Source organism: Aegilops tauschii, chromosome 5 (genome assembly GCF_002575655.3).
Source record: "Aegilops tauschii subsp. strangulata cultivar AL8/78 chromosome 5, Aet v6.0, whole genome shotgun sequence".
Taxonomy (NCBI): Eukaryota; Viridiplantae; Streptophyta; class Magnoliopsida; order Poales; family Poaceae; genus Aegilops; species Aegilops tauschii.
The window spans coordinates 308,369,312-308,440,622 of NC_053039.3; the positions used below are offsets into that span (position 1 = coordinate 308,369,312).

At 44.8% G+C, this 71,311-nt stretch overlaps 2 protein-coding genes and 2 long non-coding RNA genes across 10 annotated transcripts; 2 read left to right on the plus strand and 2 right to left on the minus strand.

The window, feature by feature from the left end:
• Window positions 1-13,785: 13,785 nt before the first annotated feature.
• LOC120965079 (uncharacterized) lies at window positions 13,786-18,176 on the minus strand. The gene is made up of 3 exons (XR_005757239.3): window positions 18,048-18,176; window positions 14,333-14,576; window positions 13,786-14,211 (listed from the first exon to the last, which is right to left on the minus strand). It is a non-coding gene; the product is annotated as an uncharacterized lncRNA (long non-coding RNA).
• On the plus strand, window positions 14,584-18,349 carry LOC109767910 (uncharacterized). 4 transcript variants are annotated; one of them, XR_006664165.2, is made up of 4 exons: window positions 14,584-15,034; window positions 15,583-15,601; window positions 15,689-18,064; window positions 18,147-18,349. It is a non-coding gene; the product is annotated as an uncharacterized lncRNA (long non-coding RNA). The 4 variants fall into 4 exon arrangements; XR_005757238.3 differs by having other exon boundaries at window positions 15,571-18,064; XR_005757237.3 differs by having other exon boundaries at window positions 15,583-18,064.
• Window positions 18,350-32,074: 13,725 nt separating this feature from the next.
• On the plus strand, window positions 32,075-41,530 carry LOC109753267 (probable LRR receptor-like serine/threonine-protein kinase At1g07650). Of its 4 annotated transcripts, none has more exons than XM_020312178.4 (24): window positions 32,075-32,610; window positions 33,101-33,236; window positions 33,560-33,631; window positions 33,758-33,826; window positions 34,648-34,719; window positions 34,806-34,877; window positions 34,962-35,033; window positions 35,117-35,188; window positions 35,277-35,348; window positions 35,465-35,536; window positions 35,612-35,683; window positions 35,814-35,885; window positions 35,976-36,041; window positions 36,541-36,606; window positions 36,699-36,737; window positions 36,851-36,906; window positions 37,269-37,648; window positions 37,746-37,941; window positions 38,136-38,300; window positions 38,846-38,964; window positions 39,054-39,264; window positions 39,352-39,586; window positions 40,233-40,383; window positions 41,030-41,530. In XM_020312178.4, the coding sequence occupies exons 1-24, from the start codon at window positions 32,469-32,471 to the stop codon at window positions 41,390-41,392; spliced, it is 3,042 nt and encodes a 1,013-aa protein (XP_020167767.1). In that variant the 5' UTR covers window positions 32,075-32,468; the 3' UTR covers window positions 41,393-41,530. The 4 variants fall into 4 exon arrangements, with proteins under 4 accessions (XP_020167767.1, XP_040246182.1, XP_020167769.1 ...); XM_040390248.3 differs by having other exon boundaries at window positions 32,115-32,965; XM_020312180.4 differs by having other exon boundaries at window positions 32,222-32,610; window positions 34,640-34,719.
• Window positions 41,531-41,812: 282 nt separating this feature from the next.
• LOC109753266 (probable NADH kinase) lies at window positions 41,813-44,019 on the minus strand. The gene is made up of 5 exons (XM_020312177.3): window positions 43,780-44,019; window positions 42,870-43,115; window positions 42,626-42,706; window positions 42,327-42,478; window positions 41,813-42,253 (listed from the first exon to the last, which is right to left on the minus strand). The coding sequence occupies exons 1-5, from the start codon at window positions 43,903-43,905 to the stop codon at window positions 41,878-41,880; spliced, it is 981 nt and encodes a 326-aa protein (XP_020167766.1). The 5' UTR covers window positions 43,906-44,019; the 3' UTR covers window positions 41,813-41,877.
• Window positions 44,020-71,311: the final 27,292 nt, after the last annotated feature.

Below are 71,311 nucleotides of genomic sequence, written 5' to 3' on the forward strand. Positions count from 1 at the left end.
TCATCTTCTTGAAGTCTCCATTGTGGTTGCTCCCTTTCCCTTCTTCGTGTTGTAGATGAAAAATCTAGACCTTTGGATCGGGCAATGGTGGTTCCTCGGTGCCATGCCCTTCCTGAAGCACTGTTTTGGAGCTCAGGGTTTCATCAACTATTAACTTCACCTCTTCGCGGTATCACCAGAAGGGCTCCAACGGCTCCGTAGCGATGCCTATCGTCATTTTGTAGTCTACTTCGAGTCATGCGGGTGTTGTTGTTGTAGCTCTTGGGCACCTTTGTATCTGGCCTTGGGTGAGTGTGGGTGTTGGTGTGTTGGGTTGTGGTTAGCAGGGCGAAAGCCTTTTTCGATAAACTCAGAGAAGTAAATGAAGGAGCAAGAGCTTGTGATCATCCAGCCCCAACAAAATAAAAACCTGGGGCAACCTAATAGAACTTAATTATCCCCTCTGGCATCAAGACACCAAAAAGGGTAAGGAGTTGAATGGACCGTTTTGAAGGAAATTATGTTGATACTTGGATTTCATGAAAATTGGATCAACTTGGTAATGCGGTGTGTGTCCACTGATGAGTATCAGGTTCTTTTAACTCTGAAGACAAGTTTGTGGAGAGGCCCTTCTATACAAACCTTCTATTTGCTCATGACTCTTTGATCCTCATGAAAGCTAATTCACAAAATTCTAGTCTTTGAAATTGATTCTAGATTCTTATTGTGTGGCCTCACGACAATTGGTGAGTGGAAAAATCGAGCACCTTCTTTAGCCCAAGTTCAGGAGTGGAGACTCGAGATCAAATTGAGCATTTTTTATATCATGACAGAGGCTCTTAGTGATAGATATTTATAGGCGATTTGGGCTTGTCTGCCACTATGGGTATGACAAATCAAATTTTCTTCAACATCTTGTTGATTGAGTTAATATGAGAACTAATTGACGGAAGTAAAGATAATATCCATTGGAGGGAAGGAAGTTCTCAGATCTGGTGTACAAGCTATTCTCACTTATGCCATGTCAGTCTAAAAAATTCCTAAACAAACTTGTGAAGGAATAATTGTCGCGATGTCACACTATTGGTGGTGAGATGAGGACAATCACAAGAGGATACACGGGATGGATTTGTTGAAGATGTGTGTTCTTAAGAGCCAAGATGTATGGGACTTCGTGATATCTAGTGCTTTAACCTCGCGGTGTTGGCAAAACAAGCGTGGCATCTTCTAGATAATCTGGATTCTTTACGCGCAACAATTTTGAGAGCCAAATATTTTTCTGATGGCTATTTGTTGAATGCAAAGTAAAAACAAGGAATCTTCTTTTACTTGGCAAAGCATTATGGGGAGTGTCGGTGTCAAAACCAGTCGATCTCGGGTAGGGGGTCCTAAACTGTGCGTCTGAAGATCGATGGTAACAGGAGACAAGGGGACACGATGTTTACCCAGGTTCGGGCCCTCTTAATGGAGGTAATACCCTACTTCCTGCTTGATTGACTTTGATGAGTATAGGGGTTACAAGAGTTGATCTACCATGAGATCGTAATGGCTAAACCCTAGATGTCTAGCCTATATGATTTATGATAGCCTCTATGGACTAAACCCTTCGGTTTATATAGACACCGGAGGGGCCTAGGGTTATACAAAGTCGGTTTACAGAGGAAGGAAACTACACATCCGAACGTCAAGCTTGTCATCCACGCAAAGGAGAGTCCCATCCGGACACGGGGGAAGGCCTTCTATCTTGTATCTTCGCGGCCCATCAGTCCGGCCCATGTTACACAGCCCGGACGCCCAAGGACCCCATAATCCAGGACTCCCTTAGTAGCCCCCGAACTTGCCTTCAATGACGACGTAATATTCGGTTCATGTCTTCGGCTTTGCAAGGCGGGTTCTTCATTATAATCCGGACTGATGACAATCTGGTGATAATCTTGACGCCTTTTACGATTCCCCCTGTTGACGCTTCGATTTCCGCACGCCGAGTGAATATGAACGATCCATGCTTTTTTGCAAATAAGTCCTTTACCACGCTCAGATGGCATCTATATAAGGAGATACAGATCACCAAATGGCATCCCACATCGTGCACGAAGAAAATCGCCAAGTCCAGCCGCGAGCAAAGCCTTCCACCATGACCAGCGCCCTAGGCTCTTCTTCACGCCCCCATGGCCCTCAAAAAGGCGATTGGGAAAGCTGCTCGGTATCCCGCGCCCATCTGAATAGACTTCAGACGCAGGGATGTCTTCCTCCTACGGATCTAGTCTCCGTTCGGGCTGGATTAACTTCCCTCAACGGCGAAGCCCTGGCGGAGAATTTCCCCAATCCTACTAAAGAGGAGTGGGTGTGCTTCGTTTCCTTCCTTTTGAGAGGCGTAGGATTTGCTATCCATCCTTTCCTCATAGGTCTCCTGGAGTTTTACGGCCTCCAACTGCACAATCTGACGCCAGGCTCCATCCTGCATATCGCGGGCTTCGTTGCTCTTTGCGAGTTGTTTCTAGGCTGTGAGGCTCATTTTGAGCTATGGCAGAAATTTTTCTGCCTCGTCCCCTGCTCCCAAAAGGGATCCATATTCGAGGTAGGCGGCATCGAAGTATGGCGCATAGCCGGGACAGGTTACCTGTCCGACACTCCAAAGAAGGCATCCGAAGAGTGGCCCTCGGAATGGTTTTATATTGAAGACTCCGTTCTTCCGGACCCAATCCGGCGTGGTCTTCCCGAATTCTCCAGTTCTCCTTTAAAGAAGTGCATCAACTGGCGTCCCTGAAGCCTCGAGGAAGAAGACAGTGCGGAGGTTAAGAGGCTAGTAAGCAAGATCAGAGTACTTGCCCGCTCCGGGCTGTCTATAATTGAGGTAATGGCGATTTCAATAACGCGATGCATTCAGCCGCTCCAATCTAGAGGGCTTCCTATGTGGCATTACAACGGGGAGGACGATGCATCATGCTGTCTACGCAAGGGTCCGGACAATTTTGCCGCTTTGGCCACCATCTTAGCTGGCCTTTACAAAGGGGAGAAGGAAGATTCACTCGCTTGAAATGTCAGGAAGGTTTTTCCATGTATAACCCCATTGACTGGGTGAATTTTTCTTTGATCATTAGCCTCGCTCAATTTCTTTCCTGAGTCATGCTAGCCGAATCTAATCCGGCTATTTTCAACAGGAGTGGAGGAAGGTTGTAAAGGGGGTCCACAGCCCTGCTCCGCAACCAGAGACCATGTTCGAGACAAAAATCCCGGATTTGAAGAAGATCCGGATATATTTGTAGAGCTTAAGGAGGGGGTCTTTTATCAGGCAAGCCATGACGGTACAAAAGTGGCCATTATAGCCGACTACCCCGGCCTTCTTCCCTCCTCCCATGTAAATACCCAGGAGAGATCTCCTCAAAAAGAGTTTTCCCCTTGCGCCTCACCCACCACATTGTCTCATGCTCCGAAGGGGCGGCGCTCGTCTCGCCGAACTGCAACAAAGGCGTCCTCTAAGAGGGCGACGCCCGCACAGGGTGAATCCTTGAAAAGAAAGGCAAACGGTGATACTGTCGGGCCCTCATCTTCATCAAAGAGGTATAGTTTTTAACATGCACTCGGTGGATAGACCAGATTATGACATTTTTCGTTGTGCCATATTTTAGGAGGAGCATAGGCCGGACTGTATCCGGGGACCTTGCTGGCCATGCACCGAACAATCTGGCCCCAGACCCTGCCATAAGGACGAGGGTTGATACGGGCGCACCACCGAATTGTCATCTCCAAGAGGATTCGGATAATGTATCCGTCACCAATTCTGAAGTGGAGAGCGCGATGAATCATCGGCAACGGAAAGAGGCCATGCGCGACCCGAGCTTCACCGAAGAGGCGTTCAACGCCCTCAGCTCTGCGGATGCATATATCCGAGCTGCTCGGGATGGGCTTGCCGGAGCCACTCACCTGCTTTCAAAGGATATGCGGGTAAGAACTCTGTGTAGATTCAATAATCATGTGCCAGTAGCCCCCGATACTTGAAGCAGTTGGCCCAACTGATTTAAGGGTCGTTATATCATCAGGTACTCACGGAAAAAAATAACACATTGTCCAATGAGCTTGAAGAATGTCGGACCAAGCTAAATGTTGTCACCGCCGAACTGGAAAATTTGAAGAAATCCAAGAAGGCACATGATGCTAAGCACAACAATATCCGAAAAATACGATTCTGCGCCAGTAATGATTTTTAAATATGCATTGTTTTGTTTACAGCGGCCGGATCGATAGATCAGTTGGAGGAGAGGCTAAGGGCTGCTCAGGTGGACAAACAACATGCCGAAGGGCAAGAAGCCGCTAGTCAACGTATATTAACACGGACCATTGATGAGAAGAACAAGCTACATGATGCAAACATCAAGCAAGCCAAGCCCAATTTTCGGATGCCTTGAAGGAGAATAGAAATCTGAAAGGCGGCATATTCAGTATGTCTTTTATCCTGACTTTCATATGATCCCCTGATGGAAAGTTTTACGAAATTGTTCCTGTAGGTTTGTTAAGTGGGCGGCCCGAGGGAGAAGTGTCCGGATTTCAAGGCGACTTGCTGCAAGAGCTATCCCAAGTGCACGACCGAGCTCGGAAAGCAATGAGGGACATGGCTAAGGCTTTGTGGCCATCCGATTCTTGTGAAATTATGGAGGAGCTCGTGAATTTATTCAAGGGAGCTCAATGCCGCTTTGAACTATGGAAGGCATCAGCATGTCGAGAAGATGCACGAGAAGCCTGGGCCATGGTGAAAACACGGTATACCGGACTTGATCCGAATCATATGGCCCGGGTCGGACCTCGGGGACCAGACGGACAAGAAATTCCGGTTAGCTTGGTGTATGACCAAGTAAAGACAGCCGCCAAATTTTCACAACAGGACTGTAAACTAGACAGCCTTATAGATGGCATAGATGAAGAGTAGGCGCTTGATTCCATGTAACAATGTACTTTATCACCAAACTTATCTCCGGCCGAACTTGAAAAGATTGTCATGACAGACCTTCCGCTTCAACCTCCGAAACCCAAGGGTTGGAGTGTTTCCGAATACTATACCTGTGGTAAACACCAAGTATGTTCGGAAACCAGGCAATCCGGTCATAGTGCTTGAACAGACGAACTGTATTCGGGGAGCTATGTTATATTACTCTTTAACGTAAGAAACATCTTCCAGGGAGAATAGTTCCATTAAGGGTTCCTCTCCCTGGGCCAGCATGCGTTATTTATGCATGCCTAAGCTATGATGCTAAAAAATCACATGAAGCTTTACATTTTGGGAGTTTATATTGCAACGAAGGCAGTTCATCGTTTGTCTGCCGACCGATTATTCTCTTAAGAACGCTAGCTTTCGGCTTCACTCGTCTGAGGTACATGTCCGGATAACCCGGTTGTAACAATCACAGAGGTGCTCCCTTTATGCCCTAGCCGAACAAGCGGGAACGTAGGGCATAAGCACAGGAGCCAGGCAATCCAGCTTGGCAAAAAATTAAGTCATAGAGGTGCATATAATGGCGAAGAAAGGACGTATATGAGCAAACGACACATATATATGGTGAGCTCTATGCTCAAAATAATAATAGGCTTCTATTGAGAGAAGCCCCAGTTATGGTGGGTTGTGTACATTTAAGGATGTATACCCCTCAAGTGTGCGGCTTACCCGAACACACGCTAGAAATTGTAGGAAAATGAGAAAAAGGAAAAAATGAAAGAGGAGAAAAAGGAACGAACAAAGGTATATGTCCGAACTTAGGCGTAGAATCTTCGGAGCCGAGCAGCGTTCCATGGGTTCGGCTCTAAGCGATTATCCGATGCATTGCGAAGGCGATAGGCTCCTCCAGTGAGAACTTCATCTATAATGAAGGGACCTTTCCATTTTGGTTTGAGTTTGTCCTTTTTCTTCTCTGGGAGGCGTAAAACAAGCTCACCGACGTTATAAGTCTTTGCCCTCACTTCTCTGCTTTGGTATCTTCGAGTTTGTTGTTGATAGAATGCGGAACGAGCTTTTGCGACATCGCGCTCCTCCTCCATGCCATTTAAGTAGTCCTGTCGATCGAGCTCGGCCTCTCTCTCTTCATACATACGCACTCGAGGTGAGTCATGAATAATGTCGCAGGGCAAGACAGCCTCTGCACCGTACACCATTAAGAATGGTGTGTATCCGGTTGTACGGTTGGGCGTGGTCCGTAGCCCCCAGAGTACGGAGTCGAGCTCTTCGACCCAGTGTTTATCTGACTCTTTTAGGAATCGCACTAGTCTGGGTTTGATGCCACTCATTATCAGGCCATTGGCCCGTTCAACTTGACCGTTTGTTTGCGGGTGATATACGGAGGCGTAATCGAGCTTGATACCCAGATTGGCACACCAATTTTTCACCTCATCGGCTGTGAAGTTAGAGTCGTTGTCAGTAATAATGCTATGTGGGACACCATAATGGTGTACAACACCAGAGATAAAATCTATCACCGGTCCGGCTTCAGCCGTTTTTACTAGTTTGGCCTCTATCCATTTAGTGAATATATCCACCACAACCAGTAAATATTTCTTCTTATGGCTTCCCCCTTTAAGGGGTCCAACCATGTCTAGCCCCCAGACCGTGAAAGGCCAGGTAATGGGGATTGTTCTTAGGGCTGTGGGCGGCATATGGCTTTGATTGGCAAAGAGCCGGCATCCGACACAGCATTGTACAAGGGCATGTGCATCTGCTCGGGCCGTGGGCCAGAAGAAACTTGTACGGAAGGTCTTGCTTACGAGGGCCCGAGATGCGGCATGATGGCCGCTGAGGCTAGCATGTATTTCGGCCAAGAGCTGCTGCCCCTCCTCTTTGGAGATACATCTTTGAAGGACTCCAATAGTGCTCTTCTTGTAGAGCTCTCCTTCGTGAACTTTGTAGACTTTGGAGCGTCAAACTGTGCGATGGGCTTCGTTCTGGTCATCAGGGAGTTCCTGCCTATTAAGGTAGGCTAAGAAGGGTTTGGTCCATGGAGCAATAACCGCCATGATTACATGGGCAGAAGGCGTTGGTTCAGTGCCCGAGCCCCCGATGATATCGGAATCGTGTTCGGCCACCGGGGGTGTGATCGGCGCCGGACTGGTATTTCCGCTCTCGTCCTGCCATACCACGGATGGCTTGAAAAGCCTTTCCACAAAGGTGTTAGGCGGGACGGGGCCGCGTTTAGCGCCCATTCGAGCAAGGATGTCCGCTGTCTGATTACTGTCTCGGGCCACATGGTTAAATTCAAGCCTAGGCCGCCATCTTCGGATCTTTTGCATCGAATTCTCCATTGATTTGAGATATCGCGAGGCTCGAATCCCCGCGCACCTCAAGGCATTGTATGCCCATAGAAACGGCCATCCGAAGTCCATGCAGTAGCGCTTCATATTCGGCCGCGTTATTGGAGTCCGTATACATGATTTGTAATACATAATGGACTGTGTCCCCTATAGGGGATGTTAGGATGACACCAGCCCCCAATCCAGCCAACATTTTAGAGTCGTTGAAGTACATCACCCAGTTGGAGTATGTGATGTACTCTTTAGGGAGTTTGGCTTCTGTCCATTCAGCGACGAAGTCAGCCAACACCTGAGATTTAATAGCTCGGCGTGGCTTGTATGTTATGTCAAATGGTAAGAGTTCGATGGCCCATTTGGCGATGCGGCCGGTGGTGTCTCGATTGTTTATAATGTCGTTGAGTGGAACTTCGGAAGCCATCGTAATTGAGCACTCTTGAAAGTAGTGCCGCAGTTTCCGAGATGCCATGAAGACCGCATAGGCTATCTTTTGATAGTGTGGGTATCGGGATTTGCACGGCGTAAGGTCCGCCGATACATAGTATACTGGTTTTTGGAGTGGGAATTTGTGTCCCTCTTCCTCTCGTTCGACGACGAGCACCGTGCTCACCACCTGGTGAGTTGCAGATATGTAGAGCAACATAGGCTCGCCGACGTTTGGTGCGGCAAGGATTGGGTTGCTTGCTAACAAGGTTTTTATTTCTTCCAATCCGGTTGTTGCCGCGTCCGTCCACTCAAAGTGGTCGGTACGTCGGAGCAGGCGATAAAGTGGCAGTGCCTTTTCTCCTAGTCTGGAGATGAAGCAGCTCAATGCTGCCACACACCCCGCTAGTTTTTGGACTTGCTTTAAGTCTGTCGGCGTTGCCAATTGTGACAAGGCTCGGATTTTTGCTGGGTTTGCTTCAATTCCTCTATTGGACATGATGAACCTGAGTAGTTTTCCGGCTGGGACGCCGAAGACACATTTTTCCGGATTGAGTCGGATATCGTATGTCCGGAGGTTGTCAAATGTGAGTCATAGATCGTCCACCAATGATTCGACATGTTTAGTCTTGATGACGACATCATCTACGTAGGCCTCCACCGTCTTGCCAATTTACTTTTCTAGGCATGTTTGAATCATGTGTTGGTAAGTGGCACCGGCGTTTTTTATCCCCAAAGGCGTAGTGTTGAAGCAGAAAGGCCCAGGGGGTAATGAATGTTGTCGCATCTTGGTCGGACTCCTTCATCTTGATTTGATGATATCCGGAGTATGCGTCGAGGAAACACAATGAGTCGTGTCATGCGGTTGCGTCAATGATTTGGTCGATGCGAGGTAGTGGGAAGGGGTCCTTACGGCAAGCCTTATTGAGGTCCTTGAAATCGACACAAAGGCACCAGGATTTGTCCTTCTTTGGTACCATGACCAGGTTTGCCAGCCAATCCGGGTGTTTGATTTCTCTAACGAACCCGGCTTCAAGTAGCTTGGCAAGCTCCTCCCCCACGGCTTGTCGTTTGGGTTCAAAGAATCATCGCAACGTTTGCTTGACTGGTTTGAACCCCTTTATTATGTTGAGGCTGTGTTCGGCCAGTCTACACGGGATTCCTGGCATGTCCGAAGGATGCCAAGCAAAGATGTCCCAATTTTCGCGCAAGAATGCTCACAAAGCAACGTCGACCGCCGGATCCAGCTGTGCTCCTATGGAGGCTGTCTTGTTAGGATCCGTCGAGTGCACTTGAATTTTAACTATTTCGTCTGCTGGTTTGAAAGAGGTGGACTTGGATCTCTTATCGAGGATTACATCGTCCTTGTCCATCGTTGTCCGCAGAGTGGTTAACTCCTCGGCCGCGAGGGCCTCGGATAGGCCTCGAGGGCCAGGGATGCGGTTTTATTTTCGGCACGGAGTGCTATATCCGGATCACTTGTGATGGTGATGATTCCGTTGGGCCCTGGCATTTTGAGCTTCATGTACCCATAGTGGGGTATTGCTTGGAAGTGTGTGAAAGCGTCTCGTCCCAACAAGGTGCGATATCCGCTGTTGAAAGGTGCCATGTGGAAGAGTAACTCTTCGGACATGTAGTCCTCCGGCGTGCCGAATACTACATCAAGTTTAATTTTTCCCGAGCATCGTGCTTCTCGTCTAGGGATGATGCCACGGAAAGTGGTGCCGCTTTGCTCAATGCGGCTTTTGTCCATCTGCATTTTTTGGAGCGTATCTTTGTAGATGAGGTTCAATCCGCTGCCGCCGTCCATGAGCACTTTGGTGAGCCGAAAGCCATCCACTATTGGGTTTAAGACCAAGGCGGCTGGTGCTCGGACTGATCTGGCCCTTGGCTTGTCATCGGCGGCGAAAGTTATCGCCATGTAGTTCGAAGGATTTATCGCGGCTACCTGGTTAACTTCGGCAAGGTTGTGTAATGCCCTTTTGCGCCGGTTGTTGGAAAAAAAGGTCTCGAAGATCGTAAAAACGTTGAGATCGGAGACCTCCACAGAGTGCCTCTCTGGGGTAATGTTGGTGAGGATGGCCTCGCCGCTTTTAGCTACCTGCCGGAGTACCCAACATGCCCGAAGGCTATGTGTTGATTCGGTATTCGGTGTCGTATGTATCTGACGGGGTTTGTCGAGCAGGTCGTCAAGGACAGTTCTACGTCCCATGAAGAGCTTGATTTTTTTTGTCCATGAGATGATGATCAGGTGCCCCGTAAGGGTGCAACCTTTTTGTTCGTCCGGTGGGCTGCTTGAAGGCAGGCGGGTCCCACCAAGCTGTCTGGGCCTTCTAGGCGCTTTCCATTGCGCAGTACTTCTGTATGATGTGTGCCAGATCTGCAAAGTGCAGTATGCGGCGGCGGTTGAGGGCGTTAAGGATTCCCTCGTCCATACAGTTGCGACAGAATACTGAAACCGCGTTGTCATCGCAGCAATCTTTGATCTTGTTTTTAACGAGGAATCTGGCCCAAAAGTGATGGACCATTTCCTCAGGTTGGTGCCATATATACATTAGGTCGCATAGGTCTAGAGGACCTGAATTACTTGGGGAATATTGCTTGTGGTGGGTGGGAGGGTGAAAATCCGAACCCTGATCCACTATTGTATTCGGAGTTTGAAGAATTTGCGAGGTCACTGACCCAGGATCCGGAGTGTCCTGGTGGCCTTTGGGCTCAACGCCCGGTTCTGTGTTCGGAGGACATGAGGTCTCTTCCCGAAGACGGGTATCCGGCCTGCACGACTCGAAAATCCAAACATAGCTCGTTCATAACTTAGGGGGAGAAGTATTCTCAGCTTATTCCTCCACGACCGCTACCAGATGGGTGATCGGCGGGGACCTGATTTCCCTCTTATCGGGTTTAAGCCCAATCCGATCGTAGTCTGTTGCAACTCCCAGGGCGGCGATGCGATCTAGCAGCTCGTTTAAGGATGAGACATCTGCCGGATCCATCCTTTCGGGGTGTTCAAAGCCGATGCGAAGACGATGTTTAGCGATCTCGAGGGCTGGCTTTGGCTTAATGGCCGTGCGGGCGCCTATGGTGAAACCGCCGAGCTGGAGGACCTGTCCCGGAGCTAGGGTCCCTCCAGAGGTAATGTTGTATTTAATGACGAGGTGAGCCATCGATCCCGCCGTCGACGACACAGTGAAACTCTCAATGAAAGCACCAATGTCGGTGTCAAAACCCCCCGATCTCGGGTAGGGGGTCCCGAACTGTGCGTCTGAAGATCGATGGTAACAGGAGACAAGGGGACACGATGTTTACCCAGGTTCGGGCCCTCTTAATGGAGGTAATACCCTACTTCCTACTTGATTGACTTTGATGAGTATAGGGGTTGCAAGAGTTGATCTACCTCGAGATCGTAATGGCTAAACCCTAGATGTCCAGCCTATATGATTTATGATAGCCTCTATGGACTAAACCTTTATATAGACACCGGAGGGGTCTAAGGTTATACAAAGTCGGTTTACAGAGGAAGGAAACTACACATCCGAACGTCAAGCTTGTCATCCACGCAAAGGAGAGTCCCATCCGGACACGGGGGAAGGCCTTCTATCTTGTATCTTCGCGGCCCATCAGTCCGGCCCATGCTACACAGCCCGGACGCCCAAGGACCCCATAATCCAGGACTCCCTCAAGGAGAGTTAATTCTGTTAACATGGTCATAATTTGAGGGTTGTGACAGACATAATATCAATATTTGGGATGATGCTTGGATTCCCAATTGCGTTAATAGAAGATTTATCATACCCATAGGGGGCAAATTCTATCTAGGGTTGAAAGTGCATCTAGAACCTAAATGTTTTTTTGGTGTTGATGGCGGTATGATTAGTGGGACCGATGTTGGTTGTCAAGTTTATCTCACGACATTGGTCTATTGGTGATATATCATGGAGATGCTTGACCCCCATTTTAAAAGGAAAAAGGCATCGGTTATCCGAAGACTAACTTATTGTTGTTGTATTTGAGTCATAAGAAAAATGCACTGTTAAGAGGGATTGAGATGATTTGGTAAGTTCGGGGATCATGCAAAAACATATACACTATCCATCCCCATGCCTAACTCAATGTGTTAAAACCATATCCAAAATAGATTGATGATGCCCCCTAGAGGTCTAGGGAAATCTCTTTGGATACCGTAGATCCCTGGCCCTTCGAGCCCACGGGCCCTCAGGGTCCCCCTCCCTTGAGTGGTTATCCCTCTGGATAGGTCAGCTCCCGAGGTCTCTGACCCCGGGTATCCCAGGTTGAGGAATTTCTCTTGGGTGGCCCCGGGTCCCTGAGGCTCTTTAGCCCGGGTCCTCTGGGTCCACTGGGAGGGCAATGATCAATTTGGGGTAGGTGTATAAATACACACTCTTCTTCCACCTCCAACCCTAATCATCCATTTGAGCTTCCTCCACCATTACCAAAACCTAAAAGCTCAATTGATCTTCATCCCTCCACTCATACTCCACCAAATTTTGAGAATTGAAACATAATCACCCGGTCTATGCTTCCACCAAACCAATTTGTGATCCACATATGTGTACATCACCAAAATTGTTACTCTGAGAGACTTGGGACTCCTAGGCGGTAGGAGCATATCCTAGAATATTCCTTGCATGTGGTGTGCTCCAGGATAGTTTGTAAAGGTTATGTGGCCGCCTTCAAGACCAACCTCGAGTGATTTGAGGCTCATTTGTTGGGGTGACTAAAAGGAGACTAGGGTAAGCCACTTAGTGGCGTTTGGGAGATTTGGCTCTCACACATCTCCAACAGAGATTAGCACTCCATCAAGAGCATGAACTGCGGGATACATCCACGTCTCCAATTTCTGTGGTCAATCCATTTCTACACCTTCACTTGTTTTGCTTGGTTGGGTAGGCCTTTGCTTATTAATGATGTAATTATTCTATCAACTTAAGAAAGTGGATTTTTTCTGTCAAAAAAGGGAAACGAAGTTATGCTAGCACATAGCCCCTAATACTCCTCGTCGTACATCATCTTCATCATGAGTCGAAGACGAAAATCTTCATTTTCATCTTCCTCAAGTAGATCTAGAAAGTCTTCAAGTTCACTTACTTCTTCCATGGAGTGATAGGGGATGTATTCCCCATTCTTGTGGTTCTCATCGAAGCTCATCTTTGCCTTTTATTTATTTAGCATGATCCTTGTGTTAGCTCACATGGATGGCCTTGCACATGCCAAATAAGCCTTTGAGAGCACTCAAGATTTGTTTCCGCTCATCTTCCTAGTTATAAGCATGTGGGATGTCAACTTGATGAGATTGAAGCTTCTTCTTGGATGAAGTAGCGGTGTCCACAGTCGGTTCCATGGCGATCTGCAACAAGGTGTGCTTGATGGACGGTAAGCACTACCAATGGCGAGTGTGGTTGGTCCAATAAGGAAAGGTTGGGACTAATTACATTTGATTTGGTCTTCATTCTACACCTTATGGAAAAGATTGTGAAGACCATAGATGTCATGTGTGTCAAACTCCAACATAAAACTTTGGGTATTGTAAGTGCATTGGATTGTGTTTCTAACACAAAGGTGTTGCTTAGTAAATCGAGGGAAGATGGGTGGGAATGTTTTATAGAAGAGCTCAAATTCTTTTGTATTAGACATGAGATTCATGTCAAAGGTATGGATCAATAATATGCATCTTTTCCTATCTCCGTACGTTTATATACTAGACCATGATGCCGCGCGTTGTTGCGCCCGTCAATTTTGGCGATAGAACGGTAAGGTTCTAAAAATATATGAAATAGTTGAAATCTATAAAATGTATGGAGGTATATGGGGTGAAAGTTCAGTTTTCAAGATTTTTATTAGCAATTGAGATGGTGAATATTGGCAGGAATGGGAACCACAGCAAGCATTTCAATCGTGTCCCTATGATTTGTCTTTAGAAGAAAAAAGTTTTCATTACGGGAGCTTCAAAAATGAGCAGATAGAAGGGTTTAGAAGAATTGATACATTGATGTTACCAAAAGTCAATCCTAAAAAATTGTGTATTGGTACAGCAGCATAGAACTTATGGGTAGCTTGAATGCAAGACATAGCCAGATATTTATAAGCAAGCCAGAAGAAGCTGCGGTTGTACTAAAAGAGTGTACTTGAGTCTCTTCTCACATAGGTTCTGAAGCAATATCCACATGCATAGAAGGACTTCTCACTGAACAAGACAACGCCCGAAGCAATATCCACATGCATAGAAGGACTTCTTTTCAGCAGGCTTCGAGGGACATAGCCGTCGTAATTGCAAAATACAAGTACACAACGCCCTTTTTTTCTCAAAAGAGAACACAACGCCATTCTAGGCCGATTTTTCTCAAAAGAGAACACACCGCCATTCAGAGGCCAAAGATAGATCAACCGAGGCTACTGCAGGAAATCGACCTATCTCAAACTCCGACACTGAACACTGATTTTGCAGCAACATATCTTTTTGCAGTTCTCCTCCCGGCCAATCATCCATGTGATGGCCCTGTTAAACTGAACATAATTACAAACCCTCAAAAAGAGATCAAGGAACAAAATCGGATCCTCACAGATCGGACCTCGGAATCAAATCTTAGAAGGAGAACAGCGTGGCGGAGGAGCAGAGATTGAATACCTGTGGATTTTGGCTGGATGCCTGGTTGTGACGGGAGCGAGGCCATTACTGACTGAATACATCATAGCCCTGCCTCGCTTCGATTAACCAGCCATGCCTCGCTTCGCCCCACGTGGACCGATCTTGTTGAATGTTTTTCCTCTCCCGATCTGATCGATTGAATCGTATCGAAGGCCATCTGCTTGATGATGACCAGTCTCAAAGATGATCTTGAATCAAATGACCAAACCATGATGAACGCCACCTGTAGAAAATAGATTTCCTAAAATCTTAAAAGTGCACGCGCACTGTTTCGCGACACCGAGCGGCCGCGCTACGCGACAGCGGACAGCGACCTCACACGCTCGGTCCATCTCTCCACTAAAAGAAAAAAGGAAAATCTTATCCACTCCCGAGCAGCACGACCTTCTTCCTCCACTAACCACCGCCGCTGTGCACCCCGCCTCCTCCGGTCCTCCCTCGCGCGCCTCCTGACAACGCCAACTCGCCGTCGCGATTGCCCATCGCCACCCCAGCAGGCCTCGCGTCTTTCCCTCCAGGGCGCCACCATGAGCCGCCGCAGGAAGCAATCCCCAACCTCCGGCGCCGCCGCGACTCATCTTCTGCGATGGGCACACGCCGCTCCGCGGCTGCGCACAGCTGTGAATCCTCGCACTTAGCCGTGAGGGCTCCATCGCCTACTCAAGTGCCCATCACATGCAGGTAGTATTCCCCTTCCTTCTCTCCACTGATTTATCCCCCCCCCCCTCCAAGCAACCTCTGATATCTCTCTCTCTCTCTCTCTCTCTCTCTCTCTTCTCTCTCTCTCTCTCTTCGAGAGGATTCAGCCGTGAACTTGTTTGGATTTACAGGAATGAATATTGTTGGATCTAAATCTGGTTAATACTCTGTCATTTTCCTACTTCATAAATTTACTTTGGAAAGTTCATATATTTAGTAGTCTGGACACGGGAAATTTAATTGCAATGTTGATTCAACTTGGGTTTTCTATGGCAGCTGGAGTAGAAAATACAAATTTGTAGTGTAACAACTATAGTCTAATCTGCCGGATATTGATGGGAGCAATCAGATTTTTGATGTCTGTGCAGTTCATCTACATGTTATTGACAATTTTTATTCAGACATCTAATTCACCTCCACTTATGCTTGTCTAGTCTGCTACCTTACCCAAATAATACTAGTACTGAAATATTAACAACATTTTCATTCTCACATATTGTTAACTCAACCTCTTCTAGGTATTTTTTCAGGAAATGCAGTCAAATTCATGTACAGATGCATCACTTTTGTGATCCTACTAGTCAATCTCCGGTATGATGCTTGGAACGTTGATGATTGGAGTGTTGATCTATACAGGAGTTTCGGCATCTTTCTCAAGGAGCTACGTCGACTAGGATGAGTGGTGGGTTTGTACGGCGGTTAGGATTATAGTGGTGGGTTTGAGTTGGATTTTCACGGTGAGCTGTTCAGATTTTGTCACTACTGGTATGGTTCATGATCCTTATTTGATCCATCTATTCTTGCCTAGACTGCAATTGTCTCGTTAAACATGATACTCTCTGTAGAGCTTCATTACATTATTGACCTCTTTTTCTCGTAAATGCATCCGTGTGGTTTCTTTGTTTTCTCATAAGTCGCATGCATATAAGTAACCAGTTGGCTAGTTTGTTGTAATAGTTGCACATGAACGCAAATGTAATTGGATGACACATATACATGTCTCAGTTGGCTAGCCAACTTATGAAGTTGCACAGTGAAGGCTAACCAGTTGCACAGTCGATGGTATTCTTCTGCAGCAGCCGCTGAGGTAACATAAAATTCCACCAGGGATACTTTTTACTCCACATACAGGCAACCAAGTGTATTAATTTTCATACATAGTTGCAGAAGGACTAATTAAGCATTGGCATGCTGAACTTTCTCAGTTGCTCAACGTTGCCATCTTCAAGTTTTTTAGAATTGTCCCAAGAGTATGTAATGATTTGGCATCCTCTGGCTTTCTAGTTGCAGAATAGTATCTAATTAGTTGGCAACCTCAGTAATTCTAGTTGCACAACAATATACAACTGGTTGACATCCTCAGCTTCTCTAGTTGCACAAGAACTCAGATTAGTCCCATCTAAAAAAATTGAGGAGGCCCAACAGTATCTAACGACTTGGCACCCTCAGGTTTTCTAGTTGCAGAAGAGTATTTATTTAGTTGGCACCCTCAGCAATTCTAGTTGGACAACAGTATCCAAGTAGTTGACATCCTCAGCCTCTCTAGTTGCACAAGAATTCAGATTAATCCCATCTTAAAAATTTTGAGGGATTGCCCAACAGTATCTAATAACTTGGCACCCTCAGGTTTTCTAGTTGCAGAAGAGTATCTATTTAGTTGGCACCCTCTACAATTCTAGTTGGACAACATTATCCAAATAGTTGACATCTTCAGCCTCTCTAGTTGCACAAGAATTCAGATTAATCCCATCTTAATGTTAGGATTAATCTTGATTATGTATTTGCATTGTATTTTCGTTTAGCATGTAGTCTAGTGTAGGTTGATGTTTGTCCCGTGAAGCTTCAGCTCAGCATGCAGAGGAGGCGAGATGTTGGGCTGCCGTGCGATACGGCGAGCACGGCGAGATGCCGATGGCAGCGTGAGGCTGCAGTGCTACGCGAGGCAGCATGGCCGTGTGATGCGGCAAGCGCGTGAGAGGCTGGAGCGTGACGGGCTGCATGAAGAGGTTGAACCGGGCGATCCGGCAAGTCATTATCAGCTGTATACATGCTAGTTTGGTTGGGTCTATGGCCGTTCATGAGGCTGCCTAAGTACTGGCTGTGCATGTAGTTCTGCATGTTGAGGGGGTTAGATGCATAGTCGTTAGGATCCTGCAGAGATGCCTGGAGTAGGATAAGGCCAGTTAGTGAGTGTGGTAGTGCATGCATGGATTAGTTTGTTAGTGGCCGAGCGTGGCGGCCTGTTAGTTCGTGCGTGACTTAGTGGCCCGGCCAGGTTGTGCGTGAGGGCCAACAGTCTATGTATATATATGTCACACTGAGCAATGAGAAAATAGAGGCCGCGAGGGCTCAAGAGAAAAGATGTAGCACTTGTGGTTGCCAAGAAAGAGTACCTCTCGGCAAAGTTAGTTGTTTTTCTTCCTTGTTATACATGCGTGTGTGTGTGTGCAGTTTCACCATGTGTGTGTGTGTTCTTGAGAGAAACCATAGAAGAGAAGAAGAGAGGAACCCAAAGAGAGTTGTGGGAGGCAGCTCGAGGTAGAAGAAAAGCGGCGCTGCCAGAGGCGGCGCCAACACTTAAAAAATCTGAGGATTGCCCAATAGTATCTAATGACTGGCACCCTCAGGCTTTCTAGTTGCAGAAGAGTATCTATTTAGTTGGCACCCTCTGCAATTCTAGTTGGACAACATTATCCAAGTAGTTGACATCCTCAGCCTCTCTAGTTGCACAAAAATATCTCATTAGTTGGCATCATCAGCATTTCTAGTCGCACAAGAATATCTCATTAGTTATCATCACTAGTATTTCTAGTTGCAGAACAAACGGGATATCAAGTTGCCATCCTCAACTTTTTAATCTAGTTTTCCAGAGAACAAAAATTTGTATGTAATGATAACTAATCACCTCTGCCTTTTTTGCAAACCCCAAGATATTGTTCAAGGAAATGGGAGTAATGAAGCAGATAATGTTGAACGACAGTCACAAGCTGGCTACCTGATGGAGACTGCCTGGTACGCCTCTCTCCTCCCTCTTCTTTACCACTTCCGTTCTTGCGTTCATTGCTTTGCCATGATAGCTCTGTTTTGGATCCAGGCTAGGACCCTTTCTTTCGTTGAGAAGAAGAAGAAGGAGCCCTGTGGAGAAGGAAGTGTGGGCGAGGGGTGCGTGGAGGCTTCGGGAGTTAGTGGGCTATCATGTGATACCGATTGGCCTTTGTTTTCTGATTCTTCACGGATTCTAGGGGTCGGAACGAAGTTTTCTTTATGGGAACAGTGGGGACAAAAAGTTACCTTTTCCGTCCGGCCGCTCGCGAGCGCTAACAGGCCAACGGCCGCTAGCCAGACGCGTCCAATAGATTTTGGAGTGACATTAGCACCTTAAAACGGACCTACAACCGTAGCAAATTTTTGCTATAGAGTGATAATGCTAGTAGTATGGAGGGGAGCCGCTGAGGAGCAGAGGGGACGGCAGGTGGCCGCAACCAAGTGGAGAACCATGGCCACTGCGAAGCTTTTGCAGAAGGATGAAAGGGCAAAGAGCCGGGAGACGACGCATTTTATATGTAAACTACCAACCTGTAACTGAACTCCACTTTCAGCTGCCGTTTCCAAATTTCATTAATGGCACATAGGAACGGCGATGAACTCCAATCGCCGCCGATACCTCTTCCGACGCTAAACCTCCTGCAAACCACATCGCTACAGGGCTAAACGGGTGCATAGCAAGGAGTCGATCGAGACATATACAAGATACTCAAAGGCCAATAGGCCCAATTTAATAGCATACCGGAGCAGCGGCCAGCCCATGTAGCATTTTCTGTTGTGAAACGAAAGCCCAGGTGGGATTGGAAAGAGATTCAACGGCCAGAAATGCATAAAGCTCCAAATCCAATGGACGAAAACGCTGATGGCTGAGGAGGCTGGAACAGTGCGCGGTTATAATACAACTAAATATCACAATGTAGAGATTTAGTCACCTACTCACTTATAGACTTACTCATTACTTTCGAAATAATGGAACATATTCTTTTTTTACATATACATTGCAAGTTTGGGTGTGTGATAAAAGCTCGCAATAATCATGACAATACCACATTTATCCATCATTACAAAGTAGAGGTATTTAATGTTGCAGTGGATTAATCAGTCATAGAGTTGAATGACCGATTTAGTTCTCTAGTAACCGAACTTCTAATATTTGTTCATTCTTGGATCCAAGACATGGCACCTTAGAAAGTCAAAGATATGCAGGCTAGTGAAACAATTCTCCTGCTGATTTTTCCAGTCAAAAAGGAGATCAGTTGGAGTGTAAGCTACCACATTTCCATCTTGATACACTCAACCATCCAGAGATAAAAATATGTACACCACTTGCTGATTTGACAAAAATGATAGGTAAGGCTGGAAAATCTGCAGATTATCCAATGGTTGATAGGTTATTACGATTAGTGATAACTCTTCCGATGCCAACTGGAACAACGGAGCTGGCCTTCCCTATTATGGAACTTGTCAAGACACATCTTTGAACTAAAACGGGAGACAATTTTCTTCACCATTGCATGGCAGTCTACATTGAGAAGGAACTAGCAACCAAGTTTATGTCTGAAAATTTATCGAGACATTTGATCTTGAGATATGTAATTTTCATTTGTATTGCAGAACAATGAGCGTACTTTGATGATTTAGACCTTGCAATATCTACTATGCAATGTCTACTCCAATCTCTTGCTCAGTCCTTGCGGCTATAATCTGGAAATACAGCAAAAGGATGCACATGTGTTCGTATCATCATTCTCTGCAGCTAGAAGGAAGAATCGGGACGGATCTTTCATTCCTGGTCGATTTATGATAAGATGTCGATCTATGGCAAGATATGAGTGCATTGACAATCGTTTGCGATGATTATTCCGTGACAGAGACACAGTTGAACCACCAAGCAGCTGCCTAATTCGACAGGGCCTACACCATTAAGTAGTAGAGCTTTCTTTGACTGGTGACTTTTCCCATATCCAGTCCAAGGAGCGGATGACGTTAATTAGGTCTTCGACGGCAACAGTGCACTAATAAGCTACTGACATGAAGACATACCAAGTTCATCTGCTCTTGGAGCCTCGTCTGCTCGGTTTGGTCCCTGCACCTGAACCGTCCACTCGTCGATCAGATGCCCATCGACGGTTTTTAGAGACAACTCCAACGCACAACCTCAAACAGACGTCTGTTTTGTCCGCTTTTTGTCCGTTTGAAGGTTAGGGCCGCGTCCGCCCGGATTTGTGAATGCGTCGGCCGTGCCTCCAACGCGCGGTCCCATCTCGTCAGCTCTGCATGCAAATATGAAAACAACAAAAAGATGTAGCTAAATGGCAGCGGCCATAGTTCAAGCCAGCGGTCGGCACATAAGCCAGCCTTCAAAATGAATGGCCATAGTCCACGGCCGAGGTCTCACCTGCCGTCACGGGACGAACATCTCCTTATGCAGGTTCGCGAACCAATCCTTCCTCTCCGGTGACATGTTGTTCTTGTCGACGCTCATGATCGCGAGTGCCACCTCTTTTGCTTTGGTGTCGGCATTGGTGGCCTCGATCTCGAGCTTCTTGAGTTGTGCGGCCTCCTCGATGTCAAGCTTCCTCCTCTTCGCGGGCTCCTCCATGTCAAGCTTCTTCGTTTGGAGCTCTAGGTATATCTTCATTTGCTCCTCCTCTCCTCCCTCACTTTTTTTTGGCTCATCATGCTTTCCAAAGTTCCTTGCAAGGCTATGGAAGACGCACCATGCTTCTCGTTGGCCTTCGAGCTTGTCTTGCCCCTCGGCCTCTTGAGCAAGTCTCCCTCATCAGCCACGGCCACCTTCCCTCCTTTCTTCTTACGGGCGGCATATTGGTCTTTGAACTTGGGGCAATCTTTGATGAGCGACCAACAATGCGTGAGAGTAAACGGCTTGTTCTTGTGCCGAGCCTTGAAGGCTTCCAAAGATTGGAAGGCCTACACAATGAAAGATGTGGCCGCAATTGTAACATGGAAGGACACAAGATGCATGAAACATATAAATGGCATGCTAAGAAGAATGGACACAAGATGAAAAAACGAGAGGTTCATATCAAGTCACTAAGGCCTAGGCCATTCACGGGACGGGCTTCGACGCTCTCAAGCACGGTACAATATTGTTGCATTCTTGTTGAATGAACCCCCATCTCTTTTGAATTGAGTTGATGCCGCGCGTGCTCGCAAATTAGTAGGGGGCAAACTTCCTTCGCTCATGAAAGTTCTTGTGAACTCTTGTCCAAAAGACGGATCCTTTTTGCTCGGCACCTTTCATGGGATCTTGGCTTATCTCCATCCAACTCTCGCAAATCAAAATGTCCTCCTCTTTGGTTGTATGATCCCGTGTGAATGCTTTGCCTCTTCTTTCGTGTTTCGGCCCTTTGGGTGAGCTCATCGATAAACACCAATGGCCTCTGTGGAAATGTCGACGTCTTCTTCTTCATCTTCATAATACAAGTCATCATCTTCATGCCACGAGTTGCCATGGTCGTCCTCTTCTTCATCATGGCCGGCGAATTGAGTGTCACCGTAGTGGCCGCAGCCGTCCTGGCTTTGGGTCGCGTCGGGATCGAAAGCTTGGCCTTGGCCGTCGATGTGGAAGGCCTCACCACGGCCCTCGAAGATGACATTCTCCATGAACGCTGCGTAGTCAGGGTCGTCGACTATCGGCGTTGGCAGTGGCATTTCATCGAACAGCCAGCAGGCACCGGCCATGTTAGCTGAAGGGATCGACCGGGGCTGCTTTCTTTGCGTCCCATCGGACGGCTGGCCAGCGTCGATGTAGCCCGGTGTGACGTTGAGGTCGATGATGCCCGCGCATGTGGTCGGAGCGACCGCGCTGCAGTCTGGCGACGTGGAGAACCGTGCCTGCCCATGGCCATGCAGCGACAGCACGCGATCCCCTTGTTGGAAATATGCCCTAGAGGCAATAATAAATGGTTATTATTATATTTCTTTGTTCATGATAATTGTCTATTGTTCATGCTATAATTGTGTTATCCGGAAATCGTAATACATGTGTGAATACATAGACCACAACGTGTCCCTAGTAAGCCTCTAGTTGACTAGCTCGTTGATCAACAGATAGTCATGGTTTCCTGACTATGAACATTGGATGTCATTGATAACAGGATCACATCATTAGGAGAATGATGTGATGGAAAAGACCCAATCCTAAGCATAGCTCAAAGATCGTGTAGTTCGTTTGCTAGAGCTTTTCCAATGTCAAGTATCTTTTCCTTAGACCATGAGATCGTGCAACTCCCGGATACCGTAGGAGTGCTTTGGGTGTGCCAAACGTCACAACGTAACTGGGTGACTATAAAGGTACACTACGGGTATCTCCGAAAGTGTCTGTTGAGTTGGCACGGATCGAGACTGGGATTTGTCACTCCGTATGACGGAGAGGTATCTCTGGGCCCACTCGGTAATGCATCATCATAATGAGCTCAATGTGACTAAGGAGTTAGTCACGGGATCATGCATTGCGGTACGAGTAAAGAGACTTGCCGGTAACGAGATTGAACAAGGTATTGGGATACCGACGATCGAATCTCGGGCAAGTAACATACCGATTGACAAAGGGAATTGTATACGGGATTGATTGAATCCTCGACATCGTGGTTCATCCGATGAGATCATCGTGGAACATGTGGGAGCCAACATGGGTATCCAGATCCCGCTGTTGGTTATTGACCGAAGAGGCGTCTCGGTCATGTCTGCATGTCTCCCGAACCCGTAGGGTCTACACACTTAAGGTTCGGTGACGCTAGGGTTGTAGAGATATGAGTATGCGGAAACCCGAAAGTTGTTCGGAGTCCCGGATGAGATCCCGGACGTCACGAGGAGTTCCGGAATGGTCCGTAGGTGAAGAATTATATATGGGAAGTCCAGTTTCGGCCACCGGGAAAGTTTTGGGGGTTATCGGTATTGTACCGGGACCACCGGAAGGGTCCCAGGGGTCCACCGGGTGGGGCCACCTATCCCGGAGGGCCCCATGGGCTGAAGTGGGAAGGGAACCAGCCCTTAGTGGGCTGGGGTGCCCCCCCATGGGCCTCCCCCCTGCGCCTAGGGTTGGAAACCCTAGGGTGGGGGGCGCCCCACTTGACTTGGGGGGGGGGGGAAGTTTCCCCCCCTTGGCCGCCCCCCCCCCCCCATAGATGGGTTCTTGGCCGGCGCCCCCCCCCCCCCTCCCAGGGGGCCTATATAAAGGGGGGAAGGGAGGGCAGCAATACTACAGCCTTTGGCGCCTCCCTCCTCCCCTGCAACACCTCTCCCTCTCGCAGAAGCTTGGCGAAGCCCTGCCGAGATCCCGCTAGATCCACCACCACGCCGTCGTGCTGCTGGATCTCCATCAACCTCTCCTTCCCCCTTGCTGGATCAAGAAGGAGGAGACGTCGCTGCTCCGTACGTGTGTTGAACGCGGAGGTGCCGTCCATCCGGCACTCGGTCATCGGTGATTTGGATCACGGCGAGTACGACTCCATCAACCCCGTTCATTGGAACGCTTCCGCTCGCGATCTACAAGGGTATGTAGATGCACTCCTTTCCCCTCGTTGCTAGTATACTCCATAGATAGATCTTAGTGATGCGTAGGAAATCTTAAAATTCTGCTACGATCACCAACAGTGGCATCATGAGCCAGGCCTATGCGTAGTTACTATGCAAGAGTAGAACACAAAGCAGTTGTGGGCGTAGATGTTGCAAATTCTTCTTGCCGCTACTAGTCTTATCTTGTTTCGGCGGTATTGGGGGATGAAGCGGCCCGGACCGACCTTACACGTACGCTTACGCGAGACAGGTTCCACCGACTGACATGCACTAGTTGCATAAGGTGGCTAGCGGGTGTCTGTCTCTCACACTTTAGTCGGAACGGATTCGATGAAAAGGGTCCTTATGAAGGGTAAATAGAAATTGGCATATCACGTTGTGGTTTTACGTAGGTAAGAAACGTTCTTGCTAGAAACCTATACAAGCCACGTAAAAACTTGCAACAACAATTAGAGGACGTCTAACTTGTTTTTGCAGCATGTGCTATGTGATGTGATATGGCCAGAAGATGTGATGAATGATATATGTGATGTATGAGATTGATCATATTCTTGTAATAGGAATCACGACTTGCATGTCGATGAGTATGACAACCGGCAGGAGCCATAGGAGTTGTCTTTATTTTTTGTATGACCTGCGTGTCATTGAATAACACCATGTAAATTACTTTACTTTGTTGCTAAACGCGTTAGCCATAGAAGTAGAAGTAATCGTTGGCGTGACAACTTCATGAAGACACAATGATGGAGATCATGATGATGGAGATCATGGTGTCATGCCGGTGACGAAGATGATCATGGTGCCCCGAAGATGGAGATCAAAGGAGCAAAATGATATTGGCCATATCATGTCACTATTTGATTGCATGTGATGTTTATCATGTTTTGCATCTTATTTGCTTAGAACGACGGTAGTAAGTAAGATGATCCCTTATAATAATTTCAAGAAAGTGTTCCCCCTAACTGTGCACCGTTGCGAAGGTTCGTTGTTTCGAAGCACCACGTGATGATCGGGTGTGATAGATTCTAACGTTCGCATACAACGGGTGTTGACGAGCCTAGCATGTACAGACATGGCCTCGGAACACACGCAATACACTTAGGTTGACTTGACGAGCCTAGCATGTACAGACATGGCCTCGGAACACGGAGGACCGAAAGGTCGAGCATGAGTCGTATAGAAGATATGATCAACATGGAGATGCTCACCGATCTTGACTAGTCCGTCTCACGTGATGATCGGACAGGGCCTAGTTAACTCGGATCATGTTTCACTTAGATGACTAGAGGGATGTCTATCTGAGTGGGAGTTCATTGAATAATTTGATTAGATGAACTTAATTATCATGAACTTAGTCTAAAATCTTTACAATATGTCTTGTAGATCAAATGTCCCACGTTGTCCTCAACTTCAATGCGTTCCTAGAGAAAACCAAGCTGAAAGATGATGGCGGCAACTATACGGACTGGGTCCGGAACCTGAGGATCATCATCATAGCTGCCAAGAAAGATTATGTCCTAGAAGCACCGCTAGGTGAAGCACCAATCCCAGAGAACCAAGACGTTATGAACGCTTGGCAATCACGTGCTGATGATTACTCCCTCGTTCAGTGCGGCATGCTTTACAGCTTAGAACCGGGTCTCCAAAAGCATTTTGAGAAACATTGAGCATATGAGATGTTCGAAGAGCTGAAAATGGTTTTCCAAGCTCATGCCCGGGTCGAGAGATATGAAGTCTCCGACAAGTTCTTCAGCTGTAAAATGGAGGAAAATAGTTCTGTTAGTGAGCACATACTCAGAATGTCTGGGTTGCATAACCGCTTGTCTCAGCTGGGAGTTAATCTCCCGGATGACGCGGTCATTGATAGAATCCTTCAGTCGCTTCCACCGAGCTACAAGAGCTTCGTGATGAACTTCAATATGCAAGGGATGGAAAAGACCATTCCTGAGGTATATTCAATGCTGAAATCAGCGGAGGGGGAGATCAGAAAAGAACATCAAGTGTTGATGGTGAATAAAACCACTAAGTTCAAGAAGGGCAAGGGTAAGAAGAACTTCAAGAAAGACGGCAAGGGAGTTGCTGCGCCCGGTAAGCCAATTGTCGGGAAGAAGTCAAAGAATGGACCCAAGCCTGAGACTGAGTGCTTTTATTGCAAGGGAAGTGGTCACTGGAAGCGGAACTGCCCCAAATACTTAGCGGACAAGAAGGCCGGCAACACCAAAGGTATATGTGATATACATGTAATTGATGTGTACCTTACCAGTACTCGTAGTAGCTCCTGGGTATTTGATACCGGTGCGGTTGCTCATATTTGTAACTCAAAACAGGAACTGCGGAATAAACGGAGACTGGCAAAGGACGAGGTGACGATGCGCGTCGGGAATGGTTCCAAGGTCGATGTGATCGCCGTCGGCACGCTACCTCTGCATCTACCTACGGGATTAGTTTTAAACCTCAATAATTGTTATTTAGTGCCAGCTTTGAGCATGAACATTGTATCTGGATCTCGTTTAATTCGAGATGGCTACTCATTTAAATCCGAGAATAATGGTTGTTCTATTTATTTGAGAGATATGTTTTATGGTCATGCCCCGCTGGTTAATGGTTTATTCTTGATGAATCTCGAACGTGATGTTACACATATTCATAGTGTGAATATCAAAAGATGTAAAGTTGATAACGATAGTCCCACATTCTTGTGGCACTGCCGCCTTGGTCACATTAGTGTCAAGCGCATGAAGAAGCTCCATGCAGATGGACTTTCGGAGTCTCTTGATTATGAATCATTTGACACATGCGAACCATGCCTCATGGGTAAGATGACCAAGACTCCGTTCTCCGGAACAATGGAGCGAGCAACCAACTTGTTGGAAATCATACATACCGATGTGTGCGGTCCAATGAGTGTTGAGGCTCGCGGAGGATATCGTTATGTTCTCACTCTCACTGATGACTTAAGTAGATATGGGTATGTCTACCTAATGAAACACAAGTCTGAAACCTTTGAAAAGTTCAAGGAATTTCAGAGTGAGGTTGAGAATCAACATGACAGGAAAATAAAATTCTTACGATCAGATCGTGGTGGAGAATATTTAAGTCACGAATTTGGTACACACTTAAGGAAATGTGAAATCGTTTCACAACTCACGCCGCCTGGAACACCTCAGCGAAATGGTGTGTCCGAACGTCGTAATCGCACTCTATTGGATATGGTGCGATCTATGATGTCTCTTACCGATCTACCACTCTCATTTTGGGGCTATGCTTTAGAGACTGCCGCATTCACTTTAAATAGGGCTCCGTCGAAATCCGTTGAGACGACACCGTATGAATTATGGTTTGGAAAGAAACCAAAGCTGTTGTTTCTAAAAGTTTGGGGATGCGATGCTTATGTCAAGAAACTTCAACCTGAAAAGCTCGAACCCAAGTCGGAAAAATGCGTCTTCATAGGATACCCCAAGGGTATACCTTCTACCTCAGATCCGAAGGCAAGATCTTTGTTGCCAAGAACAGGTCCTTTCTAGAGAAAGAGTTTCTCTCGAAAGAATTAAGTGGGAGGAAAGTGGAACTTGATGAGGTGATAGTCACCCCTTCCGAACCGGAAAGTAGCGCAGCGCGGGAAGATGTTCCTGTGGTGCCTACACCGACTGGGGAGGAAGTTAATGATGATGATCATGAAGCTTCGGATCAAGTTACTGCTGAACTTCGTAGGTCCGCAAGGACACGTTCCGCACCAGAGTGGTACGGCAACCCTGTCCTGGAAATCATGTTGTTAGACAACGGTGAACCTTCGAACTATGAAGAAGCGATGGCGGGCCCGGATTCCGACAAATGGCTAGAAGCCATGAAATCCGAGATAGGATCCATGTATGAAAACGAAGTATGGACTTTGACTGACTTGCCCGATGATCGGCGAGCCATAGAAAATAAATGGATCTTTAAGAAGAAGACAGACACGGATGGTAATGTGACCATCTATAAGGCTCGACTTGTCGCTAAGGGTTATCGACAAGTTCAAGGGGTTGACTACGATGAGACCTTCTCACCCGTAGCGAAGCTGAAGTCCGTCCGAATCATGTTAGCAATTGCCGCATACTATGATTATGAGATATGGCAGATGGACGTCAAAACGGCATTCCTTAATGGCTTCCTTAAGGAAGAATTGTATATGATGCAGCCGGAAGGTTTTATCGATCCTAAGAATGCTGACAAAGTATGCAAGCTCCAGCGCTCAATCTATGGGCTGGTGCAAGCATCTCGGAGTTGGAACATTCGCTTTGATGAGATGATCAAAGCGTTTGGGTTTACACAGACTTATGGAGAAGCCTGTGTTTACAAGAAAGTGAGTGGGAGCTCTGTAACATTTCTCTTATTATATGTGGATGACATACTATTGATGGGAAACGATATAGAATTCTTGAAAAGTATAAAGGCCTATTTGAATAAGTGTTTTTCAATGAAGGACCTTGGAGAAGCTGCTTATATATTAGGCATCAAGATCTATAGAGATAGATCAAGACGCCTCATTGGTCTTTCACAGAGTACGTACCTTGACAAGATATTGAAGAAGTTCAATATGGATCAGTCCAAGAAGGGGTACTTGCCTGTATTGCAAGGTGTGCAATTGAGCACGGCTCAATGCCCGACCACGACAGAAGATAGAGAAAAGATGAGTGTCATCCCCTATGCCTCGGCCATAGGGTCTATTATGTATGCCATGCTGTGTACCAGACCTGATGTAAACCTTGCCGTAAGTTTGGTAGGAAGGTACCAAAGTAATCCCGGCGTGGAACACTGGACATCGGTCAAGAATATCCTGAAGTACCTGAAGAGGACTAAGGATATGTTTCTCGTTTATGGAGGTGACGAAGAGCTCGTCGTAAAGGGTTACGTCGACGCTAGCTTCGACACAGATCTGGATGACTCGAAGTCACAAACCGGATACGTGTATATTTTGAATGGAGGAGCAGTAAGCTGGTGCAGTTGCAAGCAAAGCGTCGTGGCGGGATCTACATGTGAAGCGGAGTACATGGCAGCCTCGGAGGCAGCACAGGAAGCAATCTGGATGAAGGAGTTCATTACCGACCTAGGGGTGATTCCCAATGCGTCTGGCTCGATGACTCTCTTCTGTGACAACACTGGAGCTATTGCCCTTGCGAAGGAGCCCAGATTTCACAGGAAGACCAGGCATATCAAGCGTCGCTTCAACTCCATTCGTGAAAGTGTTCAAAATGGAGACATAGATATTTGTAAAGTACATACGGACCTGAATGTAGCAGATCCGTTGACTAAACCTCTCCCTAGAGCAAAACATGATCAACACCAGGACGCAATGGGTGTTCGATTCATCACAATGTAACTAGATTATTGACTCTAGTGAAAGTGGGAGACTGTTGGAAATATGCCCTAGAGGCAATAATAAATGGTTATTATTATATTTCTTTGTTCATGATAATTGTCTATTGTTCATGCTATAATTGTGTTATCCGGAAATTGTAATACATGTGTGAATACATAGACCACAACGTGTCCCTAGTAAGCCTCTAGTTGACTAGCTCGTTGATCAACAGATAGTCATGGTTTCCTGACTATGGACACTGGATGTCATTGATAACGGGATCACATCATTAGGAGAATGATGTGATGGACAAGACCCAATCCTAAGCATAGCTCAAAGATCGTGTAGTTCGTTTGCTAGAGCTTTTCCAATGTCAAGTATCTTTTCCTTAGACCATGAGATCGTGCAACTCCCGGATACCGTAGGAGTGCTTTGGGTGTGCCAAACGTCACAACGTAACTGGGTGACTATAAAGGTACACTACGGGTATCTCCGAAAGTGTCTGTTGAGTTGGCACGGATCGAGACTGGGATTTGTCACTCCGTATGACGGAGAGGTATCTCTGGGCCCACTCGGTAATGCATCATCATAATGAGCTCAATGTGACTAAGGAGTTAGTCACGGGATCATGCATTGCGGTACGAGTAAAGAGACTTGCCGGTAACGAGATTGAACAAGGTATTGGGATACCGACGATCGAATCTCGGGCAAGTAACATACCGATTGACAAAGGGAATTGTATACGGGATTGATTGAATCCTCGACATCGTGGTTCATCCGATGAGATCATCGTGGAACATGTGGGAGCCAACATGGGTATCCAGATCCCGCTGTTGGTTATTGACCGGAGAGGCGTCTCGGTCATGTCTGCATGTCTCCCGAACCCGTAGGGTCTACACACTTAAGGTTCGGTGACGCTAGGGTTGTAGAGATATGAGTATGCGGAAACCCAAAAGTTGTTCGGAGTCCCGTATGAGATCCCGGACGTCACGAGGAGTTCCGGAATGGTCCGTAGGTGAAGAATTATATATGGGAAGTCCAGTTTCGGCCACCGGGAAAGTTTCGGGGGTTATCGGTATTGTATCGGGACCACCGGAAGGGTCCCGGGGGTCCATCGGGTGGGGCCACCTATCCCGGAGGGCCCCATGGGCTGAAGTGGGAAGGGAACCAGCCCTTAGTGGGCTGGGGCGCCCCTCCATGGGCCTCCCCCCTGCGCCTAGGGTTGGAAACCCTAGGGTGGGGGGCGCCCCACTTGACTTGGGGGGGAAGTTTCCCCCCCTTGGCCGCCGCCCCCCCCCCCCATAGATGGGTTCTTGGCCGGCACCCCCCCTCCCAGGGGGGCTATATAAAGGGGGAGGGAGGGCAGCAATACTACAGCCTTTGGCGCCTCCCTCCTCCCCTGCAACACCTCTCCCTCTCGCAGAAGCTTGGCGAAGCCCTGCCGAGATCCCGCTACATCCACCACCACGCCGTCGTGCTGCTGGATCTCCATCAACCTCTCCTTCCCCCTTGCTGGATCAAGAAGGAGGAGACGTCGCTGCTCCGTACGTGTGTTGAACGCGGAGGTGCCGTCCGTCCGGCACTCGGTCATCGGTGATTTGGATCACGGCGAGTACGACTCCATCAACCCCGTTCATTGGAACGCTTCCGCTCGCGATCTACAAGGGTGTGTAGATGCACTCATTTCCCCTCGTTGCTAGTATACTCCATAGATGGATCTTTGTGATGCGTAGGAAATCTTAAAATTCTGCTACGATCACCAACACCCCTGGCGTCTCGGGTGTGACGGACGAGCTCGGGGACCGGTGCTGCGGAGGACGAACGGCCGACGGGTCTGTGTTGTCTGCGGTTATGGCAGTGACCGAGAGAATGGCCGGCGGGGGTCGGCACAACCCTAACAAGAGGAGGGTGTGCGCCTTGGCGAAGATGGACTCCTTGTCCTTGACATCGGCCTGGTGCTACGCGGCCGCCTCGATGGCGTAGTCGGCAGCGGCCTTCTTTTCCGTCATCTTTGTCCGCATGTTCCTCCTCTTGGCCGATTCAGCGTCGAGCTTGGCAAGCTCTGCCGGCGTGAGCTCCGACCGCGGCTTCCTGGTAGCCTTCTTCGCCGCGGGGCGTGCGGCCACGGCCGGGTCGCCGAGATTCGTCGAGCCGCCGACCATGGTGGAAGGAGGGGGGAAGGGCGCGGGAGGGTTTTAGGCCAAACGGAGGGAAAGAGGACGGGCGTGTCCCCAACGGGCGGGCCAGGGAAAGACAAGGGCACGCGTCTCGCCCGTCCACGCGTTATCTGTTTTGATGCAAGAGCGGCCAAAATTTAGGGCCGAAAATGGGTCAAAAAGGACCGAAAACATACGTTGATCGGTTTGCTACCGCGCGTTGGGCCGCCTGTTCTGTCCGTTTTATCCTCAAACGGACGCAGCCGGACCATTTGGGGTCGCGCGTTGGAATTGCCCTAAGGATCGTGCGCAGAGTCCGGCCATCAATTTAAGTTACCATCGTGGCAAGTTTGTGAGGTGATTTTACCATCGTGGATGGTGAGGTGATTCGTGATTGTGTTGATGGTGGTCATGGGCTTGTCTTGCACATGCGGGACCCAGTATTGACCAAGATGGTCAGAGGCTGACTTGGACCAGGGCGAGCCGCCAGGCTGGAGAAGAGGTACGTATTACATACAGTACACGGGCGATGGAGACGGCAGCAACGGCGACGGCCCTTGTCGACCTCGATGCTGAATGCGTTTTTTATTTGCAATTGCAGCAGGTGGTTGAGGGGCCCTGATAAATGCTGTGCGAGAAAAACATGCCGGATCTGATGCTCCAGGACAGAGACGCCCATGAGGCCGGGCAGCAGCTCTGGGTAAAATCCATAACTATTTATACACGAGAATCTCTTCCATGTGAACCAGAAACACTTTTTTTTTTGCGAATGAAACCAGAAACATTTCTCTGAACTTCTTTCCTGAAGGCAGGTAGCAAGTAGCATGATTAAAAAGTTTCAGGGCAATATTAGGGAAAAAAAGAGAGGCCAGAATTATAAACGACCCAAAGAAGACCAAGCAAGAGAATAAGACGCCAGCCCGCCCAACGACGCAGCGTCGTATACGGCAAAAAAACAGTACTGGGACGACGCGGGCCTTCTATTTTTGCGAGTTTTCACTTTCACAGCTCGCGGCTGACCCAGGTCCACGTTCTGCGCAGGGCACGGGACGGCAGTACCAAACAAGTGCAACTGTGCGTACTCGCAACAGGGCGGGCACAGTCTGAGGCCCGAACCATGCCGGAGAAAAGTAAAGACGCACTGCACTGCACTCGCTCGGAAAATTGGAAAGATCCTGGACGGACTTGGACTGCTTCCTTTTTGCATAGAAAGGAGCCAAGTCACTCCACTCATCCTCTCCTGAGAGTCTGAGACGGACCTCGCCACTGCCATTGCGCTCCACTTGGACTAGGAAGATCAGCTGGCTTGGTTGGACCTTGGAGCTGGAGGAGAGAGATGGGGGCGCGGAGGACGCCATGCGGCTGGAGACTGCTCTTCTTCCTTGGGCTGCTTGCCGAGGTCCATGGCTCTTCGTCTCCAGGGGTTAAGGCAGTAGCCGATGCCCTCCCTCCTACCTCTAGGCTCTTCCCCGCTGAAGGTACGTGTGCTCGGCAGCTGCAAATGCATTGCTCCATCTCTGCCATCGGGCGATTCCCCTCCCCTTTCCTCCGCGTTCGGCTCGCTGGGTTAGAAAGAGAGATGGCTGTGATAAGCAGAGCATGCCTTTTGCTTCCCAGGCTTAATTTTCCTGCTCTTTCTCCTCCTCCTTCCCTTTTTCCGTCTCTTTGCTTCTCCCATTTTGGTCTTCTTTGCTTGGGACTGTTAGATGAGTTCTGCAAAAAGAACGAATCACTGCCTCACTTTAGTTCAAGATGCATGCAAGAAAATCTCTAAAGAGCAGATCAAGAGAATCTTGGATATCTTCCCAAGGAATGCAAACCCTGTAGCAACAAGTACTGTACTGTACACTACTGCTTTGCTGTGTGCTTCCCCTTCCTCCGTGTACATGTGGACGTGGATGTAATGGAGAAGAAGGATGTGCTCAAGCCGTGTTCCTGATTCTTTTTTCCCTTTTGCAATTCTCGCAGTGCGCACTCTTCGACGGATCGCGGCGAATTTGGGGATATCGCATTGGAACTTCTCCACCAATCACTGTGGCTCCGGCGGCGGATTGGAGTGTGACTGCTCCTTCAACAACAGTACATTATGCCATGCCACTGAGATGTACTCCCTCCGTTCCTAAATACTTGTCTTTCTAGGCATTTCAACAAGTGACTACATACGGAGTAAAATGAGTGGATCTACACTTTAAAATATGTCTACATACATCCGTATGTGATAGTCATTTGAAATGCCTAGAAAGACAAGTATTTAGGAACGGAGGGAGTATGTATGCATGCATGACTCCTCGGCGCTTCTCACCTTCCTGTAAAACATTAGGGGATACCTGTAAAATTGATCTTACTAGACTAGAACTGAGCAGATATCATGTTGACACATTTCTGTGCTCTAACATACCTTTTGCGCTGTTCCGAACATCTTCGCAGATTCCTCAAGGGCCAGAACTTCACCGGCCGGCTCCCACCAGATTTTGCTGATCTCCCTAATCTCCTCCAGCTGTAAGTACTAAACAGCCAGTCAAACTAATCCAAGCCTTGTTAAAAAAATTCAGTCTAAGCCATTAACTTATTAAGGTGTTTCTCAAGAGAATAATAACACCATGATTCCATATTACAATGTTGCAGAGACCTAAGCAGGAGCTTGTTCCATGGCACGGTGCCTGACCGGTGGGCCCGGATGAAGTTGCAAGGACTGTGAGTGGCCTCGCCCTTCACCTTACCCATTGTTATCTTTGAGTGAGTAGTACAGCAAAATGTAGCATGTGGGGCTATTTTGGACTATCCAAGAAAAATATGCCACCAGAAATGTTCACATTTTGGGTGGAACTGGTGAAGGCACAGTCCCCATCTTATCTATGGAGCGTGACTGGAATGTCGGCATGCAAAGCATCTCAGATGGCAACAAATTAGGCTACTCCCAAGCACGGTTTTCAAAATGCCAGGCATCTTTTGTGCAGTGCTCTACCAACCTTTTTAGAAGTGCAGAATATAGTCTAGGATGAATCCACGAAGAATAAAATCAAGCAATAAGCAGCATTTTCATCGCCGCTGTCTTGTCGATGCGTTAATATTGCTAGTCTTCTAACCAGGCCATAGGGGAGATGAGATCCATGACAATGCCCTTAATTTCATTTACGAGGCATGGTTTAGTATAGCACGGAAATCATTCCCCAAAAGTATATTAAGAAATCATGTTTAGTCATAAACGACAAGTAAATAAGGGAACAGAGAAAAATCATCAATTATATGCATGCCTTGTGTTTGGAAAGAAGATTGATAAACTAGTCCATATTAACAAGATTATGTTTTACATCAACGGAAAAGCTAAACTGGACAAGCATGCAATAATGTGAAATAATTTTTTATAAATCAAATTTCTACTTGTTCCCTATGATTAGAATTTCAATTATTTCCGCGTGTTAAGCCACAAAATTTTGCATAATTATAAGAAATGGAAAGCCGTAAAACAGAATTATGCAGCATGTCATTCATCTGTTCATGCCAAAGTCCTGCAGGTCACTAATGGGAAACAGATTGTCAGGGCCTTTTCCCATGGCTCTTACGAGAATCACAACCTTGACTAGCCTGTAAGCAAGAAATTTGGTGAAAACAAATTCGATTTCTACTTTTGAGTTCTCTTTTCTAACTACAATCTGAAAATTATAATCCAAAGGAGCATTGAAGCAAATGAGTTCCGTGGGCAAATCCCAGCTGAAATTGGGCATCTCAAGCAACTGGAGAAGCTGTGAGTATTTTGCTATGTACAACAGGCAAGAGTTGCTGGTATTTGGTGAACATAGTTCCTTACGACCTATATATCTTCGCTCAGGATAATATCAACCAACGAGTTCACTGGACCCCTGCCGGCTGCTCTTTCCTTGCTGACCAATTTGACCGACTTGTAAGGATACTAAGATCTTTGTTTTTCCCTGTTGCCTACCACAGACTCTTTTTGTAATGTTCAGCTATTGAATCTCCTAACAGAAGGATTTCTGGAAACAATTTATCTGGGAGAGTTCCTGATTTCTTGGCTAAACTGACAAAGCTTGGAAAACTGTAAGTTGGACAGATCATGACAGAACAGATTGGAAATCCACAGATACCCAAGTATGTTATTTATTAAAGGGGATTTCTCATGATGCAGGCAAATCGAAGGATCTTTGCTGGAAGGGCCTATTCCCCCGGGCTTATCCAAATTGACAAACCTTTCTGATCTGTACGATGACAAATGTTTGAGATTCTCGTAATTCCAGCTGCACCATGCAATTTATTTATTGGGTAGAAGTGTTAAACTAAAGCGGAAAATTCTGGTTGCATTTTTCTGTTAACCAGGAGAATTAGTGATCTGAGAGGCAGTGGATCAGTTTTCCCGGATCTAAGAGGAATGCAATCGATGAAAGCATTGTAAGTTTAAATCTGCTGAGTTTCCAGGCTTTTTGTACATAGGTTCTCATATACATATGAAATTTTTATATGTAGGGTCCTTAGGAATTGTTCAATCAGCGGGGGAATCCCTTCTTACATATGGAGCATGGAAAATCTCACGCATCTGTAAGTTCATCACGTTGGTTCCATGTATAGACTATAGATCAATGCAGCGTGTTGGGAGTACACATGAAATATGTCAGCACTAAATGTACTCGTTGTTGACATGTTTTTATCATCAATGTTCTCTATGCAGGGATCTGAGCTTTAATGAACTGACCGGAAAAGTAACAGATTCGTTCACTAATAGGGGAACCGTACATTACATGTAAGTTGGTATTTATAATAAATTGAACTGGGCATGCTATTTTATTTGGGCTACTTTCCTGAATGCACCTCAACAAAAACAATCTTGCAGATATCTAACTGGAAATTCACTCACTGGGAACATACCTGATTGGCTATTGCGAAGCAACAGCATTGTGTAAGTTCATGCGTACATGCACACTCTAAATATGCATCGCTCTTAGATGCTAATACTTGCAGATATCCATGAAATTCTATCACATATTTTCCTTTTCCTGAATCTTCTAAAAGCTGTCATAAAAGTTCAGAACATAAGAGTTAACATCTCTAAGATATAAAGTGTTATTAGGTGTTGATGCCCAATTCATTCATGACGGGAAAAAACCTATAAGATGTTTTTCTTGATCACAAGCAACCGCAGTTAGCATTCCCTTAGAAATTATTTAGACGTGCCTCTATCTGCTCCGTCGGCTAAACAGGCATGCCTCTATCTGCTCTGTCTGTTAAATAATTCTGTTGGCTGCATAACAAAATAGCTATGCCCATACATTCATCTTAAAGCTTAAGAGAATGTAATATGACTGCTAGTGCTATGATTGAATCTGTAACAGTCTGAACTCAAAAAATGTATTTCTTACTTGATATAATTAAATTTACCATTAAACTATCAAATGCAGGGACCTCTCTTTTAATAATTTCACGATTGGGAGCTCAGGTCGTCCTACTCAATGTCAAGGGAGCGCGTAAGAAATCTGTATCAGAATTTCTGAGTTTTTTTCCGTCACAACACTTGTGGAGATAATTAAATAGTTTCATGTGACTCTTCAATTTGCAGCAATCTAGTGGAGAGTTATTCACCTGAAATGAACAGTTTGTAAGATTATTTATCATGTTGCTTCAAAAGACTTAAAGAACTTTCGACCAACAGACCAATCCAGACATAATAACATCTTCTTTTACTCTGGGTGATTCTACCTTTTTGTGCAGAAATAATGTCCAGCCATGCTTGAAGAAGAACTTCCCATGTGCTTCGAATGGACAATGTGAGTTGATGCCCAGTATTTATTTTTCCTCAGTTGCTTTTGACCACCAACGAATGGGAAGAACAAACAGATGTTTGTTGACGCTTTTCATACCGGCGCTCATGATTGTGAAAAACAAGACTAGCTTTACCAATGAATCAGAAGAAGTTACAAGTTGCTATTACTAGATTGTAAAATTATCAGGATAAACTCTAAAGAAATACAAGCAACAAGATAACTCACAAGGATGTAATTAGATCCTGTGCAAAAGTTCATTGGTGTTAAGCACATAAGCCAAAACACTAAAAAAAATCTGTAACACAGAAGCCAAACAGAGATGACCATTGAAGCTGTATGTAATACTGTTCTACGCATTTTCACAGACAGATCATCCTTGCATATCAATTGTGGAGACAAAGAAGCAATTGTCAATGGCGTAAAATATGAAGGTGACACCACACCAAAAGGTGCTTCCATGTTGTATTTAAGCCCAGACTCAAACTGGGCATTCAGCAGCACTGGGAACTTCATGGACGACAACATCAATGATGACAACTACATTGCCTCAGACACATCAAAACTGACCATGCCCAACTCCAAGCTGTATGCAAAAGCGCGCCTTTCTCCTCTTTCGCTCACATATTATGGGCTTTGTATGCATAATGGGAGCTACACAGTTAAACTCCATTTTGCCGAAATTATATTCACCAATGACAGAACATACCGCAGCCTTGGCAAAAGAAAATTCAATGTGTTCATACAGGTATGAGCAGATAGGCAGATATTCGTTCTTTTACATTTTAATAATAGCTGTATCTTGTTAGCTCCTGTGATAGTAACAAGATATTGTATGATCTCAGGGAAGAATGGTGCTAGAGGATTTTGATATTGAGCAATCTGCTGGTGGGGCTGGAAAGCTAGTCATCAAGACTTTCACAGCATATGTCACAAATCATACACTGAAGATTCAATTCTATTGGGCAGGAAGAGGGACAACAGGCATTCCATATAGAGGATTTTACGGCCCTCTAATATCTGCAATATCAGTAACTCCAAGTATGTCATTTTTTACACATTATTTCTGAATTTTGCATAATGTGCTCCCTTAATCACTGTGGGCAAGGGTACAGCATTTAACAAGGAACAGCACATGACGGCATCCTCTGACTTCTTGCATTACAATTTTTCAAGGAGAAATACTCTATTCTTTAATGATCTGGTGATTTTGGTTTATGTGTGTTCATACTCAGACTTCCAGATTCCTTTGGCTGTTGAACCTCCCCAAACTGGCAGTAGCACGAAAATTTCAAGGACATCTAAAGCTTTGCTGATTGGAGGCCCAATTATTGCGATATTCACTGCTCTTGTTGTTGGTATCTGGATTAAGCGACGACAGAAGAACTTGGTGAATCAAGGTGCTATAAATATATTTGAGTCAACCTTCTTCTATTTATATACCCAATGACAAGAAGAACAGGCCTGGCACAGTGGTGAAGTTCTCCCCACCTGTGCCAAGAGGTCTTGGGTTCGACGCAGCCTCCCTGCATTGCACTGTGTAGGGGTAAGGCTTGCCTCGTATAATCCTTCCCCAGACCCCACCTGGTGTGGGAGCTTCTAGCACTGGGTCTGTCCTTTATACCTTCAATGAAAAACTAGTGCCTATCTTTCACTTTGCTTCACCATTCATACGCACCTCTCTACTTTCCACTTATCAGCAGAACAAGCAATAGCAAGATGACTACTACTCCCTCCATCCCAAAATAAGTGTCTCAACTTTGTACTAACTTTATCCGCCCCAAATAAGTGTCTTAACTTTAGTACAACTTTGTACTGAAGTTATTACAAAGTTGAGACACTTATTTTGGGACGGAGGGAGTATATAACAATATAAACCTAGTGGAAACCATAATCTTAAACTATACGTTCTGAACATTTCTGACCATATGGTAACTTTTATTAGATCCCCGGGCACTTGACCTCCAAATTGGCTCATTTACCTTGAGACAAATCAAATCAGCAACGAGAAACTTTGATCCAGCCAACAAGATTGGCGAAGGTGGTTTTGGTTCGGTTTACAAGGTCAGTGTTCGCTCTCTCCCATGCTTAAATTCTACAAACCCAAGTTAAACTACACGATTCTTATAACAAAACATTGTTTGTTCTAGCAGGGTTTGTTGTCCGATGGCACCATTATTGCTGTCAAACAGCTATCATCAAAGTCCAAGCAAGGGAATCGTGAATTTGTGAATGAGATTGGCATGATATCTGCACTCCAGCATCCAAACCTTGTCAGGCTGTATGGCTGTTGTACAGAAGGAAACCAGCTCTTGCTAGTTTACGAGTACATGGAAAATAATTGCCTTGCACGTGCTCTCTTTGGTAATCATACTTCCTATATTTCTTGGTGCTCCCCCTAACTAGTGTTGCATGTTAGAACTCATGAATAATTTGTATTGTGCGATCCAGTTGAAGAATATAGACTGGCATTGGATTGGCCAACGAGACGTAAGATTTGCCTGGGGATAGCAAGGGGTCTGGCATATCTGCATGAGGAGTCTGCAATAAGGATTGTGCACCGAGATATCAAGGCTAGCAATATACTGCTTGACAAAGATTTGGATGCTAAGATCTCAGATTTTGGTCTAGCAAAGCTTAATGAAGATGGCCACACCCACATAAGTACAAAAGTAGCTGGAACAATGTAAGTACTTTCAATTACATACTTTTTTCCAAAATGCAAAATTCTATCCACACATTCCCATTTGATATATATAACAAAAAGATAAGAAGATAAAGCAGAGTTAAAAGTAAAGTGATAGTGAAGTGATGAACAATACTCCCTCCGTCTTTATTTACATGGTGTCCTCATTTTTGTGATTTAACTTTGACCATAATTTGGCCAATTAATACATTAGGAAAAAAAATCGAATATGAATTCAATGATATAATTTTTATGGCACATAACCAACGTTTCGTTGGTCAAATTGATGGTCAAGGTTGAATCTCGGAATATGTGGGCATCATGTAAACAGGGACGGAGGGAGTATAACATTTACCTCCGGCAAACATACAGAACATCCATAGAAATAAAAGTTAACATCAGGTAAGCTGGTCAGAAACCTGCATAAATGTAGGACCTGTTGGCTGTCCTGCATGCATACATAAATGACAAAAAAGTGCAATCAACTCTGGATTAACATTTTCCATGCAATGGGATGCTTAAAAGGTAGTTCTTAATTTTTCATTCAAACAACTATTGATGGATATTACTTTTCGGCATATCTTTCTAAATAATTCCATTTAGCTGCACAGCTTACAGCTGATTGATTATTTTATCATTCTTGCAGTGGATACATGGCTCCTGAGTATGCAATGCGTGGTTATTTGACAGACAAAGCTGATGTTTACAGTTTTGGGGTTGTTGCTTTGGAAATCGTGAGTGGAAAAAGCAACACAAACTACAGGCCAAAGGAAGATTTTGTTTATCTTCTCGATTGGGTAACTTCTAAACCTTCGTCCCCCTTTCGCAATAATATGGACCATACTGAATAGACTCATATATGTTCACCTCATATCCAGAGCAACTAATAAGTGCCTCCGACAAATATTTGTGCAAACAAAAAACAGTTAGACACACTGTCAGCGTAATAGGGCATAAATCATAGTTTATTTAACATGTGTAATATAAACTTACTGCTTGAACGGTAACATGGCTCTCAGCCTTCTGTCCCTTACAACCAAACCTCTCCTGGACACATACAAAATCTACCCAAATTTCTGTTAGATATGGATGAATTTGATCTAACCTCTAATTTAAAACTCTGGTAAATAATTTGGTCACCATGTAGAGGCATGGATGCTAGTTGACAACATCAGATTATGGAAATTTTTATGCTTTCAGAATCAGTTCGCGTTAATATAGTAGAACTGAAAACACAAATTGTTAAAACTCATGATCTTTGCCTCTAGGGAAACAAATTAAGGATGTCATTTGAGAGAATAGTAGAAGGAAACTGTATAATTTTCATGTAGGGGGTGCGCTGTAGTGAAACAAAATGCTAAACTCTGACAGTTCATGCTTTATTCTCGCATACATACCTTGAACGCTGTAAGGAAGAGGCTAATTGCATCTCTTAAATTCCAGGCTTGTGTTTTACATGAGAGAGGAACTCTCCTGGAGCTGGTAGATCCAGACTTAGGATCCAATTACTCAACAGAAGAGGCACTCCTCATGCTGAATGTGGCTCTCTTATGCACCAACGCAGCACCGACACTTAGACCAAAGATGTCCAACGCGGTGAGCCTGCTCGAGGGCCATACCCCCCTGCAACCCTTCCTATCAGAACTCAGCCTTGCTGCAAACAGCCTGAGCTCAAGTGGTCTACGCAGAAACTTCTGGGAAAATCCAAGTGAGAGCCAGAGCATAACGGCACAAGCATCATGTAACAACACCAGTGACTTGTCATCTTTAGATGTTGATGGTAGCTTGAGACATTTTGCGACTTAAATGTTAGATGTATTTCAGATCTGTACACCTGTAAGAACCACTAGGGCTAGGCCACTATGTCTATTGTGGCAGTAAAATGTAGCTACTAACATAAAAATGCTTAATTCTACTAAGAATGCAAAGTACTCTCTGCTTCAGAACTGCTGAAAGGATAAGATTATTAAGATTCTGACAAAACACTATCTATAATCTAAACTCTGACGGTCTAATGTTGCTTTTGCTTCAAAAAGGGTAAACTACAAAATCACCATCTACTATTTCGTTTGATATCGCAAATTAAGTCTATTGTATATAACGATATGTTTATATATTACACCCTCTGTTCATTAATATAAGACGTTTTGGCAGTTTAATTTGAACTGCCAAAACGTCTTATATTAATGAACAGAGGTAGTAGTTTAAAGTACTCAAGAACTCCACTTGCCTCAAACATCATGCCAGATCAATAAGCAGTCAAGCATCAGAACAGTGATAACGTTATTTCATTATAAAGATGCCTGCTTTAACAGATATTCTGGTAAAATAACTTTTAAGACTGGAGCATCTGAGGAGACCTCAAGTGTATCCCCATGCTGGATTGGATATGTTACATGAGAACCATCAATATACACAGCACCCTCTTGATTGTACCAAACAACAAGCATATGTTGCTCTTGCTTAACTAATCCATGCAGCAGTGGTTTGTCGGCATCCGTTGGTGAAATGGGCTCCCTTATCATATACTGAAGCTCACGACTTGATATTGGCATCATAAATCCTCCTGCTGATAGCATGGCAGCAGTTGATCCAGTAGCTGTTGCAACCCTGAGACCACTTGATCTAGAATTAATCAAACGTGAGGTCTCCCCATTGCTTCTTTTTCTGAAATGGTAATGCCAGTTAGAATTGATCACAGAAAATCGTCAATATTTACAGAAAGGCTCAAAGTCAGTACCTTAATGAGAAGCGTGATACACTTGCCGGACAGGGGTGTGACACCAATATATCATTCAGAGCATAAGTCGGTAGCTGGGATCCATTTAGTTTCACTGATATTCTTGACAGCTCTGAATAGTGTCTACTGCCAGCAAGGGTTGCGTCAAGTATCTGAGAATATGTCATGTTCAAGAGAACAGTAACATTCAAGAAATTCGGTAAATGTTCCGACGCTATAACAGAAAGCGGGGTAGTGTGATTTCTGTAAGAAAATGAATTGAGATCCCCAAGCAAGAAGACTAGGCAACAGCGACATACCTGCTCGAAGTTCCGGGCAGTAGCTGCACAAAGATATCCGGTGCTTCTTCTTGCATCAAATTCCTCAGTTAACTCATCAACCTGCATGGAGTTATAAAACCATACACATACACATCAAGCACATGTATAACCATTAGTCTGCTTAGAAGCGTGCAAAGAAGAACATATGCAAATGTAGTCAACAAGCATTGCTAATGTGATTGGTTTCAATAGATGATTATTGTCAATCATGCAAAGAACTAACCTCATCAGAACAAGTAGGATCCGAATTAACACCTAAAATGGGAATCGAGCTATCCAAAAAATGGCTAGCCCGTAAAAGTGTGCCATCGCCACCGACGGTAATCACAAGATCCACATCACGTATTGGATTTGTCAAATGATTTCGCTGCACTGAGATCCAGTCAAGGGGCTTGCGCTGTAGTACACTCTTACAGAGATTGATTGTGTCCTTGTGGACTCTGCATCGATCGTCCAGATAACTTAAGATCTGCAACAAGACATTCAATTGACGATAAGAGGCACGAAACCCTTAATTCATGTCAGTCAAAATGGTTATGCAGCAAGAAAGTGGGAAATGAAACGTGTTAGATTCAGCTAGTTATGCAACTTTTCCCAGTAGTACTAACAGATGTTGATTTGACAAGCAAGATGGCAGATTTCTCAATAACGGACAGTAATTCAGGCTGAGATCCAACTGGAAGTCCACATTGTGGCCTAGCAAGGACTCCTGGTACCGACCAGTTCATACAACACTGCGCCTAGAGTCCTAGTCACTGGCCAGAGCTCATACTCCACACATGTATTTCAACAAACAGCTGGTGTGCTCCGTGCCAGCACATGGAAAGATCAAACCACATGTATTGTAACTAAAATGGAGATGGAAAATCATACAGCCGGACGCCAAAGACGCGCACAGGTAACAATGAATCAGCGCAAGCACGGTCCTTGAAAAACCATCAGTTCACCAGCGCAGTTCACGATTTCTGAACACCAAGGTGAACTCCACTCCACCACCATTTTATCCTAACGGGCCGCCGGAGCACGGGAACTTGGGAGTCCACCGGAAACCCCCACCGAAGCATCGACAACCGTGAGCGCCGGCGTAACCAGGGTTTCTCGAAACGGAGAGGGTGAGCGAGAGATGTGCGAACCTTGGGGTTGGCGGCGCGCGGCGGCGGAGGTGGTGGCGGGAAGGTAAGGGAGGAGGCGCCGGAGAGAGGGCGCGGAGGGTAAACATCGAAGGGCTTGAGGTAGAGGAGCACGCGGCGGCGCGCCATTGGAACTGGGAGAGGACACGGCCACCTCGCTGGTGGCTCGGCTCCCTCCGGAAGGTTTCCGTCCGGACGCTCGGCAACTCCAACCAGCCGACCCGAACGCACAAGTAATGTGCCAGAGAGCGTCCACGTCATTGTTTTTTATCCATCAAATGTACCGCCTCTGTAAGAGCGGTTTTTACGCTACGCTAGTGTTAAAACCATGATGTAGATTTAGGTTCTGTTCGGGACGTAGGGGACGAAACCGAAAGATTGGATAGAAACAAAGAAAATGGAAAGGAATACAAGTATAAAACAGAGGATAGAAAGGGGTTGTACCATGCTACAGAGTTGGCGTTCGGTCCTATTTGGCAATTTTAAATGCTACTCCCTCCGTCCCATAATATAAGAGCGTTTTTTACACTACACTAGTGTCAAAAACGCTCTTATATTATGGGACGGAGGGAGTATATCTTACCAACTATCTGTGTAGGTGGGTCCTAGCATGCACATATCAACTCAACGTGGGTCCCAATTTGCATGGTTCAGCAGCTTTTTGCTTCTACTGCCTCGGGCCTGCGCGAAAACATGGGCTCTGGGTGGATGTATATAGCGAACTAAATCTACTCCAGCCGAGTACAAGGTTATACTAAAACTACGACAATCAATTTGAACCGGAGGTAGCTTTTTTACATGGTATCTAAAAGGGGGACGAATAGGCAACTGTCAATTTATAAAAAAAAATCTTAACAAATAGGTTGCCTAAATATGCAACTAGGTGAGCAACCTATATGATGCTAGCAATAACAACAACACAAGCAAGCAAGATAAACAACACAAGCTTGCACAAACTAAAGGTACGAGATAACCACAAGTGGAGCCGGTGGAGACAAGGATGTGTTACCGAAGTTCCTTCCCTTTGAGGGGAAGTATGTCTTCGTTGAAGCGGTGTGGAGGCACAATACTCCCCAAGAAGCCGCTAGGGCCACCGTATTCTCCTCACGCCCTCACACAAATGCGAGATGTCGTGATTCCACTAGTGATGCCCTTGAAGGCGGCAACCGGACCTTTACAAACAAAGTTGGGGCTCTCTCCACAACTGAATTAAAGGCTCCCAACACCACCACGAAGTTTCACCGCAATGGAATGTGGCTCCGAGGTGACCTCAACCGTCTAGCGTGATCAAACACCTAAGAGTAACAAGATCCGCAAGGGATTAGTGGGGGGAATCAAATTTCTCTTGGTGGAAGTGTTGATCTAGGCCTTCTCAAGCAATCCCTAAAGAATCAACAAGTTTGATTGGCTAGGAAGAGAGATCGAGCAAGAATGAGCTTGTGAGAAACAATGGAGCTTGGGGGAGGAAGAGGTAAGTCAACTTGGGGAAGATGACTCCCTTTTATAGTAGGGAATGAAATCCAACCGTTACGCACTCACAGCCCGTGGACAAGTGGTAGTACCGCTCAGGCGAGCGGTACTTCCGCTGGCACAGAAATCCCAGGCGCAAGTTCAACTGAGCAGGTCAGGGAGGCGGTACTGCCGCCGGAGTGGTACTTCCGCTCCCACCAGCGGCACTACCGCTAACTATTGAATTGCAACCGGAACCAGCGGTAGTAGAGAAAGGCAGGGCGGTAGTGCCGCCGTGGGCGGTACTACCGCTAACAGCTACCGCTCTACTTCCGCTCGAGAGACAGAACTATCAAGAGAGCAAATTATAAGCGGTACTCGGTGCGGTAGAGAAATAGCGGTAGTTTCGTCGGACCGGTACTACCACTCCGCACGACCGGTACTTCTGCTTAGTTGAAGCACGCCTAGTAAACATGCGGCCGTCAGAGCCGCAGTTGAAGGAAATATGCCCTAGAGGCAATAATAAAGTTGTTATTTTATATTTCCTTATTCATGATAAAGGTTTATTATTCATGCTAGAATTATATTGATTGGAAACTTATACATTTGTGGATACATAAACAAATATTGTGTCCCTAGTAAGCCTCTACTAGACTAGCTCGTTGATCAAAGATGGTTAAGGTTTCCTAACCATAGACATGTGTTGTCACTTGATAAAGGGATCACATCATTAGGAGAATGATGTGATGGACAAGACTCATCCGTTAGCTTAGCATATGATCGTTTAGTTTATTGCTAATGCTTTCTTAATGTCAAATACATATTCCTTAGACTATGAGAACATGCAACTCCTGGATACCGGAGGAATACCTTATGTGCTATCAAACGTCACAACGTAACTGGGTGATCATAAAGATGCTCTATAGGTATCTTTGAAGGTGCCTGTTGAGTTGGCATGGATCGAGATTAGGATTTGTCACACCGAGTATCGGAGAGGTATCTCTGGGCCCTCTTGGTAATACACATCACAAGAAGCTTGCAGGCAAAGTGACTAAGGAGTTATATTATTTACGAGATGATGTATTACGGAACGAGTAAAGAGACTTGTCGGTAACAAGATTGAACTAGGTATGAAGATACCGACGATCGAATCTCGGGCAAGTAACATACCGATAGACAAAGGGAATTACGTATGTTGTCATAAGGTTCCGCTATTGGTTATTGACTGGAGAGGTGTCTTGGTCATGTCTACATAGTTCTCGAACCCGTAGGGTCCGCACGCTTAACGTTCGTTGACGATATAGTGTTATATGAGTTATGTGATTTGGTGACCGAATGTTGTTCGGAGTCCCGGATGAGATCACAGACATGACGAAGAGCTCCGGAATGGTCCGTAGGTAAAAATTGATATATAGGACAATACTATTTGGACACCGAAAGAGTTTCGGAAGGTACCGGATAGTCATCGGATCACCGGAAGGGGTTACGGGAACCCCCGGGAGGTTATTGGGCCATATGGGCCAAAGGGGGGGACACACTAGCCCACAAGGGGCTGGCGCGACCCTCCTAAGGCCGCGGCACTTGGAGAGAGAAGGAGAGGGCGGAGTCGGCCTCCCCCTTCCTTCCATCTCCTCCTGTTTCCTTCCCCTTGTGCAAACAAGGTCAGGGGGGCACAGGGCAGGAGCCCAAGGGGGCCAGCGGCCACCCTTGGGGTGCTTCCTGGCTGCCTCCCCTCCCCCACCTATATATATGAGGAAGGGGGCACCACACAAAGGCCACGACAATCTCTTAGCCGTGTGCAGCGGCGTCCCTCTCCATAGTTTCGTCCCTCGGTCATATTCTTGCTGCATCAAGAAGGCGAGGACGTCAACGAGCTGAACGTGTGCTGAACGCAGAGATGTCGTACGTTTGGTACTTGATCGGTTGGATCGCGAAGAAGTTCGACTACATCAACCACATTACTAAACGCTTCTACTTACGGTCTACGAGGGTACGTAGCACACTCTCCCCTCTCGTTGCTATGCATCTCCATAGATAGATCTTGCGTGTGCATAGAAATTTTTTGTTTTCCATGCAACGTTCCCCAACAGTGGCATTCGAGCCAGGTCTATGCGTAGATGATATGCTCGAGTAGAACACAAAGAGTTGTGTGCAATGATGGTCATAGTGCTTACCACCAACGTCTTATTTTGATTCGGCGGTATTGTGGGATCAAGTGGCCCGGACCAACCTTACATGTCCTCGCACATGAGACCGGTTCTACCGACTGACATGCAACTTGTTTTGCATAAAGGTGGCTGGCGGGTGTCTGTTTCTCCTACTTTAGTTGAATCGAATTTGACTACGGCCGATCCTTGAAGAAGGTTAAAACAACAAACTTGATAATCACCATTGTGGTTTTTGCGTAGTTAAGAACGGTTCTTGCTAGAAGCCCATAGTAGCCACGTAAAACTTGCAACAACAAAGTAGAGGACGTCTAACTTGTTTTTGCAGGGCATGTTGTGATGTCATATGGTCAAGATATGATGTGATATATGTTGATGTATGAGATGATCATGTTTTGTAATATCGACAATCGGCAGGAGCCTTAGGGTTGTCTCTTGATTATTGTATGAAATGCAAACGCCATGTAATTGCTTTACTTTATCCCTATGCGTTAGCAACAGTTGTAGAAGCAATAGTTGGCGAGACGACCCCGACACAACGATGGAGATCAAAGTGTCGAGCCGGTGACGATGGAGATCATGTTGATGCTTTGGAGATGGAGATCAAAAGCACAAGATGTTGATGGCCATATCATGTCACATATTTTGATTGCATGTGATGTTTATCCTTTATGCATCTTATTTTGCTTAGAACAACGGTAGCATTATATGATAATCCCTTCACTAAATTTTAAGATAAAAGTGTTCTCCCCGAGTATGCACCGTTGCCAAAGTTTGTCGTTTCGAAGCACCTCGTGATGATAAGCTGTGATAGACTCTACGTTCACATACAACGGGTGTAAGATAGTTTTGCACATGCAGAATACTTGGGTTAAACTTGATGAGCCTAGCATGTACAAACATGGTCTCAGAACACTAGAGACCGAAAGATCGAACGTGAGTGATACGTCCATTTTGCATCATGTTTCCTTACTGTTATTTATGATGTTTTTATCCATAATAATGCTTTTTGGAGTAATTCTAATGCCTTTTCTCTCATAATATGCAAGGTATACACAAAGAGGGAGAATTCCGGCAGCTAGAAATCTAGACCTGGAAAATCTACGTCAGGCCACCTATTCTGCACAACTCCAAATAAGCTGAAACTCCACGGAGATTTTTTATCAAATATATGATGAATATTGGAGCAAATAACTACCAGAGGGGGCCCACCAGGTGGGCACAACCCACCTGGGCGCGCCAGGGAGCCCAGGCGCGCCCTGGTGGGTTGTGCTCACCTATGCCCACCTCCGGTGCCCATCTTCTGGTATATAGGTCATATTGACCTAGAAAAAATAAGGAGAGGACTTTCGGGATGGAGCACCGCCGTCTCGAGGCGGCACTTGGGAAGGAGCACTTTTGCCCTCCGGCGGAGCGATTCCGCCGGGGGAACTTCCTCCCGGAGGAGGAAATCATCGTCATCATCATCACCAACAACTCTCCCATCTTGGGGAGGGCAATCTCCATCAACATCTTCAACAACACCATCTCATCTCAAACCCTAGTTCATCTCTTGTGTTCAATCTTGTTACCGGAACTATAGATTGGTGCTTGTGGGTGATTAGTAGTGTTGATTACATCTTGTTGTTGATTACTATATGGTTTATTTGGTGGAAGATTATATGTTCAGATCCATTATGCTATTTAATACCCCTCTGATCTTGAGCATGATTATAATTTGTGAGTAGTTACTTTTGTTCTTGAGGTCACGGGAGAAATCATGTTGCAAGTAATCATGTGAACTTGATATGTGTTCGATATTTTGATAGTATGTATGTTATGATTCCCTTAGTGGTGTCATGTGAACATCGACTACATGACACTTCACCATATTTGGGCCTAAGGGAATGCATTGTGGAGTAGCAATTAGATGATGGGTTGCGAGAGTGACAGAAGCTTAAACCCCAGTTTATGCGCTATTCCGTAAGGGACCGATTGGATCCAAAAGTTTAATGCTATGGTTAGAGTTTATTCTTAATACTTTTCTCATAGTTGCGGATGCTTGCGGGAGAGTTAATCATAAGTAGGAGGTTTGTTCAAGTAAGAACAACACCTAAGCACCGGTCCACCCACATATCAAATTATCAAAGTCCCGAACACGAATTAAACCAACATGATGAAAGTGACTAGATGAAAATCCCGTGTACCCTCAAGAACGCTTTGCTTATCATAAGAGACCGTTTTGGCCTGTCCTTTGCCTCAAAATGATTGGGCTATCTTGCTGAACTTTTGTTACTACTATCGTTACTTGCCCGTTACAAATTATCTTGCTATCAAACTACTCAGTTACTTACAATTTCAGCACTTACTTGTCATTTCCTTCTGCTCCTCATTGGGTTCGACACTCTTACTAATTGAAAATAGCTACAATTGATCCCCTATACTTGTGGGTCATCAAGGCTATTTTCTGGCACCGTTGCCGGGGAGTGAAGTGCCTTTGGTAAGTGAAATTTGGTAAGACATTTATATAGTGTGCTGAAATTTATTGTCACTTGGTACTATGGAAAACAATCCTTTGAGGGGTTTGTTCGGGGTATCTTCACCTCGACCAGAACCACAATTAGCTACCCCTCAACCTACTGCACCTACTGAAAATATTGAATATGAAATTCCTTCGGGTATGATAGAACAACTGCTAGCTAATCCTTATGCAGGAGATGGAACCGAACATCCTGATATGCAGTTGATATATGTAGAACAAATTTGTGGATTGTTCAAGCTTGCAGGTTTACCCGGGGATGAAGTTATGAAGAAGGTTTTCCCTTTATCTTTGAAGGGAAAAGCATTGGCATGGTATAGGCTATGCGATGACATTGGATCTTGAAATTGGAATCGTTTGAAATTGGAGTTCCACCAAAAAAATTATCCTATGCATCTAGTTCATCGTGATCGGAATTATATATATAATTTTTGGCCTCGTGAAGGAGAAAGTATCGCTCTAGCTTGGGGGAGGCTTAATTCAATGTTATATTCATGTTCCAATCATGATCTCTCAAAAGAAATCATTATCCAGAACTTTTATGCTCGGCTTTCTCGTAATGATCAAACCATGCTCGATACTTCTTGTGTTGGTTCTTTTATGAAGAAGACTATTGAATCCCGGTGGGATCTTTTGGAAAGAATTAAATGCAACTCTGAAGATTGGGAACTCGACGAAGGTAAAGAGTTAGGTATTAAGCTTACGTATGATTATGTTAAATCTTTTATGAACACCGATGCTTTTCAAAAGTTTAGCACTAAATATGGACTTGACTCCTTCCTCATGTGAATCATTTGCTACTCATGTTGATCTCCCTAAAGAGAAGTGGTTTAAATATCACCCACCTATTAAAGAAGAAATCAAAGAACCGATACCAGTTAAAGAAGAAACTATACTTTACAATGCTGATCCAGTTGTTCCTTCTGCTTATATTGAGAAACCACCTTTCCCTGTTAGGATAAAAGAACATGCTAAAGTTTCAACTGTGGTCAACAAGAGTTACATTAGAACACTTAAACCTGATGAACAAATTAAAGTGGAACCTAGTATTGCTATGGTTAAAGATCTCTTGGAAGAAGATGTTGATGGGCATGTTATTTACTTCTGTGAATAAGCTGCTAGAATTGCCAAACTTGATAAAAAGGATAAACATAGACCTGTTGTTGGCATGCCTGTTGTCTCAGTTAAAATAGAAGATCACTGTTATCATGGTTTATGTGACATATGCGCTAGTGTGAGTGCTATTCCTTACACCTTATATCAAGAAATTATGAATGACATAGCACCCGCAGAGATAGAAGACATAGATGTTACTATTAAACTTGCTAATAGAGACACTATATCACCAATTGGGATTGTTAGAGATGTTGAAGTCTTGTGTGGGAAAATAAAATACCCTATTGATTTTCTTGTTCTTGGTTACCCACAAGATGACTTTTGTCCCATTATCTTCGGTAGACCTTTCTTGAAGACCGTTAATGCTAAAATAGATTGTGAGAAACAAACTATCGGTGTTAGTTATAGTGATGAGTCTCATGAGTTTAATTTTTCCAATTTTAGTAGAAAGCTTCATGAAAAAGAATTGCCTAGTAAAGATGAAATAATCGGTCTTGCTTCTATTGCTGTGCCTCCTACTGATCCTCTAGAACAATATTTGCCAGACCATGAAAATGATTTACATATGCATGAAAGAAATGAAATAGATAATATTTTCTTTGAACAACGTCCTCTGCTTAATCACAATTTTCCTATTGAAACTCTAGGAGGTCCTCCTCCACCTAAAGGTGATGCTGTGTTTGAATTAAAACAATTGCCAAACACTTTGAAATATGCTTATCTTGATGAAAAGAAGATATACCATGTTATTATTAGTGCTAACCTTTCAGAACATGAAGAAGAAAGATTATTGAAAGTTCTAAGGAAGGACCGAGCTGTTATTGGATATACTCTTGATGATTTAAGGGCATTAGTCCCACTCTATGTCAACACAAAATTAATATGGAACCTGATGCTAAACCCATTGTTGATCACCAACGCCGGTTAAATCCGAAGATGAAAGAAGTGGTAAGAACGGAAATATTAAAACTTCTGGAAGCAGGTATAATCTATCCTATAGCTGATAGTAGATGGGTAAGTCATGTTCATTGTGTCCCTAAGAAAGGAGGTATAACTGTTGTTCCTAATGATAAGAATGAACTTATTCCCAAAGAATTGTTACAGGCTATAGAATGGTAATTGATTTTAGAAAATTAAACAAAGCAACTAGAAAATATCATTACCCTCTGCCTTTTATTGATAAAATGATTGAAAGATTATCTAAGCACACACATTTTTGCTTCCTTGATGGATATTCTGGTTTTTCACAAATACCTGTTTCTCAACCTGATCAAGAAAAGATAACTTTTACTTGTCCCTTTGGAACCTATGCTTATAGACATATACCTTTCGGTTTATGTAATGCACCTGCTACCTTTCAAAGATGTATGACTGTTATATTCTCTAACTTTTGTGAAAAGATTGTTGAGGTTTTCATGGACGACTTCTCTGTTTATGGGAAGTCTTTTGATGATTGTTTAAGCAATCTTGATCGAGTTTTGCAGAGATGTGAACAAACAAATCTTGTCTTGAATTGGGAGAAGTGCCACTTTATGGTTAATGAAGGCATTGTCTTGGGTCCTAAAATTTCTGAAAGAGGTATTGAAGTGGACAAAGCTAAGGTTGATGCAATTGAGAAAATGCCATGCCCTAAAGATATAAACGTATTCGTAGTTTCTTAGGTCATGCTGGTTTCTATAGGAGATTTATCAAAGACTTTTCTAAAATTTCCAGGCCTCTCACGAGTCTTTTGCAAACGGATATTCCTTTTGTTTTTGATGATGATATTGTTTAGAAGCCTTTGAAACACTCAAGAAAGCCTTAATTTCTGCACCTATTGTTCAACCACCTGATTGGAACTTGCCTTTTGAAATTATGTGTGATGCTAGTGATTATGTTGTTGGTGCTGTTCTAGGACAAATAGTTGATAAGAAATTGAATGTTATTCATTATGCTAGTGAAACTCTAGACAGTGCTCAATGAAACTATGCTACTACTAAAAAAGAATTCTTAGCAGTGGTGTTTGCTTGTGATAAATTTAGACCTTATATTGTTGATTCCAAAGTAATTGTTCACACCGATCATGCTGCTATTATATATCTTATTGTAATATCCCAAATTTTCAATTTGGAATGTTATACATAGATCATTCATGCATATCATATTTTGATGCATTTCGTTTCGCGATCCTCGAAATCCTAAGCAACTCAAGGACCCTCGGAGAGAGTTGGGGATTTCCCTGTCTTCATATTTGAGTTTTATCAAATATTGAAACAAGGATTTTTGGTTTTAATTTTTTTCTCTCCGAAAATATTTCATATTAAAATATATGAGAGGAGATAATATGACTTCTCCAAAATAAATGAAATATTGGAGGAAAAATATTAAGATTAAATATTTGATTTTATTCGGAGTTTATTGTTATTTTATTTGAATTAGAAAAATTGCACGTTTTTCAAAGTTGCAATTTAGGGCCAAGAAAATTTTTATCTTGTTCTAAATATTTTATTTAGAGGGTGAAAATTTGTTTTGGCATTTTTAGATTTTTATTTTATTTTCTAGGATTTATTTAAGTTCCGGCGAAATTATTTAAAAAAAAATCTCCAGCGCCCGACTGGGCCGAAGCCCAGCCGAGCCGGCCCAACCGCCCCGTGCCTCGTCTCCCTCCAGGAGGCCGGGAGGCCGCCGCCGCCCGATGCCGAGTCCGGCCAGGACTCCTCTTCCCGCGCCGCCTTGCCCCTCCCCCAAGCAAGCCCCCCTCGTTTTATACCGCCGCCCCCGCACCCCCACACCACCACCTGAGCCGCCCCACCAACCCCGCCGCCTAGCCACCCCCGCGCCGCCGCCCTTTGCCGCTGCCGCCGCCTAGCACCGCTGCCGCGCTTCGCCACACCGCCCGCCGCCCCGCAGCCCCACCCGGACCTCGCGGAGACCGCCGGAGCCCCGCCAAGGTAGTCGCCTCGCCGCCGCCGGTTTTGAGAGAAAAACCGATCCATTTTTTAGAAGACCCTAGGTTTTTTTAATAGACCGGTTTTTATTTTATTTTCCAATTTAGTTTATTTAGCGACGTTCGTCCGTACGTTCGTTTTAACGAATGGTGTTCACTCATTAGCCGCAGACAGCGAACGTTCGTTCGTTAGCCTGTTCGTCAGTTTTCTTTTTCTCGAATTTTTCGTGATTATTTTCGATCGCGATTTCTGATCTGATTTTCGTTTCAGTTTATCTTTTCGCTCGTTTATCAGAATCTGGCGATTCAAGCGCCTAGATCTTCATCTCGAAACCCTCTTTCTGTTTAACCAACTTGAACAAGATTTTGGTACTGTAAAATTTGAGTTTAGTCCAGATTATTAAACGGATCTTGTTTCTTTCGTTGTTTGAGTTTCGTTGCTCCGTTTGATTTGATTCTTTTCGCAAACTGGAGTTCTTAAGTTGGTCTTTCTGGTTAGATCCTCTTATTTGAGTTTTACCCGTGCTTCTTTGCTTGATTGCTTATGTATGCTATTGTTTGTTTGCGATAGAATTCCCGGAGTGCGAAGCGTGCTACTACGAGTCTCTAGGTTTTGCGGATTGTCAGCAAGGCAAGTAACACATTGATCATACTCCTTTCATACCCAGTTTTTATGCATTAGTTCCAATCCTCAAACATTGCATGACTAGGATGTGATTAACATGTGGGTTGGGAAGTAGTTGATGAGGTAGAACCTATCGCCCTGTTATATTCAAACCCTTGGGAGTTACTTCTACGTATTGCTTATATTGCTATGCTATGCTCGTAGACGTGGTTTGGGTGAGTGAATCCATGACAGATGTGAGATTGTTAATTAATGGTTCAACTTAAGGTGGCAACTTTAATACACATCTAGGTAGATTGCTTGTCGGGCACCTGGAGAATCCAGTGTTGTCCTAGGATATCCCGGAGTACCCGTGTGATCATCCTAAGGTCCGCCACCCAGGCTCAAAGGGAACTAAGATATTTTCATGCTAGAAACTTCCGTGTGCAGCCACAAGCTATTATGGGCTCTAGCATAGTTAAGTAAGTTGCATGAGCTCTTGAAGAGGTGGATCAGCAGGTAGAGGGATGTAGGTTTGGTATGGTCTGCCCGGAGTAAAGAGTTAATGTTTCTGAAAGATTGTGTCTCGGTCATCCGTTTCTCAAACACCATGTAGTCCGAGAAATCCAACGGAGGAGATCGAGTCTTGTGGGGAAAAGTGCGCAAACCTCTGCAGAGTGTACAATCTAATCATGGTTAGCCGTGTCCCCGGTTATGGACAATCTTGAGTATCTAGTACTTGAATTATCCTAAGTATCTCATCACTTTAATTAATATTGTTGGGTTGATAATTACTTTAATTGGGATTGAGTTGGAGGAACCTTCTCAATGATGTTTCAACTACCATGATAGTTAAAATAAAACTTATTCCTTTGTTGTAGGGAAAAATTGGCTTTTCGCAAAACTATAACCATAGAGCTTTCCACCAGCCAAATATGCATGTAGTGATAGCATTATTCTGTTCTTGCTCTGCTGTGTTATATTGCCGGCATATTCCGTGTGCTGACCCGTTTTCGGGCTGCAACGTATTATGTTACAGACTTTTCAGACGAGGAGTAAGGTTCGTTAGGTCGTTGCCGTGCAGCTCAGCTATGCCGTTGGATTTGATGGACTCACTTTATCTTCCAAGCCTTCCGCTGTTATCGTATTAGATGGCCTTAAGCCATATTTATTGTAATAAGTTCTCTTTTGAGACATTCAATGTAATAAGTGTGTGATTGCTACTCTGTTATAAATCTTTCGAGTACTATGTGTGTCAGCATTACCGATCCAGGGATGACACTGAAGCACAGAGACTTGACCGTTTGAGGTCGGGTCGCTACAAGATGGTATCAGAGCACACGCTGAGTGTAGGACACGACCACTAAGATAAGCCATAGGACACTCTTCTCTACTCATTTCTGACTCCTCTCCATTTTCTACTCTTTAGGATGGCGGATTTGAAGAACAAGTTTGCACAACCGGATGAAGACACACCCTTTGGACGCCACTTGAAGGAAGTCACTAGGTACTTGAACATCGGAATACCAAGCTTCACTGGGACTTACAACGCCACCTTACCAGAAGAGGAGCGCTGGATGATTCTAGTTCAAGTTCCAGGAAGGACGTTCTCGCCAACCACTAAGCCCATAGAATTTTCTTTTGAAGCACCCACCTGGAGTCTAGGCAAGAGCATGGCAGCCCACATTACCATGGGACGCATTGGAGAAGTCTACAATAAGGATCTCAAGGACACTATTTATCAGATATGTGGGCGCCGAGATGAGCAATGGGAGATGATTAGCACCAAGAAGGACAGATCCATTGCAGCTTTCATCCAGGAGTTAAACCAGCACATTCGACGCCAGGAGAATCAGATGTGCGCAGACATGATAGATTTGAAGAAGGCGAAGACAAGGATCATCGAGCTGGAGGAAGAACTTAAGTCTACACGCGATGGATATGAGGAGGAAATTGCAACACTATTGGAGAAGAATGACGACCTGATAAAGAAGATCGGAGTATTCATGGGAGATCCCGCGCCAGGAGGAGAGGACGATGATTCCACTTGCCCGGAGAACTACATCATCATCGACGACACCGACTCGTACCCCAGTGAAGATGACTTTGAAGACGAAGCTGGAGCAGACATTATGGAGTCTTCTACCGATCAAAATTTCTAGATGACCACCAAATAATTAGTAGTATTCCCCCATGTATATAGTAGTAGTTGAGCACTTTTCAACGATAGTTCTAGACCGTTTGTATGCCCTTGCTTGATTGATTGAGTGAAATGTTTGTGTTTGTCTCATTGCATATGGGTAGTGCTTTCTCACTAGACCCCTTTTCTATTCTAATCTCTCCCCTCTAAACCCACCAGATGCCTCCGAGACGTGACACCGGATTTGCCTTCCCGCCGGAGCTCACTCAGTTGATCCAGCAGTAGAATGCCTTGATGCAATTGTTAGTCCAGAACCAAGGCAACAACAACAACAACAACAACAACCCGCCTCCAGTTGACAACTTAGCTCGCTTTCTGAGGTTGCAGCCGCCGGTGTTTTCCAGTAGCACCGAGCCTATAGTTGCTGATGATTGGCTACACCATATTGGAAGGGAGTTGACCACCGCAGGTTTCATAGATGCTGAGAAGGTGCGCTTTGCCGCACATCAATTGGATGGACCAGCAGCCTCATGGTGGGAGAATTATTTGACCACTTTCCCCATAGCCAACGTCACTTGGGATCAGTTTTAGCAAGCTTTCGCACATCCCATGTCTCAACTGGAGCTATGAACATGAAGAAGCGTGAGTTTCGCAACTTACGCCAGGGGAACCATACTGTGGCTCAGTACGTGGATGAGTTTAGCAAGTTATCTCGCTATGCCCCTGATGATGTGGCCACAGATGCCGCAAAGCAGGAGAAGTTTATGGAAGGGTTGAATGATGAGATGAGCATGCAGTTGATGGTGGCAACATTCAACAACTACCAGGAGTTGGTAGATAAGGATCTTATGATTGAAGGGAAGCAGCAGCATATTGAGAGCCGTAAGAGGAAGTATGGGCAAGGGAGGTATAACTCAGGAGCTCAGTAGAAACCTCGCCTAACCCCGAACTCGGGAGGACTTGTTCATAACCATGGAGGCCACACCCACAATGGAGGAAGTACCCATAATCATATTGGCCCAAGGAATGGGAATGGGAATGGAGCAAGCAACAATCAGAACCGCTCCAATCCAGCCACACTCGCCAAGAGAGATCTAAGTCACATTACTTGCTTTAAGTGCGGGAAGACTGGACACTATGCCATGGAGTGCCCTGAAGCGAAGAATGGAAACGGCAATGGGAGCGCTGGGAAGAAGCCCAATCCATTCAACAAAGGACAAGTGAACCACGTTAACGTGGAGGAGGTCGAAGCGCAGCCAGACGCGGTTATTGGAAAGTTTTTGGTTAAGTCTTTTACCGCCCTTGTTCTTTTTTATACTGGTGCATCGCATTCATATATATCAAGGGGATTCGTGGATAAGTTTAAACTACCAACCCAAACCCTTAGGACCCCTCTGTTAGTGAGTTCACCTGGAGCAGAGTATATGGCTAGTCGATGGTGCGACCAGATACCCCTAATCATTGGTAGCCATGTTTTCCCGTCAGACCTAATAATTTTGGAGTCACAAGGATTGGATGTGATATTAGGCATGGGCTGGATGTCAAAGCATGGAGGAAGCATTGACTGTGCTAGTAAGTCGATTTATCTCACCACCCCGGAGGGAAAAAGGATTAAGTATGTATCTAGGCATGCGCCTAGGAGGAGCCAAGTAAATACCCTCACGGGAATTGTTCAGGAGGAAGTGCTTGCAGTGAAGGATTACCCAGATGTTTTTCCAAAGGAGTTACCAGGCATGCCACCGGATCGTGACATCGAATTTTTGATAGAGCTATTGCCAGGTACAGGGCCAATATCAAAGAGACCCTATCGGATGCCTGCAAATGATCTGGAGGAGATTAAGAAACAGATCAAGGAGTTATTGGAGAAAGGTTGCATTCGACGGAGTTCATCACCATGGGGAGCCCCAGTGCTTTTGGTTGAGAAGAAGGATAAGTCTCTAAGAATGGTTGTTGATTATCGTGCGTTAAATGAGGTGACGATCAAGAACAAATACCCACTGTCGATGATCACTGATTTGTTTGACCAACTGCAAGGAGCTAAGGTGTTTTCAAAGATCGATCTGCGATCAGGATATCACCAGCTGAAGATTCGAGAGAAGGATATACCAAAGACAGCATTCACCACACGGTACGGGTTGTATGAATGTACGGTCATGTCATTTGGACTGACTAACGCCCCTGCCTACTTCATGAGCATGATGAACAAAGTGTTCATGGAATATTTGGATAAGTTTGTTGTGGTGTTCATTGATGATATAATGGTATACTCGAAGAATGAGGAGGAGCACGAAGAGCATTTGCGTTTAGTTCTCGAGAAACTCAGGGAACACCAGTTGTATGCCAAGTTCAGCAAATGTGAGTTTTGGTTGAAGGAAGTCGGATTCCTTGGACATGTTATATCAGGAGAAGGTATAGCGGTAGACCCCACCAAGGGTCAGTCAGTCACTGAATGGTTGGCACCCACTTCAGTTAGCGAGATCCGCAGTTTTCTTGGACTCGCAGGATACTATCGGAGATTCATTGAGAGTTTTTCCAAGATTGCAAAGCCAATGACGAAGTTATTGAAGAAGGATACCAAATTTAAATGGACGGAAGAATGTGAGGCAAGCTTTCAGGAGTTAAAGAAACGTTTGACTACAGCCCCAGTGCTGATTCTGCCGGATATACGCAAGGATTTCCAAGTGCATTGCGATGCCTCTCGCCTAGGACTTGGAAGTGTGCTTATGCAGGATGGAAGAGTTGTTTCATATGCCTCACGACAACTAAAACCGCACGAATTGAATTATGCGACGCATGATCTGGAGTTAGCAGCAGTAGTGCATGCGCTCAAGACTTGGCGACATTACCTTATTGGAAATCGTTGTGATGTGTACACGGACCATAAGAGTTTGAAGTACATTTTCACACCGAAGGAGCTGAACCTTAGGCAGAGGAGATGGTTGGAGCTTATAAAGGATTATGACATGAAGCTTCACTATCATCCAGGCAAGGCCAATGTCGTAGCAGACGCCTTGAGTCGGAAGAGTTATGCTAACACCCTAGTGAGCACGGGATTGCCAAAGGAGTTAGCAGAGGATCTCAGGGAACTTCGATTGGAGATTGTTCCTATAGGTTTTGTTGCAACAATGGAAGTTCAGTCTACATTGTTAGGAAAGATTCGGGAAGCTCAGAAGGATGACAAGGAGATTGCCGAGATAAAAGAAAGAATGAGCAAAGGAAAGGCCAAAGGTTTTCGTGAGGATGAGCACGACACCTTATGGTTTGAGGACCGTGTTTATGTGACCAATAACACAGAGATCAGGAAGTTAATACTTCAGGAAGCTCATGACTCACCATACTCGATACACCCCGGAAACACCAAGATGTATTTGGATTTGAAGGAACATTTCTGGTGGACTGGTATGAAGAAGGATATTGCCGAGTATGTAGCCGTATGTGATGTATGTCAGAGAGTGAAGGCAGAGCATCAAAAGCCAGCAGGTTTGTTACAGCCTATGCCGATACCCGAATGGAAGTGGGATAAACTTGGCATGGATTTCATCACTGGATTACCCAGGACCAAATCAGGATATGACTCTATATGGGTAGTAGTTGATCGCTTGACCAAAGTGGATCACTTTATCCCAGTAAAAACCACTTATACAAGTGCAAAGTTGGCCAATATATACATGACCAGGATCGTATGTCTGCATGGAGTTCCGAGGACCATCATATCAGATAGAGGAACGCAGTTTACCTCAAAGTTTTGGCATCAGCTGCACCAGACTTTGGGAACAAGGTTGGAGTTTAGTACAACATTCCACCCGCAGACAGATGGACAGACCAAAAGAGTCAACCAGATTCTGGAGGACATGTTGAGAGCCTGTGCGCTAGACTATGGATCTAGTTGGGATGACAATTTGCCCTACGCAGAGTTCTCATACAACATAGCTATCAAGCCAGTTTGAAGATGGCGCCATTCGAAGCCCTATATGGACGAAGGTGCAGAACACCGTTGATGTGGGATGAAGTTGGAGACCGACAGTTGTTTGGACCAGATTTGATCAAGGAGTCTGAAGAAAAGGTTAAGTTGATCCGAGATAGACTGAAGGTAGCTCAGTCCAGGCAGAAGAGTTACGCAGATTCGAAATGCAAGGGGGTAACCTATGAAATTGGAGATAGAGCATATCTGCGAGTATCACCTTTGCGAGGAGTGAAACGTTTTGGAGTCAAGGGAAAGTTAGCCCCAAGATTTGTAGGACCGTATCGTGTTTTGGAACGTATGGGAGAAGTTGCCTACAAGTTGGAGTTACCTGAAGGACTGTCAGGAGTTCATGATGTGTTTCATGTTTCACAGTTGAAGAAGTGTCATGCTGAGATGGCCGATATACCGTTAAGAGATACAATACCCTTGGAGGCGATTCAGTTGGACAGTGATCTGACCTATGAGGAGAAGCCAGTCAGGATTCTTGAATTTGCCAGCCGAGTCACCCGCAACATGGTTATCAAGTTTTGCAAAGTTCAGTGGAGCCACCATACCGAGGATGAAGCCACCTGGGAACGAGAGGATGATCTTCGCAAAGACCACCCGCACCTATTTTCTAGCCAACCAGAATCTCGAGGGCGAGATTCATCTTAAGGGGGGTAGGTTTGTAACATCCCAAATTTTCAATTTGGAATGTTATACATAGATCATTCATGCATATCATATTTTGATGCATTTCGTTTCACGATCCTCGAAATCCTAAGCAACTCAAGGACCCTCGGAGAGAGTTGGGGATTTCCCTGTCTTCATATTTGAGTTTTATCAAATATTGAAACGAGGATTTTTGGTTTTAATTATTTTTCTCTCCGAAAATATTTCATATTAAAATATATGAGAGGAGATAATATGACTTCTCCAAAATAAATGAAATATTGGAGGAAAAATATTAAAATCAAATATTTGATTTTATTCGAAGTTTATTGCTATTTTATTTGAATTAGAAAAAATGCATGTTTTTCAAAGTTGCATTTTAGGGCCAAGAAAATGTTCATCTTGTTCTACATATTTTATTTAGACGGTGAAAATTTGTTTTGGCATTTTTAGATTTTTATTTTATTTTCTAGGATTTTTTTAAGTTCCGGCGAAATTATTTTTTAAAAAAATCTCCAGCGCCGGACTGGGCCGAAGCCCAGCCGAGCCGGCCCAACCGCCCCGCGCCTCGTCTCCCTCCAGGAGACCGGGAGGCCGCCGCCACCCGGAGCCGAGTCCGGCCGGGACTCCTCTTCCCGCGCCGCCTTGCCCCCTCCCCCAAGCAAGCCCCCCTCCTTTTATACCGCCGCCCCCGCACCCCCACACCACCACCCGAGCCACCCCGCCACCCCCGCGCCGCCGCCCTTTGCCGCTGCCGCCGCTTAGCGCCGCTGCCGCGCCTCGCCGCACCGCCCGCCGCCCCACAGCCCCACCCGGACCCCACGGAGACCGCCGGACCTCGCCGGAGCCCCACAAAGGTAGTCGCCTCGCCGCAGCTGGTTTTGAGAGAAAAACCGATCCGGTTTTTTTAGAAAACCCTAGGTTTTTTTTGAATAGACCGGTTTTTATTTTATTTTCCGGTTTAGTTTATTTAGCGGACGTTCGTCCGTACGTTCGTTTTAACGAACGGTGTTCACTCGTTAGCCGCAGACAGCGAACGTTCGTTCGTTAGCCTGTTCGTCAGTTTTCTTTTTCTCGGATTTTCCGCGATTATTTTCGATCGTGATTTCTGATCCGATTTTCGTTTCAGTTTATCTTTTCGCTCGTTTATCGGAATCAGGCGATTCAAGCGCCTAGATCTTCGCCTCGAAACCCTCTTTCTGTTTAACCAACTTGAACAAGATTTTGGTACTATAAAATTTGACTTTAGTCCAGATTAGTAAACGGATCTTGTTTCTTTCGTTGTTTGAGTTTCGTTGCTCCGTTTGATTTGATTCTTTTCGCAAACCGGAGTTCTTAAGTTGAACTTTCTGGTTAGATCCTCTTATTTTAGTTTTACCCGTGCTTCTTTGCTTGATTGCTTATGTATGCTATTGTTTGTTTGCGATAGAATTCCCAGAGTGCGAAGCGTGCTACTACGAGTCTCTAGGTTTTGCGGATCGTCATCAAGGCAAGTAACACATTGATCATACTCCTTTCATACCCAGTTTTTATGCATTAGTTCCAATCCTCAAACATTGCATGACTAGAATGTGATTAACATGTGGGTTGTGAAGTAGTTGATGAGGTAGAACCTATCGCCCTGTTATATTCAAACCCTTGGGAGTTACTTCTACGTATTGCTTATATTGCTATGCTATGCTCGTAGACGTGGTTTGGGTGAGTGAATCCATGACAGATGTGAGATTGTTAATTAATGGTTCAACTTAAGGTGGCAACTTTAATACACATCTGGGTGGATTGCTTGTCGGGCACCTGGAGAATCCAGTGTTGTCCTAGGATATCCCGGAGTACCCGTGTGATCATCCTAAGGTCCGCCACCCAGGCTCAAAGGGAACTGAGTTAGTTTCTTGCTAGAAACTTCCGTGTGCAGCCACAAGCTATTATGGGCTCTAGCATAGTTGAGTAAGTTGCATGAGCTCTTGAAGAGGTGGATCAGCAGGTAGAGGGATGTAGGTTTGGTATGGTCTGCCCGGAGTAAAGAGTTAATGTTTCTGAAAGACTGTGTCTCGGTCATCCGTTTCTCAAACATCATGTAGTGCGAGAAATCCAACGGAGGAGATCGAGTCTTGTGGGGAAAAGTGCGCAAACCTCTACAGAGTGTACAATCTAATCATGGTTAGCCGTGTCCCCGGTTATGGACAATCTTGAGTATCTAGTACTTGAATTATCCTAAGTACTCATCACTTTTAATTAATATTGTTGGGTTGATAATTACTTTAATTGGGATTGAGTTGGAGGAACCTTCTCAATGATGTTTCAACTACCATGATAGTTAAAATAAAACTTATTCCTTTGTTGTAGGGGAAATTGGCTTTTCGCAAAACTATAACCATAGAGCTTTCCACCAGCCAAATATGCATGTAGTGATAGCATTATTCTGTTCTTGCTCTACTGTGTTATATTGCCAGCATATTCCGTGTGCTGACCCGTTTTCGGGCTGCAACGTATTATGTTGCAGACTTTTCAGACGAGGAGTAAGGTTCGTTAGGTCGTTGCCGTGCAGCTCAGTTATGTCGTTGGATTTGATGGACTCACTTTATCTTCCAAGCCTTCCGTTGTTATCGTATTAGATGGCCTTAAGCCATATTTATTGTAATAAGTTCTCTTTTGAGACATTCGATGTAATAAGTGTGTGATTGCTACTCTGTTATAAATCCTTCGAGTACTGTGTGTGTCAGCATTACCGATCCAGGGATGACACTGAAGCAGGGAGACTTGACCGTTTGTGTTCAGGTCGCTACACTTATGGAAAAGAAAGATGCTAAACCTAGACTTATTCGATGGGTTCTCTTGTTACAAGAATTTGATTTACATATCATTGATAGAAAAGGAGCTTAGAACCCCGTAGCTGATAATTTATCTAGGCTTGAAAATGTGCCTGATGACCCACTACGTATTGATGATTGTTTTCCTGATGAGCAGTTAGCTGCAATAAATGTTGCTCATAATACTCCTTGGTATGACGACTATGCTAATTACATTGTTGCTAAATATTTACCACCTAGCTTTACTTACCAACAAAAGAAAAAAAAATTCTTCTATGATTTAAACATTACTTTTGGGATGATCCACATCTTTATAAAGAAGGAGTAGATGGTATTATTAGACGTTGTGTACATGAGCTTGAACAGGGACAAATCCTACGGAAATGTCACTCCGAAGCTTATGGAGGGCATCATGGTGGAGATAGAACTGCTCGCAATGTATTGCAATTTGGATTTTATTGGCCAACTCTCTTCAAGGATGCCCGTAAGTTCGTCTTATCTTGTGATGAATGTCAAAGAATAGGTAATATCGGTAAGCATCAAGAAATGCCTATGAGTTATTCACTTGCTGTTGAACCATTTGATGTTTGGGGATTTGATTACATGGGACCTTTTCCTTCCTCTAATGGGTATACTCATATTTTGGTTGCTGCTGATTATGTTACTAAATGGGTAGAAGCTATTCCAACCAGTAGTGCTGATCACAAAACCTCTATTAAAATGCTTAAGGAAGTTATTTTCCCAAGGTTTGGAGTCCCTAGATATTTAATGACTGATGGTGGTTCACACTTTATTCGTGGTGCTTTCCGTAAAATGCTTGCCAAGTATGATGTTAACCATAGAATTGCATCACCTTATCATCCTCAGTCTAGTGGTCAAGTTGAACTTAGCAATAGGGAAATAAAATTAATTTTGCAAAAGACTGTCAATAGGTCCTGGAAGAATTGGTCTAAGAAATTAGATGATGCACTTTGGGCTTATAGAACAGCATATAAAAATCCTATGGGTATGTCTCCTTATAAAATGGTTTATGGAAAAGCTTGTCATTTGCCTCTTGAGTTAGAACATAAATCATATTGGGCAATCAAAGAACTCAATTATGATTTCAAACTTGCCGGTGAAAAGAGGTTATTTGATATTAGCTCATTTGATGAATGGAGAACTCAAGCTTATGAAAATGCAAAATTATTCAAAGAAAAAGTTAAAAGATGGCATGACAAAAGAATCCAAAAGCGTGAGTTTAAAGTCGGAGAATATGTTCTTTTATACAACTCTCATTTCAGATTCTTTGCAGGAAAACTCCTCTCAAAATGGGAAGGCCCCTATGTTATCGAGGAGGTTTATCGGTCTGGAGCCATCAAAATAAATAATGCCGAAGGTACTAACCCAAAGGTTGTCAATGGACAACGAATAAAACATTATATCTCAGGTACGCCCATTAATGTTGAAAGTAATATTATCCAAACTTTGACACCGGAAGAACACATAAAAGAGTCCTTCCGGAACACTCCAGAATCATGTAAATAAGGAGGTACGTGATACGGTAAGTAAACGTACTCCGAAAAATCCGCAATTTTTTTTGTCAGTTTTGGAATATTTAGAAAAATAGGAAAATAAGAAACTTCCAGGAAGCGTACCCTGGTGGGCACAAGACACCAGGGCGCGCCCAGGTGGGTTGTGCCCACCTGGGACACCTTCCGGACTCCGTTTTTCTACAATTTGCTTGTCCCCCAAGATAAAAAATCTATATATACTCTCCGAACCTGTTGATCACTGTATTGCGGAGAAATCCTTTGTTCTCTTTCCTTGATGTTTTCTGTCAGATCCCATCTACCATGGCTGCTTCAAGCTCCTCTAAGGACAAGTTCTTCAAGAACGTCATCAACCCATATCTGCGGGAGGTGGTGCAGCACCCTCAGGTCATCCAGATGCATGAGGGGGTGCTTCACCTTCGCGATGTGCCATGTCCCAAGGGGATGGGAACCGTGGAGGCTAGACTTGAAGCTATGGAAGAAGATGTCTTCCGGTGCAAGGGGATGGTTGAGCGTGGACTCAATGCCAATCACCTCATGATCACGGATCTCTCCCGTGATCTCAAGGTGGATGGCAAGCCCATGAAGGACATCGTCTTCACCCTCAACGAGCAAATCAACTTCCTCCATAGCTAGATCTACGACCTCCAAAACCAAGTCTTTGAATATGAGGCAAGGTTTAAAGGTATGAGTTTGGCTGCTAGTTGCAGGACCCGTGAGACTCACTCCTCCTCTTATGATGGTGGACCACTGCCATGGAAACCCAAGGACAAGAACTCTTCATCACCACCACCTCTTTCTTCTTCATCGCCAAAAGAGAATTGAGTATCGGGTATGGGCACTCCCCTTGGCTTCCGCCAAGCTTGGGAGAGGTGCCCCGGTATCGTATCATCCCACTATCTTTTTGACTTTACTTATTTTAGTTCGATCTTTTGCTTTAGATGAATAAAAGTTTAGTTCGATCCTTTCTTCTTTCAGAGTTTGCTTAGTGATCTATCCTTGTAATCGTGTGCAAGATATATAATAAAGTTTAGTTTGAGTTTTTGCTTTCTTTACTTTCATGTTGCAAATAAAAGAAGGTAAAGGGTCAGGTATGAAGCTTAAGTATAGGGGATTAATTGTAGCTCTTTTCGATAAGTAAGAGTGTCGAACCCAACGAGGAGCAGAAGGAAATGACAAGTAGTTTTCAGTAAGGTAATGTCTGCAAGTGCTGAAATTGTAAGTAACTGAGTAGTTTGATAGCGAGATAATTTGTAACGGGCAAGTAACAATAGTAGTAACAAAAGTGCAGCAAGATAACCCAATCCTTTTGAGGCAAAGGATAGGCCAAAACGGTCTCTTATGATAAGCAAAGCGTTCTTGAGGGTACACCGGATTTTCATCTAGTCACTTTCATCATGTTGGTTTAATTCGTGTTCGGTACTTTGATAATTTGATATGTGGGTGGACCGGTGCTTAGGTGTTGTTCTTACTTGAACAAACCTCCTACTTATGATTAACCCTCCCGCAAGCATCCGCAACTACGAGAAAAGTAATAGGAATAAATTCTAACCATAGCATTAAACTTTTGGATCCAATCGGTGAGAAGCTCGTATGCCGTCTTGCCGAGTAGCTTGTGAAGATATAGATGATTTGTTGCATGACAAGCTGTCTCAACCGCTTCCGCCCAAAAGTGTTTGGGCGTCATGTACTCATCAAGCATCGTTCTCGCCATCTCAATAAGAGTCTGGTTCTTCCTCTCAACAACTCCATTTTGTTGAGGCGTGTACATAGCCGAGAACTCATGTGAAATCCCTTCTTCGTCAAGAAAGGTGTCCACATTTGCGTTCTTGAACTCTGTTCCATTGCCGCTGCGAACCTTCTTGATCTTCACTTCAAATTGATTTTGGGCCTTCCTAGCGAAGTTCTTGAAGATCTTTTGGACCTGCGATTTATCATCAAGAAAGAACACCCACGTAAATCTTGAAAAGTCATCGACAATGACTAAACCGAACGAGTTACCACCGAGACTTTTGTGGGCGCTGGGACCAAAAAGATCCATATATGAAGCAACTCGAGCGGTCTTCTCATGGTCATGATGTTCTTCATGGGGTGGCTTCCTCCAACCTGTTTTCCTGCTTGATAAGGACTGCACAATCTATCCTTGTCAAATATAACGTCTTTCACCCCAAGGATATGATCACCTTTAATAAGTTTATCAAGATTTCGCATGCCCACATGACCTAACCTTCTATGCCACAACCAACCTTTAGAAGATTTAGCAATTAAGCAAGTTCTAGGTTGAGCCTTTTTAGTGAAGTCAACAATGTATAGATCACCTCTACGTATACCGGTAAAGACCATATTATGATTATCTCTTCAAAACACTTGGCAATCTACTTCAGTAAATTGAACATTGAAACCGAAGTCAGCTAGTCTAGATACGGAAAGTAAATTATAGCCAAGAGATTCAACGAGCATAACATTTTGGATGGAGCTGTCATGTGAGATGGCCACCTTACCAAGGCCAACCACCTTACCCTTTGAGTTATCACCAAAAGTGACATACTTTCAAGGGTCATCATTTTCAGCAAGCTCACAAAACATATCCTTGTCTCCGGTCATGTGATCGGTACATCCACTATGAAGAACCCATTCCTTTCCTCCAGCCATGTAGCCACGAAGGTTAGCCATAAGACCAAAGTGTCTCATAGACTCATCGAGATCAAAGTCACTATCATCATCCTCATCATAGTATCCATGTTCAACATCGTCTTGTGATTGATCATTACCTAGAGAGAGTGATTCATTAGTTTTATGATCATGACAATGTTCATCCTTATGAATTCTAATGACTTCCGAGATGATGTTACTAATGATTCCAACATCTCCTTTGGCACACATAAGGTCACAAAGCTCAAAGAAACAATCACCAAACTTAGGATCATTAGGATTCATCTTATTTAAAGCAATAGACTTTTGAAGAATCACATCTAGATTTTTCAAGGAATAGTTTGGAAACTGTTCCTCAAGAAATATCCATATGATGTAAGCACATTCAAGAGTAGGCAAGCATACAATCAACTTTCTAGGCAATCCTCTAATGATAAGATTGATAGTTCTAAGATTGCAGATCATGTCAAGAGACTCATCAGGGGTAGGATGCAAGGGGTCAACAAGAGGTGCACACGGGCTAGTATTGTACTTGTTCAAGTGATATTCATTGAAAATCTCAAGCATCTCATTTTTCCAAGCATTAAAGAACTCTCCATCAAGCATAGGCACTCTACATCTAAAAGTCCCCATCATAGACTCATCAATCTTCCTCCAATGGTGATTAAACCAAAGCAATGGAGACCAGTGCTCTGATACCAATTGAAAGGATCGAGAAGAGGTGTCTAGAGGGGGGTGAATAGACCCTCAACAAGCAAAAGTGGCAGTTTTTAAGTTCTTCAAGTTGAGGTGGAGTTTTAGCACAAGGTTAAACATTAACGATACATTTCAAGCAAGCATGGCAAGAGTATATGAGCAGCGAAAAGTAAAGCATGCAAGTTGCAAGAAAGTAAAGGGATGGGATTGGAGTGTGCAAACACAATTGGAGACACGGAGATTTTTGGCGTGGTTTCCAATAGGTGGTGCTATCGTACATCCACGTTGATGGAGACTTCAACCCATGAAGGGTAACGGTTGCGTGAGTCTATGGAGGGCTCCACCCATGAAGGGTCCACGAAGAAACAACCTTGTCTATCCCACCATGACCATCACTCACGAAGGACTTGCCTCACTTGGGTAGATCTTCACGAAGTAGGCGATCTCATTGCCCTTACAAACTCCTTGGTTCAATTCCACAATCTTGACGGAGGCTCCGAAGTGACACCTAACCAATCTAGGAGACACCACTCTCCAAAAGGTAATAGATGGTGTGTTGATGATGAACTCCTTGCTCTTGTGCTTCAAATGATAGTCTCCTCAACACTCAACTCTCTATCACAGATTTGGCTATGGTGGAAAGATGATATGAGTGGAAAGCAACTTGGGGAAGGCTACAGATCAAGATTCTCGTGGTTGGATTGGAATGTCTTGGTCTCAAAACATGAGTAGGTGGTTCTCTCTCAGAAAATGAATGCTGGAAGTGTAGGCACGTTCTGATAGCTCTCTCACTGATGGAGAGGAGGGTGGAAGGGTATATATAGCCTCCATACAAAATCTAACCATTACACACAAAAGAGCCAACTCGGTCAGACCGAATATGTGAACTCGGTGAGACCGATTCAGCTCAAAATGTGAACGCTAGGATTTTTGGTGGGACCGACATGATCAACTCGATGGGACCGATGTGCTAGGGTTAGGGCAAAACCTAAACTCAGTTTAATCGATTACACAAACTCGGTGAGACCGATTTTTCGGTAATAAGCAAACAGAGAGTTGGTCGAGCAAACTCGGTGGGACCGACTGCGTATCTCGGTGAGACCGAAACAATTGCAATAGGCAACAGAGAGTTTGCAAGCCCATCTCGGTGAGACCGAGATCCCATCGGTGAGACCGAACTGATTAGGGTTTCTGGCAGTGGCTCTGTCACGTGAACTCGGTGGCGCCGGATGAATCAAATCGGTGGGGCCAAGTTTGACTTTAGGTTTTGGACATATATGGAATTTGAGAAAGTGGTTGAGGGTTTTGGAGCATATCACTAAGCACTTTGAGCAAGTAGACCATTAAGCAACACCTCATCCCCTTTTAATAGTATTGGCTTTCATATGGACTCAATGTGATCTTGGACCACTAAAATATAAATGAAGAGTCTTGAGCTTTTGCCAATCTCCTGTCCTTAGCATCTAGAAGGGGTTCCACATCCTCTTGTCCATGACACGTCTTTGCCGAACTTTCTGAAATATACTAGATGAAAATATTAGTCCAACCAGAGATATGTTGACATTGATTACCAAAATCACTTAGGAAGCACTTGTGCTTTCAGTCGGTTATCCGGATCGGACGACGACGATGTCTCGGCGTTGTTCTCCTTCCTGAAGGTGCTGTCTTGTTTGCTCGCGGTGTCTTCGGTTCTAGATCTGGATAAGTTAGTCATCTTGTTGTTGGTGTGGGCTACTTCTCAGGATGGCGAGTTTAGTTGTGTTTTTCTCTATTTGAGCTGAGCATCCCATGTCTTTTTGCGCCGCGCACCATGTTCACGCCTCTTGTGTCTGTGCCATGTGTTGTACACCTCTTGTACTCGCTCTAATTTCTTCTATCAATGAAATGATACGCAAGCTTTATGTATTCGTGAAAAACGAAGATGGCAGAAGCTGGTTCGTACTGCGCAACCATAAAAGGCAAAATCTAGAATATGGTGCGTGTAAGGTATATGCAATGTAATATTGATGTTGAACTACTAAAATATGCATGACTTTGATAAGTGCCACACGTTACGGAAATCCAATTCGGCTCTTGGGAGCATATGCTCCTGCCCGTGAAAAATGTTTTTTCCAAATGTAAAAAAAATAGAAAAAATAGATATGATCGTTGTCACACGAAAGCGCTACGTGCAATTTTTTAGCAGGGAAGGTTAAGTATTTTGATCTGTGCAAAAAAAAAAGCCAAGTCGAACGACAAATGATACCTCCAAATATTACACTTATTTTTGTTTTTTTCACCGACGAATCACCGCCATCCCGTTTCGCATGAAAATT

Bases quoted from the DNA above. Each gene is read 5' to 3' on its own strand.
- LOC109753266 (XM_020312177.3), bottom strand. From the start codon at position 43,905: ATGGCGCGCCGCCGCGTGCTCCTCTACCTCAAGCCCTTCGATGTTTAC. The intron at 42,707-42,869 runs GTTAGTTCTTTG...AACTCCATGCAG, and splicing joins ATCCTACTTGTTCTGATGAG to GTTGATGAGTTAACTGAGGA. The intron at 42,479-42,625 runs GTATGTCGCTGT...ACATATTCTCAG, and splicing joins CTGCCCGGAACTTCGAGCAG to ATACTTGACGCAACCCTTGC.
- LOC109753267 (XM_020312178.4), top strand. From the start codon at position 32,469: ATGGGGGCGCGGAGGACGCCATGCGGCTGGAGACTGCTCTTCTTCCTT. The intron at 35,886-35,975 runs GTAAGTTGGTAT...ACAATCTTGCAG, and splicing joins AGGGGAACCGTACATTACAT to ATATCTAACTGGAAATTCAC. The intron at 36,607-36,698 runs GTAAGAAATCTG...TTCAATTTGCAG, and splicing joins ACTCAATGTCAAGGGAGCGC to CAATCTAGTGGAGAGTTATT.